The 70,886-nt window shown below is 50.7% G+C and overlaps 1 protein-coding gene across 2 annotated transcripts; it reads left to right on the top strand.

The window, feature by feature from the left end:
• Positions 1–18,281: 18,281 nt before the first annotated feature.
• On the top strand, positions 18,282–64,384 carry CACNG5 (calcium voltage-gated channel auxiliary subunit gamma 5). 2 transcript variants are annotated; one of them, XM_078438250.2, is made up of 7 exons: positions 18,282–18,462; positions 46,015–46,103; positions 50,460–50,712; positions 52,149–52,235; positions 53,950–54,090; positions 57,045–57,190; positions 57,476–64,384. In XM_078438250.2, exons 3-7 carry the CDS (start codon positions 50,517–50,519, stop codon positions 57,731–57,733), a joined length of 828 nt encoding a protein of 275 aa, XP_078294376.2. In that variant the 5' UTR covers positions 18,282–18,462; positions 46,015–46,103; positions 50,460–50,516; the 3' UTR covers positions 57,734–64,384. The 2 variants fall into 2 exon arrangements, with proteins under 2 accessions (XP_078294376.2, XP_078294377.2); XM_078438251.2 differs by lacking the exon at positions 46,015–46,103.
• Positions 64,385–70,886: the final 6,502 nt, after the last annotated feature.

Genomic DNA, 70,886 nt, shown 5'->3' with positions numbered 1-70,886 from the left:
CCTCTGAGGCTAGCAGACCATCGCTGTGTTTGGCCCGTGCTGTTCACAAACTAATTAAGGAGACAAGATGTACACACACACACACACACACACACACAAGCATTAATTAAAGATCAGGCTTCGAACACTTTTCGTGAGCTTATGCCAAGGAAACCCACGTTGAGTCTCTGTCCATCAGCCTGGCATCTGGAGGCAATGGCTGCCTACACTTGGACTTGAGTGATTGTTTAAAGCCCCGAGCTGCGTCTCCCGCCTATTGAACACTCTGGGGGCTGACAGTTCAGCTAAAATGCTGATGCACCCGGGCAAAGCAAAGGCCATCTATTTTCGCACTCTGTCCCCATCCTGAGAGTGCGCATCTCAGGGAGCAAGGCTGTGCCTGCGGGGAACGTGTGAGAAGTGCTTTCGGCTCCAAGAAAGCAGAGCTGGATGTCTCTCCAAGATTCTTTTTTTAAAAAGCTATTCAATAAATATATTGCAGAGAGGCCTATTCTGAGCATGACGGGGAACGTACAATATGGCTCTCAAGAAATGAAAGAGCCGGTGGTGGGCTCGAGGACTCAACAGAAACAGGTGACGATGGCGAGAAACGAGCTTAACGCAGATTTTAAACACACCGCACACGCGCACGCTCCGTGAGCACCAAAGGTATGCTAGGCACTCTTCTCGTTACCTTACGTGCATTTATTTAAAGCCCACGGCAGCCACACGGGGCAGGTCCCATTTGCTGTGCCCATTTTACAGAGGAAGGAGGGCAAGTCCAGAGAGGTTAAAATAATTCCCAAGGTGAGCAGCACCAGACGAACTGAGCTGACTGCCAGAGCAGAGATGTGAGCAGTGCCAGCGCCTTCCTGGAGGAGGGGGGCAGGAAGGCGGCGTTCTGATGAAGGAAAGGAAGGAAAGGGGAGATCACACACACACGGAAACCAGTAAACAGGTGGCGGGGGGGGGGGGAAGGACTAACTCTTAATCAGCGCCCACTGCGTAATTTCAACAGAATTTCATGGAATCCTTGTGGGTACCCCCGCGGAATAGAAAATCATCGTTCCCACCTTCCAGATGGGGAAACTCAGGCCCGAGTGAATAACCGGCTTCTGGTTACATGGTCCCTAAGCAGTAGGGGGGGGGGGGTGGGGGGCTGTCTCCAACCTCGCCATGCTCAAGGGCCCAAAGAGGCAGCCTGGGTGGGGGGTGCAGAGCCTTTCTGGGGCCCGTCTGCCCCTTACAGCTTTCTTCAAAGCCCATCTCATCATCAAGGGGGAGTTTCCTTCTCTTGGCTGACTCTGGTGCCTATGAGATTAGAGGTTTCTAGAAGCCTCTCTCCCACTTTCCCCTCTTCCCTTGCCTTTTTTTTTTTTTTTTTTTTTTTTTTTTTTTTTTTTTGAGCTGCCTGGGTGTGGGTGGAGAGAGAGAGAAAAATAGCACTGCAGTTCTCAGAACCTGGCAGGTACCTTTGCAGCCGCCCCCACCTGGCTGACTCTTGCCTGGAGAGACCTGGGAGGAAGGAGGAGGCGGTTGGGAGGGCTGGCTGGCCTGGGGGCGGCTCACCCACCCCCCATAGGACAGCCCCGAGAAGTCATGAACAGTTAGAGCTCTGTGAGTGCAGGTGAATCCCGGGAAGTCTGAGGAGGGAGGAGAGTTTAGGGCTGCCCAGGTGAGGAAAGCCTCACCTAGTGGCTAGTGAATCTGTCAAAATAACAGCGGATTTCTTTGGCAATGGGCGGCCAAGGCTCAGTCGGGCAGAATACTAACTATGGGGATGTTTCTACTTTTTTTAGAAAATGTATAAAAATAGCACCTGATTCTTGTAGCTAATACAGATAAGGAAAAGAAAACCCCACCATCCCGTGATAACCACTGTCATGCTTAAACTGCTTGATAAGTTGCTCACCTCATTTAAATAGTATTATCTTATTACCTTTTCATGACAAAACCCTCTTATCAACTCCCCTGGAACTCAAAGCTGGCCCTCGAAAGCAGGGATCACACACACTGACATGCATGTACTTTAAACGTGTCATTGTAACTTAGAACTTACAAATGCACAACCATTCAGAAAAGAGGACTTCTTTCTAAGGGTGGCGTTTCTTTCTTGCATACACTATACCCATATGCTTGACTTAAAATTTCCAATCTGGGTTTATTTGAAGAGAAGCAAAATAGTCACAAAGCGACCTCACTGTAAAGTCCTACATTGTGGCAGTATTTTCCAGTCTTGTGCAGTCACCTTGCCCACAACTAGCTTGAGAACCATTTTTTAAAAACTCATTTTTCTTCTCTTTCTTAAACATTTCTATTGTGGTTATTAAGACAACTCTATGATTTGCACTTGTGTTCTATAAGTTGAGGTGGTATTTGCTTAAATTAACCACACAACCATAGAGCAGACATCAAAAGTTTGGGGAATACATTGACTTGTCACAGTGGAAACAAAATTGCGCGGAAATATGAGAAAATAGGAATGGAGGAAAATAAAATATTCAGCATGGCATGGGAATTAATTAGTGTTTTGAAAGGGGGAAAAATGTTGGTAAATCTAGTAGATCATTCAGGGAACATCAACTAAGAAAGATTCCACTACAAAATATAGATCTTTCCACATAATTGATCTAAGGGCTTCAAAATTTCCCATTTTGTACAGATGCATTACAATTCATCCTAACTCATCATTTGCTTTTGGTTTCCGTGTTCTAACCTTTAGGTGGCTCTCAATTTTTTTTACTGTGATAAACGATACTGTGATAACTAGTCTAATCTTTTTCTTCCTCACACACTTGACCAATTATTTCATTCACTCATTCACTCAAAAAAATATGTTTGGAGCCCCTACTAGGTCCTGTGTATCATCCTAGGTGTTGGGGATCCAGCAATAAACCAAGTCAACACAACTCCCCGCTCTTGGGGATTGCGTCCTCATGGGAAGTGTCGGTGTCCTTAGAATAAATTCCAAAGTGTTGGGTTCTTGGTCAGTGGCTATAAGCAGTCTTAGGGCTCTTGATACACATTGTCAAAATGCACTCAGAAACAAAAGAAATGATGATTTCTAACTTTTAACCAACCTGAGTCATTTCAAAGTTTTCTGCACACACATACCTACACCCTACACACACAGCTACCATGCACGTTAGGTAGCAATTACTGCGTAACAGACTCCTCCGAAACTTAGCCACTCGAAACAAATTATTATCCCACGCGGCCCATCTGGGTGGACTGGCACGGGATCTCTCACGAGTGTGGTAAAGGGGTCAGTCACCCAGAGCTGTAGTCAGCTGGAGGCTCGACTGGGTCACCAGATTCTACTTGAAGCCGGTCCCTAAGGGCAGCAGGCGCGTACTCAAGGGGACAGGAACTAAGCTCAACCTGGAATTTGGGGACATATTTTAACAGCACCACACCACAGGCAGGTGAGCCTTCCAGGGCACTGACTGTTGCCAGGAAGAGAAGCAAAAACCCCAATTTTCTTGTCCCAAAATGCATTTCGATGAGCCTTACTATTGCCTTGTATCTTTTTTCTTTTCTATTTTTTTAATAAATTTTTTAACGTTTATTTATTTAATGTTTATTTATTTTGAGAGAGAGACAGAGCATGAGCAGGGGTGGGGCAAAGAGAGAGGAAGACACAGAATCCGAAGCAGGCTCCAGGCCCTGAGCTGTCAGCACAGAGCCTGACGCGGGGCTCATACTCACAAACCATGAGATCATGACATGAGCTGAAGTCAGATGCTTAAGCGACTGAGCCACCCAGGCGCCCCAATGTTTATTTGTTTTTGAGAGAGAGAGAGAGAATGAGCACGTGAGTGGGGAGGGGCAGAGAGAGAGGGAGACACAGAATCCAAAGCAATCTCCAGGCTCCAAGGTGTCAGCACAGATCCCAACTTGGGGTTTGAACCCACGAACCACGAGATCATGACCAGAGCCAAAGTCAGAGGCTTAACCAAACGAGACACCCAGGCACCCCTTTTCTTTTCTATTTTTAACTAAGCCTATTTTCTTCTTATAAAATACATGCTTATTGTTGAAAACTTGGACACTACAGGAAAGTCAAGATAAAATAATAAAATTGACCCCTCATCTCACAACCTGGAGACCACCCACTGGTAACGTTTTAATTTATGTCCCCCTTCCTATGCATGTTTCCTTACGTTGTGGGGAACATAATGAACACGCAATTCTGCATCCTGCTTTCTCACCTAATATTATCGCAGACATTTTTCTTCAAGTCCTTACCACCTCTTTGTACTGAATATGTTTAATAGCTACTACTTTCCATTATCTGGATGCCCATAATTTTCTCACTAATTCCCTTAGTGCTGGACTTTCAGGTTGTTTCTCATTTTTTAATTATTTCGAACAACTCAGTGATGAGTATCTTTGTTCCTAAAATTCTGAATCCATTTAGGATCATTTTCTCAGTTGGGTTCCCAGAAATATGACCGAGCACTTTTGAGACTGTTACTACTTACTTCCTGCTATGCTTCTTGAAGTGCTATGCTGTCTTCCCATGATAACGTTTTCTTCCTCTTGGATCAACTAGTAACTAGTGTTCCTTTTCAACCAATGTCAGTGCTGTTCTTAGTTGGTTTGTTGTCAAGTGCCTTCATTCATTCATTCATTCATTCACTCAACAAATTTTTTTCCCAACGTTTTTTTTTTTTTTTTATTTTTTTTTTTATTTTTTTTTGGGACAGAGAGAGACAGAGCATGAACGGGGGAGGGGCAGAGAGAGAGGGAGACACAGAATCCGAAACAGGCTCCAGGCTCCGAGCCATCAGCCCAGAGCCATCAGCCCAGAGCCTGACGCGGGGCTCGAACTCACGGACCGCGAGATCGTGACCTGGCTGAAGTCGGACGCTTAACCGACTGCGCCACCCAGGCGCCCCCACTCAACAAATTTTATGCGAGCACTATGTTAAGTGCCAGGACTGGGCTATGTAGCAGGGATGCAATGATTACCAGAGCTCATTATTGAGAAATTTTAGCTTTTGCCTCTTTCCACAGGATGTGAAGTGGCTTGCAAGTAAAACACTGTAAGTGAATAATAAAATAAAGAGGGAAGGTCAGGACTGAAGGCAATAAGAACATCAACAACTGCGTTTCCCACAAGAGTTAACGAAACCGCTGTCATTGATTCTTAAACTTGGTTCTGCCCTCCTAACAGCAGCCATGATCAGTTACAGGGTTCTCATAGCTGGCAAAGCGGAAGCTTTTCCTCTGTGTGTCGCTCTGGGAATAAAAGCTTTTCCTAGCACTGAATTCCAAAGGGAATTTCTTGGGTATGATTTTATTACATGGAAGACAGAGCAATGTAAGAAAGGAAGTCCTCAATAGCAACTTGGGTTTTTTAAAACAGTGAATGCAGTAGCAAATTTCACATGGCCCGTCTTTAGTGATCTTTATCCAGTCAGGGGCATATGTTAAAATACAGCTTCATGAAATTGACCAAGGGAAAAGCCAAACCTGAAAGTCTTCAGGTAAGTAGCCAATTATATGGTCCAACTTGGCCCAAGAAAATAATTTAGAATTCCTGGAAGAAAAGAACAATGAGATACAAGGTTTTATCTATCAACTTGGCAAAGATTAAGCTTTCTTTAAAGATTAAAACCCAATTTTGGCAAGAGATGGGGAAGTCAGCCCTCTCATACACTGCGGGTGGGAATATCCATTAAGACTTTTCTGGAGGGCAATTAGGCAGGAAGTGAAAAGAGTCTGAAAAATATGCTTGTACACAGCAATTCTGCTGTGGGGAATTTTTTTTTCCTAAGGACATAACAAAATATGCATACAAAGACTTATGAACTAGGAGTGTGTTCTTGCTTTATAATAAACACAGATGGACGCACCCCAGGGCTAGATATCTCTGGAATTGGGGCAGCTTTGGGAGCTGGAATGTTTTCTCTATTTCATGTTAGTGTTTCAGCTTCTTTTTTTCTTTTTAAAGCTTTTCACTTTTAAATAATTTAAGACTCAAAAGAATTTGCAAAATAATGCAGAGAGTTGCCATACATCCATCACCCAGCTTTTCCCAATGACAACATGTTACATAACCAGAGTATATTATCAAAATCAGGACTTGGATCTAGTAAATACTACTCCCTAAATTACAGACCTTATCAGATCTCAACAGGTTTTGAATGCTCTGTGTGTGTGCGTGTGTGCACGTGCATGTGTGTACTCATGCATGTGTGCGTGCGCACGCACGCGTGCACCATAGGAGTGTGTGTGCATGTGTGTGCATGCATGCATGGGTTTGTGAATGCATGTGTCTGTGCATGTGTGTGTGTGTGTGTGTGTGCGTGCGTGCACGCGTGTTGTGTCTGTAGGGGTGTTTGTGCACATTGTGTGTGCATGTGTGCATGTGTGTGTGTGTGTAGTACTATGAAATCCTATCGTACATATAGATTCACGTAGCCACCAATGTATTCAGATCAAGAACTGTTCTATCCAGAGGTGCCTGGGTGGCTCAGTCGGTTAAGCACCTGACTTTGGCTCTGGTCATGATCTCGTGGTCTGTGAGTTTGAGCCCCGCGTCGGGCTCTGTGTTGACAGCTCGGAGCCTGGAGCCCGCTTCAGATTCTGTGTCTCCCTCTCTCTCTCTGCCCCTCCCCCACTCACACTCTGTCTCTCTCTCTCTCAAAAATAAACATTTAAAAATTTTTTAAAAAAAGAACTGTCCAGAAAGACTCTCACTTGTGCTGCTACTTACACCTTCCCCAACATAGTCTGCAGTGACCTCTGACCTTCCTCCACCACCATAATTTTGTCGTTGCAAGAGAGTCATATAAATGGAGGCACCTGTGATAGAAACTTCTGTGTGTGCATCTGCTTCTTCAGCTTACCTGTTTTCTCAAAATTTTGACTGACCCTCCCTCCTCCTAGCCTAAGTGGGTCTCTCTTGGTATTTCCCACCAGAGAGGAACTCCGATGGCACAGTGCACCTGAAAGTCAGCCCATGTCATTGGTCACTGGTGAGCCCATGTGGATTGGCTGTTGGGGTGTCAGGTTCCCATTTCTGGGCCAGTCACTGGGGCTGAGGGGAGTGGCCATTTGACGCAAAACATGGCCAACTTGGCCCACCCCATCACCATCCCCTCTGAGACGGGTGCAGATGCTGGTGTATCTACTTCACAGCTCATTGGAAAAAAGCCTAAATATGTGTGGCCTATCTGATAGCCATTCCTGTGTTCTACTTTGCAAGCACAACCACAATTTGGGACTGATTTGGGGTGAACATGGGCTCCCTGGGTCCTCTACGGCCCCAGGGGACAGATGTTCGTCGGTGCAAGCCAATCATGGGAATCCCATTCTCCTTCCCAATGGCTGGTTCAGGCAAGAGCATATGACACAATGTGACCTGAGTGAGGACGCTTTCCATGAAGTGTCTCAGACAGTCCCTGAAAGCCCTGTGGCAACCACCTGGCTGGGGGCAGGTCCAGGAGAGAGAACAGCTCAGCATCAAAAAGCTTCCAAGTGTTTCTCAAGTAGGAGAGAGCATCCTTCTGGGTGGTTCTTCCAAAAGCCCTTTCACCAGGAATCACTGGCCCCCAACCCACTGCTGAGGCCAGAACAATCTATAACAAAACAGAACACAAACCAAGAAACTAAATTTGAGAAAGAAAAGATTAAAGGCCAGAGAGGAGATGCCAGGAAATTTTATTAGCCTGAAAACAGAGTAATAATTCTGTGAGTTAGGAGGGTCATTTTGTTCCAAAGGCCTGGAATGATTTCTGTGTCTCTGTGAAGGTTCCGGCCCCCATCCTAAGCACCTGACATTCAATTGTCTCCAGGCTTTGTGGGGATTTGAAAGAAGCAAAACCCTGTCCCCTTATCCAGGGACTTCTTCCTCCACAGGGGAGGGAGCCTGTTGTTTGTGCCTAATAATTGGGTGACTATGAGAAATAAACCCACGGACCCAATCAAAGGAGGGCCATGGAGACTCAAGCACAGTGAAGACAGACTTTAATCTACATTCTTGCAACAGCGGGTGTCTGATGGACAGGCACACTCAGGGCAGTTACAGCAGGCAATTTATCGCCTAGCGTGAAGCCCCTCCCCTGATTCCTCATTGGCCGAGCGCTACAGAGTTAAGTCCCTCCCCTGATTCCTCATTGGTTGAGTACTACAGACGTCACAGCCTTACCCAGAAGCCCGTTCTTTGGCGCATGCTCCTCGCAAAGCCCAGGAAGCAAAGCCTGCAAAAATAAGCCCCGGAAATGGAGAGGGGAAGAAGAACCAGGAAGTGAAGTGTTCTAAGGGCTTGGGACTCCCCTGTGCGTGTGGGGGTAGGAGAGTTCATACATATTTCCAATAAGTTGTAACCCTATTGTTGACAGCGCAGCTTTTGTTTGGTGTTTCTGAAAATGAATCGTCTCACTTCTCACAGTGGCTATATAACTACTTGTCCAAACCAGGACACCCAGGAGAGTAAAACAGAGACCTGTTGATTCTGCTGGGACCGCAGACAAAAGCCGGAACCATCCAAAGCAAACTGGGCTGGAGGGTCACCCAGCAACCTGCCCGATTCTGGTGAGAGCTGCACTGCCCACCCCACCCCCACCTCACCTGCTGGGAGCCACATGTCAATCGGATATTTTACCTATTTCAGGACTTCTCAACCTTGGTGTGATGACATTTGGAGCCTTCATTATTACTTTTTGGGGCGGGGTGGGGTGGAGGGGACCATCCTCTCATTATAGGATGTTGATGTTGAACAGCATCCCTGGTCTCCACCCACTAGATGCTAATAACAACCCCCTCCTCAAGTTGTGACAACCAAAAATGTCTCCAGATCTTTCACATGTCCTGTGAGGAGCAAAACCATCCGGGTTAAGCATTGCTGTTCTAGGTCCATCCACTCACTGTTTCGAGGAAGGATTTCAGGCCGAGGATGTGCTGAGGAGTTAGAGTTTATCTACAGTTAACAAGTCTTACAGTATCGGGGCCTGCTATGACACACACAAGCTGGGGTCAGGAGGATATGTGAGTCTCCCACCCAAAAAAAGTCCCTGTGCCTCTGAAGAGCCAGTCGGGGACATTCCGTTGGCCAAAAATGCGTGCCTCCCACAGTACACAGCCCTGCAGCCAGATCACCCCCATCCCACCACGGTGTGCCAGGCATGGTGAATGAATGAATGAATGAATGAATGAACTCCAGTTCCATCTTAAACTTACTGAGTGACCATGGGCAAGAGCATTTAGTCCTGTTGAGCTTTAATTTGCTCATTTAAATAATAAAGAGCATCCACATGCCTTACAGTGGTGCCGTGGTACCAAATGAACTGAGACCCTCCAGTCCATTCTATTCAAAAGGGGGCAGGTTGCTACTGGCATCTAGTGGGTCACAGGCCAGAGACGGTGCTCAACATCCTGGAACACACGGGGCAGCTCCTGCCCCTACCCAAATGCAGATAGTGCCAAGGTTCTGCAGCCCTCATAAGCCCTCTGCAGCCCTGAGGCACTGGGTTTGTCCTAGAACTTGGGGCTGCCTTCTCCTAGGGAAAGTTGGGGGGGGGGGTCTCTGCCCTCCTCCTATCCCATGAAAATAAAGGAATGAGTTAGAGGTTGTATCTCCGACCTCTAAGGTTGTCCTGACCTATCAGTGGGAAAACTGCTTAACCTCCCCCCATAGACCAGCATTTATGAGGTTTAGGGAAGGACCAGGTGGTCATGACCTGAGCCAGGACCTTTCTGAGTATGGCCACAGATGGCTGGCACTGGGCGACATCAACAGACTCACAGAAGATGCCCCAACCAGGAGAGATAGTAGCTAAGTACCAGTTAGTGTCCCCATCTTCGCTTCTGGACAGAGTAGCACCTACCTTCCCACCACCCATCCTCCTGGTGGGCCCTGGGGGGATCCTGGCACATCCAGGTGACTCACACTGCCAGGGACACCAGTGGTGTCCAGAAGACATTTTCCCCTTTTGTTCCCGCACTGCCTCTCCCGTGCTCTCGTGCTGCCCAACACCTGCTCTTAGAAAGTGCCTGGCAATTTTTGGTAGATGACTGTGAGCCATCTAGAAACCCTATCCTCCCCACAGAGATTTATAATTGAAAGCGCTTTAAAACCTAAATAGTAACAATTGCACCTGCTACTGTTTGCCAGACCCTGTGCTACACATTTTGAATATATTGTCTCCTTTATTCTCTCAACAAACCCTCCAGGTGTGTGTTATGGGCGTTATGCCCATTTTTCAAATGATGAAACCAAAACTTGGGGGGATCGAGTAACTGACCCAAGTCACTTAGCTAGTCAGTGGCAGAGATGAGACCCAATCTCAGACACATCTCCCCCCAAGAGGGCGTGCTCGTAATCTACTGAGGATAAATGTGTTATAGGTACGCGGAGGTACCGCTTCCTAGAGCGGCTGGAAACCCAAGACAGTAGCTCCCAGCTACAAGAAGACTGGTCCCTTTACCCCAGTGGGCCATCTGCAATATCATTGTCTTGAAAAAGGGCGAGAAAGACAGCCTGAGCTAAGCTTTCTCCTACCAACGGATAGAAAGCCTATCAGGAAATTTTAGACATTTACCAGTAGATGGCAATGATGGAGGGAAACAAGGAGATATTTTCTATCCCCATGCAGGAACAGAATCTATGATCTTTACAAGTTTGTGACTGTAAGGAGATTTATCGTTCTTAAGACTTCCAGAAGCTAGGGGCTTCCAGAAAACCTGAGGCAGGTCTGTTTTTTTGAGAGAACAACTTGTCGTGCTGACGGTAGGGTCCCACTTCCCGGAACCAAGCCTCCATGAATCCTTTGCTTGCTCTGAAAAGGCAGCCAGAGGCTTCATCTCACTGTGGCTAACCGTCTTCTGAGACTCTTTGCCCTGCAAAATCAGTGTCATACGCTTCACACCCACTGGGAGGGCTGATTAAAAAAAGGAAAATAACAAGTGTTGGCAAGGACGCGGAGAAATTGGAACCTTCGTACATTGCTGGTGGGAATGTAAAACCACTCAGCCGCCGTGGGAAACAGTCTGTCAGTTCCTCAAAAAGTTAAATATAGAATTACCATCTGATCTAGCAATTCCACTCCGAGGTACATACCCAATAGAACTGAAAATGAGTGTTCAAAACAATACAAGAACACACATGTTCATAATAGCACTATTCCCAATGACTAAAAGGTGGAATGACTCAAACGTCCATCAGCAGATAAATGAATAAATAAATTGTGGTATATACATACAATGGAGTATTAGCCATAAAAAGCAGTGAAGTGCTGACGTGCGCTACAGTATGGATGAGGCTTGAAAACCTTACGCTCAGTGTAAGAAGCCAGACCCAGAGGGCAATGTATTGGATGATTTCATTTGCATGAAATACACCGAAAAAGTACCTCCACAGACACAGAAAGCAAATTGATAGTAGCCAGGAGAAAGGGGGAGTGGGAAGCAGTTGGGTACCAGTTGGGCAGAGGGTTGCCTTTTAGGGAAATGAAAGCCCAAACAATCCTGAACGATATAGTCAATTTCAATGTTTCTACGGAGCAGACCCAGAGAAACCTACTGCAGGAGGACACTGTCCTGGCTGGAGGGGCACGCCTGGCCCCCACCCTTACTGGCCGGCTGGCTTCTCAGTGGCACATATTGCTTCCTTCCCAGATGCTGCCTGCCTAGAAAACCACCCTCACTCATACCTTTCAAAGCTTTTTTTGTTGTTGCTGTTAACTTCAAAGTTAGGAAATGGCTACTTAAGATGCTATTTTCTGTCCTCTCAGGAACCAGGTAATTGAGGAGGTGGCTGGAGCCTGGTCCTGCTTTCTTTGTTCTGAAATATGTGCTCTCATTTCCTGGCCTCCCTTTCTCCTTATTCCCACCCTACCCTCCAGGGATTTTGGCCCTTTGTTCTGGGTGCCCACCCCCACCATGCCAGTGCTTTCTACCCAGGTCTCTTTGCCCCAGGGAGGTGGCCAGTCACCCGACCAGATAGTAGGTGAGCTGAGCTGCTACACACACACACACACACACACACACACACACACACACACACACACACACACCCCGCTTTGTCAACAATCTTGCCAAAGGTCTGGAAGCTCTCTAAGGAGCTGTGCGTATGTCGCCTGACCTATGTAACACCTTAGCCCATGTGAATCCATGCTGCTGGTGGCATGGATTAGTTTATCAGATGAAATTAGTGTCTCCTGGAGGCCCGAGGGCATGAGTCAGCAGGCAGAGAGCTTTTATAGAGCTCAGTAGAGGCCCTGGAAAAGTCTAGCACTTCTGAGGCTGCGATCAGCTTTTGCAAAGCTTTCCCCAACCACCTGGCTTCTTAGCCCTGCAGGGAGCTGTCCAGGTGCTGATCTGTTTGAGTGGCATCTTCCTGGGCCACCTTCAGACCTTGCTGCCTGGGTCTTTCTCTACCCGGTCCTGCTGCATTCGGCCCCAATCTATGGCCTTCATTTCAGTGGCACTTCCTTGGACACTCTGCAACTTTCTCCATGGTCAAAATGGAGAGGAGTCTTCATTTTGCTGATGGGCTCTCCTGCCCTTGGAACTGTTTTATAAGCAACAATCTAGTTGCCAAGGGGACAAGTTATGAGAGCAGAGGCTGAACAGCTGGTCTTAGGGGACAGGGAGAGCAGCTTGGAGGATGGCCAGTGGGAATACGAGCGGCTGCTCCGTCACCCGGCAGAGACATGAACGGCTGTGTGAACACTCCCAGGTTTCACACTCTGCTGCATCAAGAGGGGGAGAGAGCGCATTCTAATTGAAGAAAAGAAATCCATTTTCAGCAGGCTACATTTGGAGGTCTGACCAGGCATTTAGTGGGCTGTGAAGAGGAGAGGGGCGTTAGCTGGGGGCGTGGAAAACTGCTCAGGCAGAACTCAGAGTTGACAGAAAAGGGAGGGGCATGGTGAGATCTGAAAGGGGGAAGGGCAGGATAGAGACGATGTCCCTGTAGACACCTCCTCCACCAGCAAAGTCAAGTCCAGGACAAAAAGAGGGAAACTTAGGACTGAATCTGTGAACAAGGAAGAGAAGGTGAGTAAACACTCTCACCTGGAGGTTGAGCACAGCTCTGCCTTCTAGTTCCCCACCAACCAACTAGCCTGGAAGCATCATTTTGTGACCCAGCCTTCACCTTGAGGAAGAACAGAGAACCAACCTCTTGCTTCTTGAAGTCTAGTATTCTTTGGGCCCTGAATATTCTCAGGGCTAGTGGCCCTGTCATCTCAGCCTTCCCCATTTCCCCAGGCATGCAGAATGTGTGGCCCCCAAACAGCTCCGGGGTTCCCCTACTGAGACCAGATCCTGTGTGCCTGGGCCCCAACAGCTGACCTAAAGGATGTGGCTGCTGTGCCCACTCGCGGCATGGGTGACGCAGCACAGATGGAGCCTGAACATGCCATTCTCCCCATTCCCAAATTTCCCATTTCTAGGGAAAATTACTTCTTTAAACCTCCATTTCTCCATTCCATCTGGAAATTAGGGATAGCAATGTCCTAGCCCATCAGGTTGTTGTGAGAACCAAACGTGTTAACACACAGAAGGCACTTAGCAGTGTGTGGCATGTAAGTGATATTAATTGTAATAGGTACTAAGATTGTTAGCCAATGCTCCCCTAGGGACAACTCTACATCAAGCTCAGTTCTTCCTCTGGCTTTAGCCAGTTCTGCCTCTCCCAACCCAGATTTCTTCACTGGGCCCTCTTCCCTCCCTTCCAATCCCCTGACACACACGAATACATACCCCACATGTCTGAGCTCATGCCCATTTCAAACTTGATCTGGATCTGCTGAGAATTTCTCATCTCCTCCATTCCAATACTATCAGTGGTCCCTTCATCTCTCTTATTACTCAGCCCCCATCAGTGTTGATGACCACTTAGGCCTGGAGTTTAGGGTTCCCCAGCCCATCTCCTCACTACACTGACAACATAGCCCATATGCTTCTGCATGAATTAGTCAGGTGTAGGTACTAGAAAGGGTAAGAAAGGAAGGAGGGAAGGAGAGATGAATCAGGTTAGGCTAGTAGTGACAAATAGCTCTCCAAATCCAGTGGCTTCAAACAACGAGCTTTTCTTTTCTTGCCTGTGCTATGTCTATCCAAGGTCAGCAAGGAAGCTCTATGCCTTGTAATCATTTCAGAGTGACAGAATGACATTCAGAGTGACAGAAGCTCCATTTTGACTAGTGTCTCCACAATCCCAAAGGAAGGGAAAAGAACATGGAAAAGGATTCAGAGGCCCCAAAGCTTCCACCTGGAAGTGACCACATGTCACTTCTGTTCATATTTCATTGGCTAAAGAAGGTCCTCTGTCCAAGCATGCCTTCAAAAGGGCAACAAAGGAAATTTCCTGGGGCACCTGGGTGGCTCAGTCAGTTGAGCATCTGACTCTTGATTTTGGCTCAGGTCATGATCTAACAGTTTCATGGGTTCATATCCAGCGTCGGGCTCTGTACTGACAGAATGGAACCTGCTTGGATTCTCTCTCCATTTCTCTCTGCCCCTCCCCCTCTTGCACTCTGTCTTTCTCAAAATAAATAAATAAACTTTTTTTTCTTTTAAGGAGGGGCACCCGGGTGGCTCAGTCAGTCAGTCGGTTAAGCATCCGACTCTTGACCTCGGCTCAGGTCATGATCTCAAGATTTCATGAGTTTGACAGCGCAGAGCCTGCCTGGGATTCCCTCTCTCTGCCTCTCCCCCACTCATGTTCTCCCCCACCCCCCAAAATAAATAAATAAACATTTAAAAAAAGGAAACTCTTCCTGTGGGGTGGACAGCACCAAACACCCAAGTGTATATATATATATATATATATATATATATATATATATATATATACTTCCATCATGTGGACCTTCCCAATCAGTCCAACCCTCCCAAGGCACCCAGCCCCCACCTCTACCTCTAAGGGGACCTGACTGGACCTTTCCTCCTCTGAGACATAACTGGACATTTTCCTTGACATGAATACAAGGCACATTTTACAAACCTGAACGTGCTCGTGTGTGTGTGTGTGTGTGTGTGTGTGTGTGTGTGTGTGTTTCTAATTAAGACCTAACACATGAAGCCCTCAGATTTGCTCGAATTGGCCCAGGATTCAGAAAAAAGCTGAGGTTTTATGAAACTCCTCAACCAATGGGGAATGTATGAATTATTGAAAGGATGGAAAAAGAGACCCAGGGAGGAAGGGCTGCTCCATTATTCATCAGGCCCAGAGTCCCCAGGTCCCCAACCACTGCTGCTGGCTTTGACACCTACAGCATTTTCCCATTATGTGTACAGGGAGCGTTTCAAACACGTCGTATCGGCAGCCTCCAAGCAGGGCTCCCACGCACGCCATCCACTGCCTGTCTCATTAGCTCAACCCTGGGCTAAGAATGTCAGTATGTAGTGCCCACCTGCCCTCCCTTCCCAGGGTTTCTGCTCACAGAAACCAGGCCTGAGGTCCAACTCCTTAAAAGAACCAGGCCTTTCACTCTGGCCCCAACATGTCCCTCCAGTTTTCTCTCCCTACCCTACCCCAGGCCATTTGCTTTGACCTCACACCTTTCACATTCTCATACCTTTGCCCATGCTGACCCCTAAGCCTGAAACTGCTTTCCCATATGCCTTTGTCTACCGGGTGAACTTCTATTCATCTTTAAGACCCAGATCAGACAAAGGGCAGCTAACTGCTTCTGAGAGCTTGTGTGTGAGACATGTGTGCCAACACGATCTCAGCGAAGTGTCACAATAACCCAGGGAGGTGGGTGTTAGCACCAGTGCCAGCTACGTAATTTGCGGGGTCCAGTGCAAAATGAAAATGCTGCCCCTTGTTCCAAACTGAGAAAGAACTTCGAGATGGTAAAAGCAGACCGTGAAACCAGGCACAGGGTATTTTGAAGAATGAGCAGGTCCGTGGGACTGCACACATCACACGCCCGTGAAGTCAGCCCTGATTATTGAGGAGTAAACCAAAACTCAGAGGAGTTAAGTATCATGTCCAAGGTCACACAGCTTGTGAGGGGCAGAATGAGGCTGAAGACCTCATGCCATCTAATCCAAGTCCTTTTTTGCTCACCCTCGCATCTCCTGAGGTATCCTCACTTGCCTCGGGCAGAATGGCAGGGGAGGAGACCGTGAGCACCCCCAGAAACTGATTTTCCTTTTAAAGAGTGCTTTCTGCAGGCAATGGGTCCGTTGCTTTATCTTGGGCATTGCAGGATGACTTGGAACACAGTGTCACACAGATCAAAGAGGGAGCTGATCTGGGGAGCAGATGGCATTCCGGCGTCCTTCCATCGGCCCACAGGAGAGTCCACTCCACCTGCCATTCCCACCCTCATACCCTCACACCCACCCCCAGGCAGTCTGCTTCCACCACCACCCCCAACACGCGTACGCTCTTCAGTTGCCTGAGGCCATGGCTGCTGTCCAGCCGGGGTGACCCTGTACAACACAGAACCCGGGGCAGGATCTCTGACCTTTGCTGGGAATGTTAAACGCAGACCTTGAGAAAGACACACCTCCTGGCCGCAGTGTCCGTGTTTCATCTTTTCATAGCACCGAACCAGCTCCGCCAGCGTGTCTGTTTGCTGATTTGTTTTCCCTGAAAAGCTTCAGTCCTGGGAACATCCGTCTTACTGATACCCATTCCTTCAGCAAATACTCACTGTGCCCCTACTATGTGCCAGTCCTTCTGCCTTCGAGGAGCTCACAGGCACAGCCGGGGAGACTGCCAGTAAACTCGCCATTGCTACACTGGTGACAGCAAGAGAAGTCTCCTGAGTCCAGACGAGAGAAGGAGAAATTAATTACTGGGTCAGAGACAGCAAACTGGGTAATGAGTAAGGTCTTGGAGAATTTGTGGGAGTTTTCCCCGTGGAAAAGAGGGCAAGCCAAGCAGAAGGGACCAGCACATCTGGAAGAGTTTGGGGCTGCTGGGCATTGAGGGTTTGAGAGACATGGACAGCCGTCCAAGGGTAAGAGGCCTTTCCTCCTGAGCAAGTTCTAGGGGCTGCGGGGGAGCGCTCTTGGGGAAGTAGGAGAAGAGAGGAAAAAGCTGGGAATTTTTTAGGCCTAAAATACTGTGAACAGAAATGTGGGGGTATACTTCCCCAAAAACCTTCAGTTGTCCCAGCCCCACATGGTCCCATTCACACACGACAACGTTTTCCCGTGATGCCCAGGTCAGATCTCAGCAGCAAAAGGGCTCCTGCCTTACAGTTTTCAACAAACATGTTCATTGCTGATGTCTTGTTATTGGCAAGCTACCTTTGCCCCCCGAACGCATAGATAGCCCATGTCTTTGACCGTTTCATTGTCTACAGAAATTTTACTGACCCCCCCGAGCAGAACCTCCCTATGGCCTGGCTGGACAAGCTTACATCCTGGAGATTCATCCTTGCAGGGAGGCGCCTCCTACTCAGAGCAGATTCCGGAGCTGCTGGTCTGTGAGCAAGCCCCCCCCCCCCACCACACACACACACATACTGGACAAGGCTACAGGTCAGGCTGCCGTTGCAGAGAAGTGAAGGTGGGCTAGTATTCAGGCCAGAATGGGTAACCCTTGGGTGCCAGTATCCAATCTGACCGGACGGGCCACCTTGGCCCCAGACGCAGCTTTCAAATTAGCCATCAAGTCACAAATATTTATTGAGCACCTACTGAGTGTCCAGGGCCCAGGGAATGAAGGACACATACAAAGTGAAGAAGGAAGAAATTAAAAATGTTGGTTGCTACCATGTACTGTATATGTGTTTCCACTCACGGTGCAGAGGGGCGAGCAATCTGCTTAATGCTACAGAAAGCAAGCATAGCACTAGAGTCTTGAAAAGCACAGATCCTGCAGCCAGACAGACCTGAGTTGCAACGCTGGCCCTGCCAGTTTCCAGCCGTGTGTCCTCAGGCACATCACTTCACCTCTCTCTGGGCCTCAGTTTTCTCAGCGGTAAAATGGGATTGCTGGGAAGGCTTTAAATAACTTCATGCACACAAAGCGCTCTGAAAAGCCCGCAGGGCACTGGAAGTGAACAATAAATACTAGCAGACCTCGGCGTTGCTGTTTTTATCCTTAGTTATTACTAAGCAGAAGCAGCTGGGATTTGAAAGTCTGACTAAAGTCGGGGGGTGGGGGGGGGGGGGGGTCTCAGTCAACCCCCATGTGGCCCCGGAAGCCTCTCCTCCCCCACCCCGGGCCCCTACTTTCCACCCGCAAACCCCGCGAAAGTGCTTCCCCGAGACGTGCTCACCTCCCCGGGTGGAGCCCAGCAGCCGCAGGGTCCCGCGGCCCGCCCTCCGCTCGCCGCGCGGGGGCGGGAAAGCCCCGCCCTCGGCCCCGCCCCCTGCCCGCCCCTCCCTCTGCGAGTTCGGGGCTCTGGCTGCGGCTGCTGCTGGGTCACCCGCGCGGAGCGGTTCGGCCGGACGCGACGGGACGGGCGCCCGGGAGCCTGGCGCCGAGCCTCCCGCGCGGCGCGCCGAGCCGGCGAGGCACCTGCGACCTGGGTCGGGGGCCGCGACCGCTCCAGCGAGGTAGGAGCCGGGAAGCCGGGGCAGGGAGGGTGGGGGAGACCGGCTCTCCCATCCTGGGGCGCGGGGTGGCGGGGGGGGGGGGGGGGGGGGGGAGGACTACCTCCCGCCGGCGCCTCGGCCCCTGCGCGCGGCCGCCCCCCCCCCCATTCCCTCGGAGCCAGGGGCAGCGGCCACACTGCCCCCCGCGTGCGCGCATGCAGGTCCGGCGCGGGGAAGGTAGGGGCCGCGTGGTGGCGGGTGCGCGTGTCCACGCCTGTGTGTGCGCGTGTGTCCGTGTGTGTGCGCGCGCGTGTCGGGGATGTGCGGGGGAGGAGATGACGCCCCCTGTTCGCCGGCGCTGCTGGGCAGTTCTTGTTGCCCACTCCAAAGCTGAGGGCACACGCGCAAGACGGGCTTGAGTGGGGCCGGCAGAAATTATCCGCGTAATGCGGGAGGGAAAGCCCCCCCCCCCCCGCCACCTGTTGAGCTGGGCTGTCCACCTGTGCCTCGAATTCCCCGCTTCTCCCGCCTGACCGCGGGGACGGCGAGGATGCCCGGGTCCGGCGGGGTAGGGAAAGCGCCCCTGCCAGATGCCGCGGAGCAGAGGTGGACACGGAGGGGAGCAGAAGGTGGCGGGCATGGGGACCCGCTGGCCGGGGCTGAGTGTGAGCGCTCAAGCCACGAGGCACGCACCGAAACATTACCCCCCCCCCCCCCCCCCGTCACTCCAGAGCCTCCCTCCTCCCCGTTTTAATTACTTGAACTGCCTTTGCCCTCATCCTCATTGGGCAATTGATGAAGGTTAGTTCGTTAAAAAATTTAAAGCGAAGTCAGATGGTCACTTCTTGGGACCGAGAGGGATTTAAGAGGTAATTCCTGGAACGTGGCGGGGGAGGGCAGAGGATCCTGTTCCGAGCCCCTCCCAGTGCTGACCCTGCTGGGTGTGGGGTCGCAATGGCCAGGTGCAGCCTTGGGCTCTCATCCGCCTTCTAGAACTCACCAGCCACCTCGGCGTCCGTGTTTATGGTTGAGGAGGCTCTTGTTCAGAGAAAGGAAGGGATTCACCCACTTTGTGGGATTATCGGCGACTAGATGAGAGCTGGACCCAGGACAGGGTTCCCAAGTGAGAGACAGATGTCACACTCCAGCTGTCACCTGTGCTGCGTCCTGCCCCACACCATCCCAGGGAACAAGAGCTGGGACTTCCTTCTTGGCCACATTATGCCACTCCCTCATCTGTCTCAACCTCAAGGCTTGATGAATTCACAGCCCGGGTTGCAGGGAGGGCGGGGGGACTTTGGTTTCGAGCTGACATTCTGGCTTCAGGACATCTCAGGACCGCAGGCATCTTGGTGACAGATCGGCTGTGCCTCTCTGCTGACACCACAGCCAGCACCCCTCCCAGAGTCTCCTGCCTGCCTGAGAAGCCCTAAATGTGCCTCACTTCTCCACTAACGTGACGGCTGGAGAGAGCTGGGGGCATCCTGTCACAGGGTCAGGTCCCCAGGGTGCCTAGAAAAGGTGAAATTTGTAGCGGTGCCTAAGGCATCTCCATCCCAAACTTCTACCTTCGTCTTAACTTGTGGGAGGCAGTGGACACCCTGAGGGGCGGGGGGTGGAGCCAGGGCCGCCCTGTCCACGTGTGTCCAGTTGGTGAGACCTTGGCATCCTGGCAGCAGGCTTGTGAGAGCTCAGCCACTCTCAGGCTGTGAGCTGGGGTTCTGGGACTTGGGGCGGGGGAGGGGAACGCAGGGGGGAGGTCAGCTGAGTTGATCACAGTTGGCTGGAGGAGGCAAGCCTGATGTCGTGGTGGAAAACACGGGCTCCAATCCCAGCTGGGTCACTGACTTTGTGACTTTGGCCGAGTCACAGAAACACTTGGAGGCTCAGCTTCCTCTTCTGTAGAATGGGGCCGGGACACAGATGTCAGTGTCGGGCTCAATGGCGGTGTTCCGGGCTGCTCGTCTCTGCTTCCTCCAGCCCCCAGCCTGACTCTCAGCCACTGTCCTTGTGGGAGGTGACTGTGAAGCTAGGATCCCTCATGCCATCCTGAGCATTGGGGGGGAGGGGGGGCGTGGCGGTGGTGTGAGTTTGGGTATCAGGGTAGCTCACAGATTGAGCTCGGGGTCCCAGAAAGTGAGGATGCGAGAGTTGGAACCCAGTCTCCACCAAGCCCTGCCTCTGGGAGAGCTCGTGCTTCTGCCCTGGCTTCTAGCCACCAGTGTCCTGGGCCTGCCCACACGGCCTCCTGACTCATTCCTAGGTGGTCACCGGTCATGTGCCTGCTCTTTCCTTCCATCCTGGATTGGGGTCAGCCTTCCTCCCTGGCAGAATCAGGGCCAGCTACATGTGACTTCAGAGGCACCAGGAAAACCCCTGCCTGCCACCTGCCAAATGTCCTGTCTTCCCAGCCCTGGCTGCCTGCTGCCTAATATTCCACCATTAGAGACTCCTTCCTTTCGCTCATGGCCTCATACCCATTTGTCAGCTATGAAACCTTGTGACTCATTTAAAAGCTTTCGGGACCTGTGTGCGAGGGGAGAGGGAGAGAGCAGAAGAGAGAGGGGAGACGAAAGAAGGTGGGGAGAGCAACAGGGAGAAGAAAGTGCTTTGCCAGCCTCAGAGTCTACAGAGAAAGGCCCAGTTGTGAGCCCAAGGAGGCCCCAGAGGGAAGGAAAGATTCAGGCAGACGGGGCAGGGCAGGCGGCAGGCAGAGGAAGTTGTGAACGTCCAGTGGGAATTCTCAGTGAGAATGTGGGGTGGGTGGCCCGCGGGGGCAGCAGGTGTTATATAGAGGTTTCCAGCCCTCTGCCTGGGGTGGGGCCTTTGCAGCCTGTTTCAGAGGTGAAATAGACCCAAGGCAAAAGCCTCCTTCCTTTTCTGCCGCTCCCCCTTCCCCCCCCGGCACACGGCCATGTGGTGGTTAATGTATTCTAGGGCGGTGTTCTCTGCATTTGGAGAGCCTGGGCTCGTCACGCTGGCTGTTTAAAGCTGTCAGTGGTAATTTGTTAGGTCAGCAAAAGGCCTGGGCTGAGCAGGACCACGGGACCTTTCAACTCCTGTGATGCCCTGGACATCCCACGTCCTTCCTCAAAAGAGCAAAAACCACATCATTCACTCAGACCCACAAGTCTCCTGGGCTGCCAGAGGCCCGGAGGTGCAGGGCTCGGCTGGGATCACCCTCAAACGTGGTCCTCAAAGATCTCCCTTGTGGAGGTGGTTCCTTGCCCCGGTGGGCGTGGGGGGGGCAAGTTTTGGGGGGTACGGGGATGAGAACTGACCGTCCCTGCCCAGGGGGTCCATGGACAGGCTGGATGCGGGGAGAGGCAGGCCAGCATCACCCCGGCCCTCAGAGAGCCTGGAATATGTCCTGACCGCATAGCCGTGAGCTGTTTGTAGCCCATCTGAGCACCGCAGAGAGCAGAGCTGAGACCAGAGAGAAGTTACAGGTCACCAGTCTGACCTGTTGACCATGAACTCCCCAATGACAACCATTTAAAAAAAAAAATTGAGGTGTAATTGACATTTAATGTTATATTAGTTTGACGAGCGTTCTTTTCTTTTCAGTTTATTTATTTATTTTGAGAGACAGCGTGCAGGTGCACAAGTACAGGAAGGTCAGAGAGAGAGAGAGAAGGAGAGAGTGAATCCCAAGCAGGCTCTGCACGTCCACACGGAGCCCGGTGCCGGGCTCGAACCCACGAACCATAAGCTGAAGTTGGACTGTTAACTGACTGAGCCACCCAGGCGCCCAGTTTGATGAGCGTTCTTGAAGATTAGTCTCAGTGCTGTCTGTTCTTGGATGATGATGATAACGGCAGCAACTCTTCATTCCAGCACAGTCATTTATTGAGCACCTACTGTGTACATGGTGATGACTACTCTGTGATGAAAATACAAATGCGGTATGACTGGCTTTCGGGGCCAGATTATTCTATGGCAGGGGCTGTCCTGCGTGTTGTAGGATGTTTAGTAGCGTCCCTGGCCTCTGCCCATTAAATGCAGTAGCATCCCCCCTCCCATGGCGACAACCACAGATGCCTCCAGACATTGCCAAGCGTCCCCTGGAGGGGGAGGGGGGCAGACTCGCCCATAGCTGAGAACCACTGGGGATACAGCTCTGAGCAGAACAGACAAAATTCAATCCCGTTCCCTGAGGAGCAAGAGTTCTGAAGAGGGAGATGAACAATAAACGTGCTCATGAGGGAAGAATTTAGTAGGCTGTCTGTGAAAATGCTAGAGAGAAGGACAAGGCAAGGCGGGAGGTTTGGAGGGTGGGGGTGAGGGTGCCGTTTTCAAAGGGGCTCCTACCCGGTGTGACCAAGAGGCTGGAGAAGGAGGAGGAAGAAAGTGAGGCAGAGATCTGGGGAGAGAGCCTTCCAGGCAGGGGCAAGAGACAGTCCAAGAGCAAGGAGGACAGAGGTGGCCGGGTGGCAGCGGACTTTGGAACCACACGGAGGGGAGTTCAGATCCAGGCCCAGTCACTGGGTAGCTGTGTGTGGCCGTGGGCTAGTCCCAGAACCTCCCTGAGCCTCGGCTTTTGCAGGACTCGTGCCCTGTCCTCAGCCCCTCCCGCTGCCCGTGCCAGCTCGTGTGTCCCCCTTCTCCATGCACGTGCCAGTGGGAAGCCAGAGGGCAGGCAGAATCCCCTCCCCCCTTTCTCCCAGCTCCAGGCTCTTGTTCTGGACAAGTGCATCTATTCACTGAGCTGCAGCAACGCCATCTGGTGAGGTCAAGGCCAATATCTCCGGAGGTCAAGAGAAGTTCAGCCCTCCAGCTCCCTTCTCCCTCTCCCCTCTCCCTGTCCCCTCTCCCTCTGCCCTCTTCCTCTCCCTCTGCCCTCTTCCTCTCCCCCTCCCCTCTTCCTCTCCCCCTCCCCTCTTCCTCTCCCCTCTTCCTCTTCCTCTCCCCTCTTCCTCTCCCCTCTTCCTCTTCCTCTCCCTTCTTCCTCTCCCCCTCCCCTCTCTCTCCCTCTCCCTTCTCCCTCTCCCTTCTCCCTCTCCCCTCTCCCTCTCCCCTCTTTCTCTCCCCCTCCCTTCTTCCTCTTCCTCTTCCCTCTTCCTCTCCCCTCTTCCTCTCCCCTCCTCCTCTCCCTCTTCCTCTCCCCTCTTCCTCTCCCCTCTTCCTCTTCCTCTCCCTTCTTCCTTTCCCCTCTCCCCCTCCCTCTCCCCTCTTCCTCTCCCTTCTCCTTCTTCCTCTCCTCTCTCCCTCTCCCTCTCCCCTCTCCCTCTCCCTCTCCCCCTCCCCTCTCCCTCTCCCCCTCTGAGGGCTGAGGAAATGGAGCCAGAAACATAAAACAACTTCCCTGAAATCACAGGGCTGGTAAGCGGTAAAGCAGGGACGGACCCCAGGTGTCTCTGACGTTCAAGGAGGCAGGCTCTCCCTGTGCAGCTCTGTGCCGGCAGCTGAGGACATGGAGGCATTAAAAGGGGAGAGAAAAGTCTTGGGAGGGAAGGAGGGACACGACACTTCAAGGGCTACACTTTGGAAGGAGGTCACCAAGTTTTGATGACCCTCCTTGTTTACTGTTTTTATTTTCTTGTTTTTGAAGTAGTTGTGTTAGGGCAGAACAATTGGGAAATGAGACTCATTGTGCGTAATTCCAGAGAGCAGACTCTGAATGGGAAAGGGAAAGATGTTAGGGGGGGCAGGGGTAGCGCTGGTGAAGCCTCAGGCACCCTTCTGCTTCCTTGGTGTTGCTGCCCAATGTGGGGTTCCCCCGCCTCCCCAGAGTTCAAGGTCAGGCTGCCTGGATCACCACCCAGCAAGGATGCTGCCGGAGGCGTTCCTGCTCCAGGAGTCTGGACATGCACGAGGCCCTCACGGAGGGAGACAGCATGTCATTGACTCAGGCACTTGCCCAAGGGCGGAAACTGAGGCAGCTGGCACGGGCTGGGAGTGGGGGGGTTGGATGGAGGGTGTTGCTCTTGCGTGGAAAGGAGCCAGCTGCCAGCTGGCCCTAGGTCAAGGAGGCAAGAACCCTTGGAATATGGCAGTATTCCAGCTGCCCTCCCGGTGGGGATTCTCGAGCAAAAGGCAGGGGCCGCACCAGGAGCTTGGCATGGAGGGCTTGGCTGGGCAGGCTTGGTTCCCTGGCTCAAGTGGGAGAGCCCGCGTCGGGGAAGGGGACACTCTGGGGACCTGAGATGATGAGCCACAGCATGTCTGTGCTGTCCATCCCAGGGACAGACCCCCTCGAGAGCATGGGTCCCGGGTAGTCCTCCCATTAAGAGGAGACAGCAGGGATGACTGTAACAGTAATAGAAACTAGCCTCTATTGGGTGCTTATCACATGCAAGGTCTCGTGTAAGGTTCCTGCTGTCCAGTCCTTACGAGATACACCGTGCTGTCGTGTCCCTTTGCAGACCGGGGACCGGGCTTGTCTGGTAAGCATTGGCGTGGGGGTGTAAACCTAGGCTCCCATCGTGAATGCCCCCGCCCCCATGCTGGGCAGTGGATGGAAGGAGCTCCGTCATCGCTCCATGCGACCTCGGGCACGTGATTTTACCTCTTTGAACCTCACTTTCCTGAACTGTAAAATGAAGGGCAGAGGAGTTACCGCGCAGGGTTGGTGCAATGATAAAATTAAAAGGGAGACAACAGACATCATACGACGTCAGACAGCAAAATATGCCCAGTATGTGGTGGCCTCTCGCTTTGTCTTCCTGGCCCTGTGGACACGGAGCCTGTCACACCCTCTTCGTGATGTCTGAAAGAGGTTCTGCTGAAAGCTGAGCCCAGCGGATCCTTCTAGGTGCCTTGTTGGTGACCTTGGCACCGACGGCAAGATCAAGTGTAAAGGCAGTGAATATAATCATTGCTCCCATACGTGTCCCCTGCTCTGGGCCTCCCATGCTGACTTTGTCTAACTGCCAGGCAGCCTCTATGAGGTCATTACCGTTAACCATATTTCATAGGCAAAGAAACTGAGGCACAGAGAGGTGAGTTAGCTTGCCCGAAGTCAGCCACAGCATAGGGGGTAGAGCCACAATTTAAACCCAAGGAGCCCAATGGCCTTTCTGAGATCCTTGGAATTTGTAAAAAGGGAAATGTTTCCAAGTCACCGGGCCCAGGGTCTGACTCTTCCAAAATTGTCTTCTCCTTCCCTTCATTTAAACCAAAAACACTTTGGGGCACCTGGGTAGCTCGGTTGGTTAAGCGTCTGACATCAGCTCAGGTCATGATCTCACCATTCGTGAGTTCGAGCCCCACATCAGACTCCGTGCTGATAGCTCAGAGCCTGGCACCTGCTACAGATTCTGTGTCTCCCCCGCTCTCTGCACCCCCCTCTCTCTCTTTCTCAAAAATAAATGAACTTACAAAATTTTTTTAAAGCAAAAACACTTCACCAGACAGGAACCAAGGGGACGTAATGGACTCAGCTCAGGGGTCACTTCCTCCAGGAAGCCTTCCCAGATGTTCCTTAGCTAGGGACCCTTGTTTGTGCTTCTGCAGCATTCCCAGCACACCTCCATCAGCCTACTTGCCCCCAGGACCGCCAGCATCCATTCCTCCCTGCTTCCCCACTAGGTCAGGGGCTTGCCAAGTGGTGCCTTCTACCTGTTTAATGACCTTCACTCCCGCTGGTTACAGGAATCCGTGCCCAGTGCTTCCCCTGCCCTTTGCAGATCTGCTCTCACCCACGAAGCTTGTGTTCACCAGTGGCATTCACAGTACCTCCCAGAGGTCAGTTCCCAGGCGTTAAAGGCAAGTTCGGGACTTCTGTCCCTGGGGCCTGGGGCACGAGGTCTCGGGCTGCTCCTGGAAGCAGCGGAGTATCTACTCCCAAATGTGCAGTGACAAGACCTTAAAAACATGTCCCACCTGCCTCGCGGCCGCAGGACCGTGTGGTGGGTAAAAGGCGTGGCCAACAGAGGCCGAGTTCTCCGACGCGAGGCAAAACCGGGAGGGAGGCTGGAGTTTGCTGAGCAGTTACTTTGCGCCGGCTGTGTGCCCAGCACCTCGTGTCTAGACCTCCTCTGATCCACTCGGCAACCCCCACTGTCCCCGCAAAACAGTTGCTTGTATGCACACACTTCTGGCCTGCACTCCTTAAATTGCGTGGTGAGTCGTGCTCTTTGATGTAAATAGATGCAATCCTCAGGGGGTTCGTGGCGAAATACACATAACGTAAAATGTCCCATCTTAACCACCTTAAAGCGCACAAGTCAGTGGCACTTAGTACATTGAAACACTGAGCAACCATCACCACCTTCTAATTCCGGAACATTTTCATCATCCCCAAGGGAAACCCACCCACCAAGTCCCTCCGCCAAGTCCCCGGCAGCCACACATCTGCTTTCTGTCCCCATGCATTTACCTCTTGTGGACATTGCATGTAAATGGAACCCTACAGCGTGTGGCCTTTTGTGTCTGGCTTCTTTCGCTCGGCGTGATGCTTTCCACGTTCACCCGTGCAATGTCAGTGCTTCGTGCCTTTTTAGGGCTGGATGATATTCCGTTGTGTGGATATGCCACATTTCGTGTATCTGTTCGTTCATTGACGGACATTTGTTTAGGTCTCTCCCTTGGCAATAGTATGAATAATGCTGCTCTGAATATTCACATACCAGCCTTTGAACACCTGTTTTCAGCTCAAGAGCTTTTTAACTATGGTTTCCCAGGTTCTATGAACATGGGAGCTCAGCGCAGTTAAGCAAGTTGTCCAAGGTCACGCAGCTGTTCACAGGGAGAGCCAGAGCTTGAGCTCACGTGCTCTGCGCTCTTGACGGTGAACCTCTTCTCTTCCAGTGCTCACAGGAGGCCAGGGTCTTGGGTTCAAGCTTCCTAGGAACGTCGCTCTGTTCCTGGCTCCTGACTTTGCACCTGGCATTCCCCTGCCTCGCATGGCTTGCCCTCCAAACAGAGGTCCCACCGAGTGTGGCACCGGGAGCATCATCCTGGCAGCCATGAGCAGGAAGCGTTGGCATGCCAGGAAGCAGTGCCTTCCTCCATGGGATAATACATTCAGACAACACCCACCGCCAGCCATCGCCCTGGGAGGCAAGCGACTTCTTGCTTGCTCTCTTGCTCTCAAAATAGGTGCTTGCTCTCATCTCACTTGCTCTCAAAATAGGTGGCTGTTCCCCGGCGGGTGACCTTCACTTTTACGTCCTCATCCTGGAGACCCAAGGCGCCTTGGTCAGCCTCCTTGCTTTTCAGGAGAATGCCAGGTGCTCTGGGGCTAGCAAGTGCGGAGCACCAAAGCCAACTCCATCCTGCCAGGGCACAAGGCACCTCTTTGATGGAGCCCAGGGCGTGGGCTGTGAGTGATGTGGTCAGGAGGGCCCCCGCCCCCGCCCCGTTATTTCCTGGAGGGGATGCTGTCTCCTGAAGAGGGTAGGCGGGATTTGCTGTGTGCATGGAAAATGCCTTTATTTTTTCCACCACCTGCATCAGAATAGCTGTCCCCACTCACTTTCAACTCCAGAGCTACTCTGAGACCACCTCTGGCCTTGCTTCTGCCCCATTGCAGGAATCTTGACCCTTCTCCTAGGTAGTAACCCTGGTAACCCAGGCCACACAACCTGACCCTCCTGGAGTCCACTCCTGTTTGGTGCGGTGGAGACACTGGGGCTTTGTGGTGTCAGAAGGCAGGCACAGAGCCCACACCTACCTCTCTCCCTGTCTGTGTGACCTCAGGCCGGCGCACGTCCTCTCTGAGCCTCAGACGCACATGAATGGGGAACGTCAAGGCGGCAGTCACAGAGTATCACGACAACTGAGTGAGACTGATGTCTAGAGAAGCAGCTGGAATACTGCCTGGTCAATGCAAAAGTTCACGAATACATGCTTCCCCCTGGCTTCCCCTCCCTGCGTTGGTCAAGTGCTCTGCCTCACCTGCTCAATGGGGGCCCGGCAGAAGTGAACCTGGGACCTCCCGGGTCAGCTTGCTGCCCAAGCCCAGGTCCAGATCTGAGGCCCTCATTCCAGGGGAAGGCCTTGTCAGCTGTAGAAGTTGTGGGTGGGCTGGCCACAACCCTTTCTGGGCTTCAACAATCGAGAGCATTTGTAGCAGGAATCCCTACCCACCTTCAGATGTGGAAGCCGCACAGGGAGTTCTAGGGTGCAACTCTAGCCGCAGTGACGGTGCATGTCGGTAGAACCATGGTGGAATTATGATCAGAGCAAGCCCGAATGCAGAGGCCCCTCTGGGCTGGGCCACGATGCTAGGTTACTAGTCCTCACACCCATCCCTGAGGGGGCCCTAGGTCTCTATTTTTATCCTCTCTTTATAGATGTAGAAACTGAGGTACAGGCAGGTAAAGACAACGTACCTGACGTCACTGAGCTAAAGTGACAGAGCGGGGATTTGAACCCAGAGCAAATCTGAATGAAGGACACTTGATTTTGGGAACTTCTCGGGACACAGCCCCGGGGCATGAATTTGCAGGGGGTGGGTCCTTCCACCTCTCATGCTTCCTTTGCTCTGGGGGCATTGATTGCCCCCTGAGGGCACAATTAAAAGGGCCCCCAAGGTGGGAGCCCCCTCCCAGCCCTCTGTATCCTTGGCTGACATGCTGCCCCTCTCTGAAACCTTCTGTGGGACATTGCTCCAGATTTCCAGGCACCCCTCTGCCTTCCCTCCTCCTCCTTCCCCAGGAAACTTCCAGAAGCTTGAGGGGTAAGCAGCTGCTGAGTGCCAGGAGCTGTTTCAAGCCCCGCATACTCTACTGTGTTTCATCCTCTTAGCACCTGCACCAGAAGTATTATCTCAAGTTCCTAGTTGAGAAGATGGAGGGCCTAAGAGGTTAATTAAAATGTCTAGATGAGAGCACATGGTATGCCATGCAAACTGGGGGGCTGGAGACTCAAGACCAGACCTTGGCTGATGATGGTGCCAGGTGTGGGCTGGGCCCTGAGTGTGAGTCACTTCATGCACTCCTCATTAGGTTCCTAAAATAGGTGCTGTGACTGTCTCCATTGAGAACATGTCTCTACAAATTCAGACTAAAGTGTTACTGGCTGATAATGCTATTTGTACCCATTGGATTTCAGCTCAGTTTTGAAGGTACTTGAGCCCAAGGCAGGCAGGAATTTTATCTCTGCAAGAGAGATGGGTTTGGGGCTATGGTAGGAGCCCTGCCTCCCTTCTTTAACCTTCTCCCTTTACCACCACCCCCATCAGCTGGTGACCTGTTCAGACTCTGCTGAGCAGACCCCGGTGCTGTGAGCAGAGAGGAGCCAGGGCATCCAAATCAGATAAGTGGGTGGCCCTTGCACACTGATTGAGAACTAGTTGTCAACCCAAGGGCCAGCAGGCAACGGCTGGCCATTAAGGGCACACCACTGGGTTCACCCAGCTTCAAGATCGATTCATATCAAAACCACAGCCAGCATTTGTTTTCTGTCCTGCTTCTGTGGAGGGAAATAAAGCACAGAAGGCACAATATAGAGACATCATTCTCCACTATTGATTCCTCCCACACCCTCTCACTTGCCTCTGGACCGGAACGTCTGTCTCCCTCCTGACGGATGTGTTGTTGTGAGAAGGGTGAGGAGCACTCATCACGTGAGGGGCCCCAGGACACCGCACGGGGCAGGAGGGGCTGCGGAAGGGAGTGAAGTCAGCCCGGGGCGGGAGGCAGAAACAGCCCACTGTGCCCGGTTCCTACCCCCGGGAGGGGCAGGTCCAGCACCGGTCAGCTCAGGGGACCCCTAACACTGAGTCCTGGGGATTGCACTTCCTGGCTGAGTGGCCTCCCAGGGCTCTGTCCTGGGGTCTGCGTGGGAAAGCACCCTGCCTCTTTGCGGGGGAGAATGGGGTGAACACAGGCAGAGGACTGTACCCCAGAGGATGCAACGTCAAGTCCTCCCTGGGCCGAACACCTCTCTCAACCTTGCTTTTCCCGCCTGCAGAATGAATCATGCCCTCCATAACACCATCTTCCGAGGCTCGATAGGAGAATCCAGGGAGGTCACAAACCTGTATGAAAGCATTTGTTAAAAACATCATTAATGCAGAGAGTCAAGGTCAGTGCAATCAATCGATCAGCAAACACTTCTGCACCCTGTGCTTTCTCCCTGTTTGCCTGACGGCTGACCCCAGGTCTCTCTGGGTGTGTAACCTCTGTGGGATCAGAAGGTCAGACTATGAAGGTGCAGAGTCAAATAAGCAAGAAAGAAGATGAGATAGAAGAATTAAAACCCGTTCTTCCTCTAGGAGGTGGGTCCCAGGACAGCTCCCTGCCAGTCTGGCGAGCAGCTGAGTTCGGTCAATCATCAACAAGCTAGTAGAGGTGAGAAAGCAAGTCAGTAGTCTGTCCCGCCTTTAACCCGTGAGCCACTCATGGACCACAGATTCATCCAGAGAGCGTCCACAGGTCTGCCGGACTCCCCAGCATCCCCGTGCTGGTGCAGCTGCTTGCTTCATGCTGTCCTTGTACCCCCCGCCGCCCCAGGCAGCCCCATTTCTGCTGCTCTCAGCCAGGCACTGAAATTGACAGGGGATGGGGGCCTGAGGACCCCATTAGTGGCCTGCAGAGTTCCATGTGACTTGGACATTGCAGACTGAGGTCAGTTGTCCATTAAGCTATGGAACTGAACACTCCACTTAGCAGTGTATATGGGACACAGTTAAATAATGAAAATAAAAATAGAACATCGCAAGAGCCTGGGGCTGGCTGGCTTATGCCCCAGGAAGAAGCAGGGGAGGCCATTCCCAGGAGAGGGGAGAGAATTCACTGTCAGCCTACCTCTGCCACGAAGCTGCTCTGGTTTAAAATATGTATTTTTCTTTATATATAGGTCATCTTTTGTTAATTTTTAAGTTAAAGGTCGTATATATGTATCTGTGCTTATTATAGCACATTGGGAAATTCAGAAAAGTGGAAAGAGGCAGCCTTCCTTCCTCTCTCCGACTCTGTATTTTTGGGTGGGGGTGTTAGAGATCTCTGGTACCGCCCCTAGGAAAGAAAGGGGAATGAAAACCCATCCACCCCCCCCCCCCCCCCGGGCCCCATGCTTCACCACCACAGTCAGCCAGCAGGGGGCGAGTCAGCCACCTACCGTCTTACCCAGTCAGCCTTGTCCCTTAGCTTCAGGAAGACAGGTAATTAAAAAAAGGGGGAAAAGATCATTATGTTATGTTTAAACTGCGGCACATCGGGGCGCCTGGGTGGCTTGGTCGGTTAAGCGTCCGACTTCGGCTCAGGTCACGATCTCACGGTCCGTGAGTTCGAGCCCCGCATCGGGCTCTGTGCTGACAGCTCAGAGCCTGGAGCCTGTTTTGGATTCTGTGTCTCCCTCTCTCTCTGCCCCTCCCCCATTCATGCTCTGTCTCTCTCTGTCTCAAAAATGAATAAACATTAAAAAAAATAAATAAAAATTAAAATAAAATGTGGCACATATTTATTAAACAAGTTTGGGGAAAATAAACAGTAAAGTAGAAAGAAAAAAATTCATCCATGATCTTACTATCAAAGCATCACTCTTAATATTTTTATATTTTCCATCTCAGGTTCTTGTTTTGCAAATTAGCAAACAAATCATCAGTATTTTTGCTGCACTTATTCCTCATTTAACATCGTCCTACTGTCATTTCCTTCAGCAGCAACATGAGAGTCCGCTGGGTGGATAAAGCCGCAGTTCATATATAACCCCTCCCTCCAGAAAGGCATTTTGGTGGTTCTGAGCATTTTGCTACTACAAACAACAGTGAATAAACACCTTTGTGTATTTTTGCACTTGTATTTATATCTATTTCCTTAGCAGCAGTTCCCAGAAGGAGAATTTTTGGGACTGAGATCAGTGAACGTAATTAAGGCTGGATGTATGTTGCCCGGTGGCTTTCCATAAGGGGCACCCCCACTTTATTCTGTTGCCAGCAGAGTCTGAGGGTTACTGTTTCAGAGGTGAAGTTGTTTTTTCTTTCTTTTTTTTTTTAATTAAAAAATTTTTTAATGTTTTCATTTATTTTTGAGAAAGAGAGACAGAGTGTGAATGGGGGAGGGCAGGGAGAGAGAGACACATACACACACACAGAATCCGAAGCAGGCTCCGGGCTCCGAGCTGTCAGCACAGAGCCCGACGCGGGGCTCGAACTCACGAGCCGTGAGATCGTGACCTGAGCTAGTCAGATGTTCAACCGACTGAGCCAACCCAGGCGCCCCAGAGTTGTTTTTTTTTCCTAATTGAGCTTTTTATTTTGAGCTAATTGGAGATTCGCGTGCAATTGTAAGAAGTCACACAGAGGGATCCCCTGAACCCTTTACCCGGTTCCCCCCATGGTAACACCTGCAGAATTACAGCACAAAGCAACACAACCAGAAGATTGACATGGGCGCCGTCTAGATGCAGCTCATTTCCGCACCACAAGGGTCCCTCCTGTTGACACTGGCCTCCTCTCCCCGCCCTCACTCTGGTCTCTGATCCCAGCAACCACTAATCTATTCTCATTTCTTCCTTTTTGTCATTTCAAGAACCTAACATAAATGGAATCATGAGGCAAAGTTTTAAAGACAATTATGGTCAAAAAATAGAGGAAACAAACTTACGAATAGAACTATAGAAAACACAATTTTGAATTGGCGAGTCTCCAGGCCAGCACTGCCCAACAGAAATAGAACGTGAGCCGTGTCATTTAAAATTTTCTGCAGCCGCATTTAAAAAGTATGAAGACATAGTAAAATTAATATATTTTATGTAGCTCAGTATACCACTTCAATGTATAACCAACGTGTTTCCTTTTTAATTCTTCTTTAATGTTTATTTATTTTTGAGAGAGAGCGTGCACACAGGCAAGGGAGGGGCAGAGAGAGGGGGAGACAGAGAATCCAAAGCAGGCTTCTCGCTGTCAGCAGAGTCCAGCGCGGGGCTCAAACCCACGAGCCATGAGTTCATGACCCAAGCCAAAGTCGGACTCCCAACCGATTGAGCCACCCAGGCTCCCCATCAACATGTAATCAATGTTTTAAAGACCACCAATGAGATATTTTACGTTCTTCCCCTGTAGTAAGTCTTCGAAGTCTGGTGCGTATTTTGTACTGACAGCACGTCTCAGCTTGGACTGGCCACGTTGCAAAGTGTTCCAGAGTCACATGTGGCTGGTGGCTGCCATATTGGATAATTCTGCTCTGGTCCACCTTGCACTGAAAACAAACCAGGCTTGTGAGGGTCCCCTTGTTGGTTAGTGGCTCTCAACCTTGGCCACATATTGGAATCACGTGGAATTCTGTTTAAGTATTGATGCCTCGCCCCACCCCCATCCAACCAGAGAGTAGGATGTAATTGGTCTTAGAAACAACCCAGCATTGGGATTTCTTTTAAGCCCCCCAGGTGATACTAATAGGCAGCAGGGATTCAGGACCCCTGGTTTAATAAGGGTTTGAGGTTGCGTCCTCTTCTATCCTGTCTGGCTGTGGGACTCTTGTAGAGGCCCTAGGGAATGCCGTTCTCTTTTCTCCTCTCAGTTCCTGACCCAACTTCCTAGAGAGCAGGCACTTCAGCAGTCCCTGAAGGTTTCTGTACCTCCCAGCCCTTCGGAGTCCCACCTCAATCTCTGCCTTATTCAGCTGGAGACAGTTATCAAGGCTAGTTTTCAAGGGAGATGCCCACCAGTTTCCTCACGAATTGCTCCCAGCCCATCAGCGCCATCTTGTTACCCTGAATATTTTCCCCACTGGGATCCACCTCCTTCGTGGCCAGTCTCGCTTCCTTTCTAGATCAAGGAATAAAGATGAAGACGGGCGGAGGGCCCATGACCTACTTTATGTCACGGAATCCTCACCGCCACTCTGTAAAGGAGCGATCATTCCTGTATTATTGATGAGACTCTGAGAGGCTCAGTGCATTGCCTGAGGCCCCAGAGCCCACGCTTGCACGTCTGGGCCGGCCTTGACCATGTGGGCCAGTGGCATTATGAACTGAGCAGCCAGAGCCAGAACGAGAGTCAGGCTCATCCTGCTTTGCGCTTCGTTTTCCAGACCAGGGCTTCCCCATGGCTGATGGCTCTCAGGCCTGTGAGGTGTGTCGCCGGCTGAAAAGGAGGGAGGGCAGTCTTGTCACCTACTGTCCCAAGGGGGTCCAGTAAATGGTAGGACCCCTCCTTCTCGGCCCTGAGTTCTCTCCCCTGGTTTTTACTTTGTCATCCAATCAGGAAATATTAAAATCTGTTTTAAGAGGCGCCTGGGTGGCTCAGTCAGTTAAGCATCCAACTCTTGGTTTTGGCTCAGATCATGATCTCACAGTTTGTGAGTTGGAGCCCCACGTCGGGCTCTGTGCTGACAGCAAGGAGTCTGCTTGGGATTTCTCTCTCTCCCTCCCTGGCTTGCTCTCTCTCCCTCTATCTGTCTCTGTCTCTGTCTCTCAATAAGTAAATAAACATAAACAAAAAATTTTAAACGTGATTAAAATCTGTTTAAAAATGCTGTAAGCATTTTGACTTCATCTCTCAAAGGTCATGAGGCCTCTGCTGGGGCACAGATTTCCAGGGACCACTGGGTCTCCTCCCAGGACCTAGACGGCCAATGGACTTCATTCCACATCCATGCGGCCACAGGCCCCCTGACTCACAGGGAGGGCCATGCTCACAACCAGGCCATCAGGGCCTGCAGGTTGGCCCAGACATTGGCTCATCTCCGGTCACAGGGGCAGGAGGGGAACAGAAAGCATCATGCTGAGAACTGACTCCTCAGGGAAACGCCTTGTCCCCTTCTATGCTTCTCTGTCCTTGCCCGTCTTGTTCCCGGCTGTCACCCTGTGGTGGCTGATACGTCGTCCTTTCTGCGTTAACATCCGGGAGGCCTAGGATTCCGGGCTCGTGGGTGTTGTTCCTGGGCCCGCAACAACCTGGCCTGCCGTCTGTGTGACCTAGGACTTGGGGCAGGGCCGGACCGCATGGGACAAGGGCGGGAGATGGGGCGCTGGAGCGAGGGGAGGCACGTGCGTGCCACACACCATTAGAGCCCTGAGTTCTGGTAGAACATGCTGGAGGCAGGGAAACGGTGCTTGGCAGGAGGTATTTATAGAAGGGCGTGCTTGGGGTGCTTTGTAACGTGGCCGGGCCACATTGATCGTCTCGCAAGAGTCCTGAAGCAGCAGTGTGTGTTTCTGGGGAGGTGTGCCCTTTGCCGGGGGCCCGGAGCTGGTCTGTGCACCCCAATGCTGTCCAGGCAGCTTCCCCAAAGCCAGACCGGTTTTCCTCCCCAGGCTGCCCCCACCCCTCCTTTCTCCCTTCTCCCAGTAGGAAGAATCAGCAGAAAAAGAAACCTCTCCCTTGAAACATAAATACTCTAAGCATGGAGGGGTGGGGTGGGGGGGGCGTAACCAAGAATCACTCCCGAGTGTCCAGCAGGAAACAACGAACTGCTTTTTTCTGCTCTTCCCCCTCTTCCTCCATAATCGCTGTTTCATAAGGAAAATCTCTGGCTTGTACCATCCACCTGAGTGATGCGAAGGCCAGGGACAAGAGGGCTTGAAATCTTCTGCCCTCGTATCCTAGGCGAGAGGCTGATGATGTTGAGAAAAATCAGAACCAAGTTTTCACCTGCCAGTCAAGAGTGTCCCCTGTCTGGAAGAGAGAGTTTCCAAGGTGGTGAACTGAGCTCTCTGTGGACACATCACCACCGCGGCTGCACGAGAACCCGTCTGAGAGATGAACGAGAGGCCGTCCGGCATAGCAGATAATAGGGCCAGGTAGCGGGGTTCAGGCGCCAGCTCCCCCACCTTCTGGCTGGGTGACCTTGGGCACATGACTTCACCACCAACCTCCCACCTGTAGAGTGGGGATAATGACGCTGGTTGAGATGAACCATGTGCACCTACTATGTGCCAGGCGCCTGTTCCTACTTTAAACTGGATGCATTTAAACTAGCTCACCGAATCCTCATCGCCCTGTGAAGAAGCTCCTACTAGTGTTATCCTTACTGTAATAACAGTGCCTCGCAGCAAGGGGGTGTCTCAAGGATTAAGTGAATTAACGCGTGTCAGTTGCCCAGCACAGTGTCTGGGTCGGCCCTGGAATCGGGGAGGCAGAAGGTGCACAAATGAGAGAAGCAGCAGACCCAAAATCAGGGTGCTGAGGAAAGGAGAAAAGCCTGGGCCCGGCTCTCTCTGCGGGCTTTTGCAGACTGGATCTGATGGATGGCCAGTGTCACCCAAATTAGATCAAGTCTGAACATTTTTCCTGTCTACACGTATTGAGACACGGGGTACGGAGCTGTTTTTCGTTCCTGGCTGGCCTTTATTGTATCCGATAGCCATGGGGGTTGTGATGTTATAGCTGGGGCCGAGCCGCCGGTGCTGTGAACAGAAGGAGGCGGCCACATGAGTGGGCTTGTAATTGGCAACAATTAAGACGTGCCATTGAATTACGTCGTTTGCAACCCTCTTGGCTGCTCCGTTTAAGTGGAATCTAAAAGAAGAGGGCAGTATGCGACTCTGCCTTTTCTACAGAGGATTTGAGTTTCCACAAATCCTGCAACATACGAATCCACTTCTGTTGGGGTGGCTGTTAGTGGGGTGTCTCTTTTCACATCGGGCTGGTGATAGGCTGGCCAGGACGTCTGTCTGCCGGTGGACTGCCGTGTCTCCTTGCTGCGGGGGTCCCACAGGTCCTGCACGGCGGGGGCGGGACTTGGCAGGGTGGAGGGGAGGAGGGTGTGCCTGTGGTTCACGGCTGGTGGCAGGGCTGGGGGGTGATGGAGGCTCCCGGTCAGAAGGGAAAGAAGTTCAAGGTGCCCGCATAATTTACTCAAGAGCCCACCTCCGCATTGTTGGACGAAGTGGAATTTTTTAACTCTGTGGGTTAGATGGAAGAGGGGGGTGGTCTCCATCACTCCATGGGGGAGAAATGCACAGAGTGTGGGCCGGACACACCTAAGCGTGAATCTAATCTCTGCCACTTATGAGCTGGGTGACTGCCGTGTCTTCAACCTCGGGTTCCTCTGTGTAAAGAACAGATAATAATGCAACTTGGCAAGGTGGATCTCAGGATGAGATAAGGGACGCTCAGTAGATAAATGGGCCTGCCAAGTGGCAATCGTCATCACCCTCCTCATCATCGTGGTCATGGGTTGTCCGGTTCTAACGCTCATCCTCTGGGTCTTCAAGGCGTGTTTGTGCCTGGTATGCATTTGTAATGTGGGCGCGTGAAATAAAAATGAGTCTCTTAAGCCAGCCGCGGGGGTGAGTGCCCTACACACCCCTCCTTTTACTGAGAGCTTCCATTTTAAGTGCCTTAACGTGTATCAGTTCACTAACCACCCCCCCCCACCACCACCACCAAAACCACCCTACGGGGAAGCATTACTATAATCATCCCATTCTACAGACGAGAAAGCCTTTCAAGTAGTTCTGGATGTGAATCGTTTAATGAAACCCTCAGACAGCCTGCCAACGTGGGTAGGTCTGCAGTCAGGAAGTGAATCTGAAACTGATTCATTGAGCCACAGAAGGGATGGATGATTAGAAAAAAAATAAATAATAGAGGAAATGGAGCCTTGTTCCACCCAGGCCCTCTGGGCGGGGGAGGACTCAGCAAACAGGCAGAGGTGGGGAGCCACCGGGGGGGGGGGGGGATGGCGACACCCTGACTTAGGGGAGAGTCACAGCCCACGTGTCCCCTGTACCCCTGCTGGACCCCTTGCTGGTGCAGATGCGACACCCACTCCTGACTGCTCAGTCTGGCTCTTCCTCTCTCCAGGCAGCACTGAAGGTGGGACCTCAGCCTCCAAGCCATTGTCATGTTCTCATTTCTGCCACGTCAGTGGTAGATCAAGATGGGGAAAGTTGCCCAAAAGGAGGGAGAGGAAGGGGCGTCGATCTCGTTCTCTTGCTCCTGAAAACACTGCCTTAAATGGGAGTTTTGGTTTTTTTAACCTGAAGCCCCTGAACACATCCCTGTGGGATGTAATCACAGGACAGTCCCCTCCCCTTTCTCACATGGATTCAATGGCGATAGCTCTTCTCGAGGCAACCCGTACTGCTTGTCTGGTCTCTCAGGAATGCGAAGTTCCCCAGCCAGTAAGTGCACTGTCCAGTCCCAAGTGGTAGCCAAACCTTCCAACTTTAGGCAAAATGATAGCAGTTGTCCACCCTTAGCTCAGCTGTGTTGTGGTGAAAGCCTAAAGCCCTGCAAAGGGGTGCAGCTGGCCTCTTGTCTGCTTAGCTGCACTCTTCCCTCTTGCTGCGGGTTTTGGGGGTGGGGGCAGAAAGAGGGAGCAGGAGAGGTAGAAGAATTCTTACCTGACTGGCATTCTTCATGACATGGCATAGACTCTCTGGGCTTGGGGGTGTTCAAGGCTGGGTCTTTTTACCACTGTGCTGTCCTTGGGTTCTTCAGAGACACCTCCCCCCCCCCTCCCCCGCCACACACACGCCCATCCCTAATGCCTTCTAACTTGTTCCCTTCATGTGGGTTTTGCACTCCCTCATGGTTCCATCCTCAGGCTCTTGGGAACCCAGTGATTTCCTCCCAGCTTCTCTCTGCCAAGGCTCCTTCACCCTTCCTGGCAGCCATCTTGGATGAGACCTAAGTCTCTTCCATGCTGGTGCTATGCTCTCAGCTTGGCCCACTCATCTGTGGGAACACTCCTACATCCCTTGCCCCCAGCAAACTCTGGCAGTGCAAACCAGCCGCCGAGCAACACTGACCTCTCCTTCACTCCCTCCACCACAACAAGTAGCCAACATCTCTCTCCTTTTAGATTTTCTATGCCAGACTCACACACCAGACCACCGGACTCCCGGCATACACTGAATCCTCTCACTGAACTTGAGGTTAGGGGCAGGGATTTCCCACCCTCCCGCCCTCTGTGGGATAAGGTATTTTTAACAGCCAAGGGCACATCTGTAGCCCTTTCACACATTCTTCTTCACACATCTCCCGCAATCTTCAACTCAGTTAACAGTTTCACCATCAGTGTGGTTGAGTACTTTACGAGTCATGAATCCAGGGACGCCTGGGTGGCTCACTTGGTTAGGCTTCCAACTCTTGATTTCGGCTCAGGTCATATCCCAGGGTCTTGGGATTGAGCCTTGCATTGGGCCCTGCACTGGGCATGGATCCTGCTTAAGATTCTCTCTCGCTCTGCCCCTCATCCCTACTCACTTTCTCTCTCTGAAAGAAGGAAGGAAAGAAAAAGAAAGAAAATAAAAGAAAAAAGAAAAGAAAAGAGTCATGAATCCATTTCACCATTATTCCACTATTAGTTTCCTGGGGTGCCCTGCTCACAATTTTGGAATATAGTACCTATTATCTTAGAGATCTCCCTCTCCCTCCTCTCCCTCCTCTCCCTCCTCTCCCTCCTCTCCCTCCTCTCCCTCCTCTCCCTTTCCCTCTGTATATATTTAGATACATAGATCAGATAGATAGAAATATACATACATATATAAAATACTTATACATACTTACATAGTATAAGTATACTTATATAGTATATATGATTTTTTTTAACCCAAGTATCATACTATACACAATTTCTTGGATTTTTTGCCTTTATCACCTAATAATTAATCTTGGAGAGCTCTCCATATTGAACATACAGAGCTTCCTCATACTTAATAGCTACAGTTTGCATTATATTATATGGTTGAATCCTAATTTATTTAACCAGCTACCACCTCCCCCACAGTTGCTTGCTGTGCATGTAGTGCTGCAGAGATAGGTTTCCACTCACATCTGTGTATAGGGTTGTGAATTTATCCAGAGCGTACATTCCTGGAAGCAATAATTGCATTTTTAAGTTTCGTGGGTGTCCCCGAATAGAGCTGCAAATTCACTTTCACCAAGTATATATGAAAATTCCTGTGTCTCACAACCTTACCAGCCCTGGATATTCATTCATTCATTCATTCATTCATTCATTTATTCTCCCTTTCTTTCGGTCTCTGTCTCTCTCTGTCTTTCTGGGGGTTTGCCGGTTATACTAGTGTATTTTTTTTTTTTTTATTGAATGCTTGTTTTTTTTTTTTTTTCATCAATTTCTGCTATCTTGTTTTCTTCCTTCTATTTGGAGAGGAGGTTTATTTGCATTTTTTCTATCTTCTTGAGATAGATAATTAGATAATTTACTTTCAGTTTTTCTTTTTTTCCAATACATGCTTTTAAGGCTATAATTTTCCCTCTAGCCTAACTTTGTTTTATGCTACAAGTTTTGATAAGGCATGTTTTTGTCATCATTCAGTTCAACAGACATAGAGAAAACCTTAAAATTAGTCAGAGGGGGGAAAAAGGCACACTAGCTTCAAAATAAGTCTACATATATTTTAAACCCACAATATAGTATTATTTTTCCTTTTTAGTCACTATTTATTTACATTTACCCACACAATTACCCTCTTCATTCTTTCTTCTTCTTTCCTGTATTTCTATGCTTCAGTACCAGATCATTCTGCTTAAAGAATCTCTTGAGTATTTATTTTGATGCAACTTTGCTGATGACAGATTTCCTCAGTTTTCATTTTTATGAAAATACTGAAAAATGTTCAATGTTGAAGGATATTTTTGTTGGGTATGAAATTCTAGGCTGATGATTGCTTTCTTAAAGCGCTTTTGAAATGTCATGTTATGTCATGACTTTCATCATTCCTGTTTCTGGTGTCTCTTTTGTTTTGTCATAGTCTTGCCTCTTGATGTGTCTTGTAATTTTTGATTGAAGGCTACACATTTGAATGGAAAATTGTAGTAGTTCTTAATGGTGTTATCTCCTCCAAGTAGAATTTACTTTTGTTTTTGGCAGTCTGTTATATCAGAGAAGATTGCCTACATCCAGTCGTAAATTGAGCTGATTTTAAATAGGCTTAAATATTGCAGAAGCTGATCTCTTACTTGTTCACCTGCAGTGTAAGCCTTCCTGAGCCCTGTGTTTGAAAGATTGGGCTGTTTATCAGACCTGCCCTTCTGGGTGAGCCCTGAACACCTATTATTGACTCTGTAGCATTATGAGTCTGCTAGAAGATCCTCATGGCCTTTTTCTCAGCCTCTCAGATCCACACTCTATATGAACTGGCCCACGCATCAAGTGGAAAGTTGTACAACATGTCAGGCTTACATCAGTGTATTTCCTTTATCTTCTGGCTTTTTTCTGAACTAACCCCAGAATCAGACGTCATTTTTTTTCTAAAGATAACTCATTGCATTGAATTCATAGGTCAATTTAGGGAGAGTTAACATTTTTCTTACATTGTCTCCCTACCTGAAAACATGATACTTTATTTATCAGCCTTGATTTATATTTATCAATAGTTTTAATGTTGTCTTTATACAGCACTAGCACATAACTTACTAAGGTTACTGCCCTATAGTTTACCATTTTGTTGCTACATAGACAGCATTATGTTTTCCAACTGTATTATAGCTGTTGTTTTGTTATGTTACTTATATGTCCGCTTCTTTATTTCAATAATAGTATTATTTATAATGTTTTTTTTTCAGCTGGTCTTTTTTTTTTTTTAAATATTTTTTTTTAACGTTTATTTATTTTGGAGACAGAGAGAGACAGAGCATGAACGGGGGAGGGTCAGAGAGAGAGGGAGACACAGAATCCGAAACAGGCTCCAGGCTCTGAGCTGTCAGCACAGAGCCCGACGCGGGGCTCGAACTCACGGACCGCGAGATCATGACCTGAGCCGAAGTCAGCCGCTTAACCGACTGAGCCACCCAGGCGCCCCTTCAGCTGGTCTTGATGCAGGTATTCATGCCTACCGTCCTCCACTATTGATGATAATTATGCACCTCAAAAAGTCTCAAATCACCGATGTAAGACATTTTGCTTTATAAAGGAGGCTCAGATATTTCCTGGAGCATCATCAATTGTATAGAAGACTTGGTCTTGAAAATCATGTTGATGTAGTGAGGATAGCAATCAGGGCTGAGCAGAGCCCAGGTGCCAATCTTCTTTTCTTCTTGGCAGAGATAGGGGAAGAGCTCTTAACTGGGGCACTTTGGAATTCTGTGTGTCCATATAAGGGGACCTTTGTTGTACGTCAGGTAGCAGGGGTAAAAATACCGTTGAAACCTTTTTTAAAAAGCCTGATAATACTTCTAAGAGTGCTAAAATGTTTCATATCCTTTAACCCAGAAATTCCACTTGCAGGAATGTATCCTGAGAAAATACTTGCAGATGTCCACAGGTATTTAGCTATAAGGGTGTTTGCCTATCGTTGTTTACAATAAGGAACTTTTTTTTTTCTGAAACAGCCCAGTTTTTCCACAGTTGGGAAATGGTTGCATCAGTTTTGGTATATCCAAATCATAGGATATATATTCTGCAGCTACTGAAAACAGTGCAGAAAATATTGATGATATTAAGCAAAATGAAATCAGGCTATACTGTGGTACGTGCAGTATGCTCACATTTGTAATGCATGGAAACAATATATTTTGCATAGAATAATTCAACAAAGAAAGTCATATTAATGGTGCAGTTGCTATCATTACAGCTCATCAGTACCGCCTGATTAAACCCTCTCCCACTTGCCTTGGGGTCTGTGGCCGTGCCTGAGGAGAAACATTGTGGGTATTTTGTAGGGCATCTTGTTGGACCTTCAGCAAAATCTTGGTCAGCAATCTCCCCAGCTGGACTTTTTTTTTTCTGGCAAAAGCAGTGGCCCTTGGTGTATGTTTGTGATGGCTCTTGGTTTCCTCTAGAAACTAGTCCATCAGTAACCTCCTGCTATCAGACACTGACCTCCATTGCAGGAGGTTTGGGCACGCAGTGTCACGGTGGCACAGAGTTGTGCCAGAGTTCTGCCTTCTCACTTCTACAGCCTGGACTCCCGGCAGGACAGACTGACTCTGGCTTTTGCTCTTAGCCGCAGGGGAGGGAGCACTAGAAATACAGACAGCATATTCCTTGGGTCCTGCTTTTGTCAAAGGACAGTGAATCCTTGCCTGGTAATATTCACTTCCTCCCACAGGCATTAGCATTGTGGGCAGGGAGAATTTGGTGGGTCCAGCATGGAAAACAGAGCACTCATCAGCGCCCAACCAGCAGCTTCGTCATCACTTGGTAGAGGGCAGTGTCTCTAACTAAGGCAAGATGGGTCCCAAGTTGGGAGAGCAGGACAGTAGTGATGTGTAGACGTCTCAAGGCTTCAGGTGACTCACCTCCTTCTGATGCTGAGCCTCTAATGTGCTTGACACTTAAAAATTCAATACATATTTGCCAATATTATATTTATTATCTGTGCAGAAACACCACCCTGCCCACCACGAAGACACCTTTTACATCATCATGCAGAGCGCGTTTCGCTCCTGAGATGAGAAGAACCTAAAATCTTTCCAATCCAAATGCCTTCGTTGATGGGGAGGCTGGAGAGGGTAGGGGTTTGGCAGAGTAGAAATGAAGGCAGTTCTGCAGGCAGCAATTGCCATGATCAGAGGGCGATTGGAGAGCTGGATGGAGATGAGAAAGTCCGGGACATTGTGCCCTTTTTCAGGGACAGATTTACCCCATTAAATCTGCCCCGTTGTTCACTTCTTTTGGGGTGTCAGGCAGTGGGACTTCGTGACCGTAGCACTGTACTGAGATGGCATGAGGTGGCCCAGCCTTATTTGATTGCACTGGGATAAATCCTCACAACAATTCTTACGAAGCTCTCCCTGCTTTACAGATGAAGATACTGAGGTTCAGAGTGGTCATGTGACTTGCCCAGGGGGTGACATGGGAGAATTGGCATTGCAACTCAGATCTGCCTGATTCCAAAGCCCACGTGCCGTTCGCTCCCCAGCATAGCTGCAGATTCTAGGGATTAAACTGTGACCCTCAGTCCACCTGGAATTTATATCATACTTAGGCGGCGAGAAGAAGATGCCCATCAAATGAGTAATAAAGTTATTTTGGTAATTTCTGCTGCATTACAAATTACCTCAAAACCCAATGGTGTAAAACAACAACTACCATACTTTGCTCGTGATTTTGTGGGTCAGGAATTTGGGAAGTGCTCGGCCGGGCTGTCAATCAGAACACCCATTTATGGCCTCCAAGCAGTGGTTCTCAGCCAGAGGTAATTTTGCCTCCCCGGGGGCATTTCTGTCTATTACAGCAAGGGTGCATTGGCATCTCGTGCTAGAGGCCAGAGATGCTGCTGAACATCCTGCATCCCCAAATGTCAGTAGGGTCGAGGCTGACAACCCCTGCTCCACAGCTTGGTGATCGTGGGGGAGTCGGGCTTTGTACCTGGGGACTGGCTGTCCTCTGCCCGGGCTCCCCAGACAACCAGGCATCTCCTGCTGTGACCCAGCCTCAGAAGTCACATGGGACACGTCCACGGCCTCTGTTGGTCAAAGTAGTCACGAACCTGCCTAGACTCAAGGGGGAGGAGAGGTGTGTCGACCCCGCTTCTCAATGGGAAGAGTGTCACAGAATTTGTGGTCACTTTTTAACCACCGTAGAATGTGATGGGGGTCAGCGTGATGGGAAGCAGGCAGAGACACAGGACCACTGGGGGCTGTCCTCTGGTCACCAGCGCATTCTGCTGGGTGTTGGCCAAGTGGCCACTGAGTCACGTAGACCAGCTGAGAGTTGCAGCGGCTGTAACTGACTCAGAAGCCCTGTCAAGGACCCCACCCCCACCCCCACCCCAAACCCTTCATCAAGTGCTATGGGGCTTTCTCTGGGTTAGTGGGAAACAGACCAGGATTCTGCGTTGGACTTTTCTTCCATTTCTTTTCTCCTTCTCCCCAGTTAAACCCTGTCCACCACTCCCCCCACACTCCCAGTTCTCCACCTGGGCTGTCTCCCACTCCTGTCTAGAAGCTCACCTATCTCTGAGCACCTACGTGCTTCATCATTGGCTTGGGCAGGGAAATGTGGCATTAGTGATTTAATCTCCGCGAGACATTTCTCCCTAATTGCTAGTCACAGATGATAATTAGCGACTGTTAATTCCTGATAATTAACAAGCAGATTCATAGAGGTAATGGCACCAGGGAAATCATCTTCAAAGGCTCCAAGCCGCCATGCTTCTGGGCCCCAGCCTCCAAAGGATGCCACTAGATTTTGGCATCTCTCGCCCGGAAATTAACTGGGACCCTGCATTTCTGTTTACATAGGGCAGTGATTGGACAACTGGGGACTCTAATCTTTGGTCTTCTTCCCTGGGTATAGGTTTGTTTTGTTTTGTTTGTTTTTAGAAGCTTTGTCGAGCGCAGAACAGTATAGAGAAAATCAAATACATCTAACCTTGTGACCTGGAAGTATCCACCGTCAACATTTGGGTTCATTTCTTCCCAGTCTATGAATTTTTTTCGTAGTTGAGCTCATGGCAAACGTGGTTTTATACCCCCAGCTTTCTTCATTCAATATTATAGCGTCAGCGTCTCATCGGGCGTCAGTGGCTTGTATAAAAGGTCTGCCTCCCCCGTGAGAAAAACCAAATGGATGTTGTAGACAAGGGACAGGATTCACGAGGAGAAGTAACCAAAGAAAAGCAAAGACCTGATCATGTGGGAACTAGGAATTCATTCCAGACCAGAGTGCCTTCAGGGGACTGCCGTCCCTGCCCCGCCCACTGAAGACACCAGCTAGAAGATTGTCACACGGGAAAAAGAGTGGGAAGCAGTAAACTAAAGATGTTCATGGGGGGACATCGCAATAATTTTCACCTTCTGCCTTACGATTTTCCGTGCAGCACAGAGAAAAAAAAAAAGCATTGGATCAACGTTCAGAAGATTTCCGGTTCGCACTCTGTCCCTCCACGAACTGGCTGTGTGATCCCAGGTAAATCTCTCATACGGACCTTGATTTTCCTAAATGTGCTTTGAGGGAAGTACGTGGGTTAGTCTTCTCGCCCTAAAAGGTGGTTTTTGGAATCGGAAATGGTGGGTTAGAGTATGCATCTCAATATGAGAAGATATGCCGGCTGACCCCCTAGAAGTAAACCCAGTAGGGGCAGGAGACAGCCGTGCGTAACACTTGGCTGTTTACAAAGACAATCTCCCAAAATCCTGTGTTACGTACATTTCTAGATTCCCCAGCGACCTGCTCTGGATGTGCCTCTTCACCCCAAACTTCTGGAACCCGTTTATTTCTTCAGTAGGGAGATGATGTAGCCAGAGTGTAGACCTTGGAATCAGACCTAAATTTAAATCCGTACTCTGTCACCCACCTGTGATGTCCTGTAGGCTACGTAACCTGTCTGAGCCTCAGTTTCCCCGTCCGTGAAATGGGGCTAATCCCACCTACTTACGGGATTGTCGTGAAATCCTGATGAGTTACTATACACAAGGGGCCTTTCCAGTCCTCAGCCAATGATATTAGCTATTCGTAAGTAAATAATTTCATAACCGAAGCATCAAAATAACGGTGTAAGGAGTAAGATTACCACTTTTCGCTCTGTGCAGCGTTCCATAAATTTGTTACACACTCTGGAAGGGGACTTTTTCCCTTTGCCCCAGCGCATTGCAGGCTTTGAGTCTCCTAGGGCAGAGCTGGGCTGCTGGGTCAACTTCAGCCTCTTTTATTTCCTGCTTTTATAGCTTCAGATCCAATCTCCTCTCTACTTTCCTCTCCCCAAATCTCTAAGATCTAAATCTTTTTTTGTCTGTCAAGCTTACTGTTAAAATTGGCTATTCAGCTCTAGCCAGGCACTAGCTGTCGTGTTTCAGAAGCTCGGGTCTGTCTGCTTGTTAGCCCTTTGCTGTGTGATAATAATTCCTTACAAAGCGCTGTCGTATCTCCTGCTGCATTTAATCCCCCAGCAAGTTCGTGGGGTGGGCAGGTTAGAGCTCAGCATTCTTCATGGGGGGGGGGCAACGCTCTTCCCAGAGTGGGTGTCACGGAAACAGGCGCCATTTTGTGGAGGCAGAAGTTTGGAAAACATTGCAATGAGCAAAACTAAACATGCTTTTCAGGCCCATAACATATTAGTGTGCAAGGTGACTCTTCAAGACCTAGATGCAGTGCTTCCCGTGCCCTTTTTTCCCCCCACCAGAGTCCTTTTTTGCTAGAATATTGTTCCATGGAACCCACTTTGGAGAACACTCATAGAGGAAGCACAAGTTAGGTCTCGGAAGGAGGCGGGGTGAAGTTCAAATGCAGGCATCGCCACTTGCTAGCTGAGCCATCTTGGGCAAGTTTCTTAACCTCTCTGATCCTCAGTTTGCTCACCTGTAAAATGGGGATGGTAATAGAGCTGTACAGATTAAAGCGTTTTGCAGAATGCCTAACGATCATAAATATTCAATGCCCTTTAGCTTTCACTGTTATTCTCTTCCTCTGTGTTACATAGCAGAAAAAAATAGCCCTCAGAAAGGTTACTGTTTCAACCGTACACAGCGAGTCAGTGACCAGGCTGAGTCCAGGTTTCCCAGCTCTCGCTTGCAACATCCGGGGCTGTTATTCTCACTGGGGATCTAATCCCTTTATTCTCCTCGCCTGCCCTTACCTGCCAGCCACCCGCGGGGTACCAATTCCATTCCCTCTGGCAGATTTTGGAGTTTTGCAAGCCTCACATGGGAGTACCCAGCAAATTGCTATGGAAGTCTTCGTTATTATCTGTCCCACGTCACCACCCCGCCCACCTGCCATTTCCCTAGGGCTCCTGCAGGCAGCCTACCTCCCCCCCTGGGAACCCAGAGTTCTGGGTTCTGCCTGTTATGATCCTGCCCACCCCCTTTAGGTCACAGTCATGATGCTGCCATTTCATACTTCTCCAGCCTGTGAACTCTGCGAACAACAAAGCCTCTGCTCCCTTTGCCTCTTTCGTAGCAGCCAGCACAGGGCTCCGCACACAGTAGGTGCTCTATTAGATGCTTGTAACCCAACCGGGAGCCAAGCCATCCTGCTCTACTGCCCACCCCACTGAGTGGACAATGACGTGGCTCGGTAGTGGGGCTGGCCGTTTGGGATTTTCTTTTCCCCTCCTCTGTCAAAGCCAGTACGGGAAGGATTGTGCTCTGCAGCCTGGTGGGCAGGGCGCCTTTGCTTCCGTGGAACCCACTTTGGAAAACACTCACAGAAACGGAACAGTCAAGATCTCAGGAAGGAGGCAGGGTGAAGTTCAAATGCAGGTACCACCACCGGCCGGCTCAGCAATCTTGGGCAAGTTTCTTAACCTCTCTCCGTGTTCTCACACACACACCCCTCCAGGAAACCGGCGGGGGGCTTATTCTGTAGACAGTCAGCTGAGGGGGCAGGGCCGGTGCTGTGGAACTAGGGTCAGGACGTCCCCCGCTTCCTGTGAAGGGCACCCATTTCTCTCCCTGTCTTCCTTCTCTCCACTCCTACAGCAAGCTCAGACCTCACAGACGAATCAAGCCTCCTGACCTGAGTGTGGCTTCTGTCCCCTTGCAGCTGGCTCAGCCAGGATATACCCATGTCTCAGCTGAGGGATGATGCTATGCTTTGGGAAGGGCCGCTGGACCACCCCCAGGGCCCTGAGCTCGGTGACCCCACCTCCCCATCCCAGGCGCCGTGGCACCTGACTCTTTGTGAGCATCAACGTCCTATTTCAACGTTTTTGACTTTGTATTACTGCAAAGGGCCAATGGAAGGTGCTGCCAGCCAGGCAGCGTGGCAGGCTTGACCGGCTCAGGCCAGACACGCTGTCAGAGTTTCCGGGGCTGCCAGCCTTCCAGAACTGTGCCTGCACCCTGCAGCCCCACTAGGTGGCCCTCTTCGGGGCTCTCATCACATCCTGGGCTTTCCCTATCATGGCACTGACTACATTGTAGCATAGTTGCGTGTTTGCTTGGCACAGAGCTTCTCAGAAGTCCATAGATACACAGCTCACCTGGGTCTTGTCGCAATGTCGATTCTGGCTTAGAAAATTGGAGGGACGCCTGGGTGGCTCAGTCGGTTAAGCGTCCGACTTCGGCTCAGGTCATGATCCCGCGGTCCGTGGGTTCAGGCCCAGGACTGAGATCCCTGCTCGGGATTCTCTCTCTCTCTCCTTCTCGCTCTCTGCCCCTCCCCACTCACTCCCTCTCTCAAAAAATAGATAAACTTGGGGCGCCTGGGTGGCTCAGTCGGTTAAGCGTCCAACGTTGGCTCAGGTCATGGTCCCGCGGTCCGTGAGTTCGAGCCCTGCGTTGGGCTCTGTGCTGACAGCTCAGAGCCTCGAACCTGTTTCAGATTCTGTGTCTCCCTCTTTCTCTGACCCTCCCCCGTTCATGCTCTTTCTCTGTCTCAAAAATAAGTAAATGTTAAAAAAAAAAAATTAAAAAAAAAAAAGAAAATTGGAGGGCCCTGGGATTCTGCGTTTCTGACAAGCTCCGGGGTGATGCTGATGCTGCTTGTCCGTGGGTCACACTTTGAGTAGGAAAGGTCAGTCGTTCTCAACTTGGGCTTTACCTTAGAATCGTGCAGACTGTTTATAAGATACCACGGCCCCCACATGAGCCCAGTTGCACCAGAATCTCTCAGGCTGGCAACCCAGGCCTTAGGGATTTTTAGATGCTCCCTGGATGTTTCTAGATTAACCCAGAGTTCCGTTCTGAGCCGGCCCGTGGGCTCCGTCAGAGCCGGCATCTGTGTTACCCAGCTCTGAGCCCAGGGCCTTGGCCTCGGCAGGAATCGGTAGCTGTGCTCGTGGCTCACTTTGTGTAGATGCTTGGTCTCTGGCTGGTTCAGAGCTGGCTCCTGCCAATACCACGTGCTGGGCCGCCAAGGTCAGATGGTTTCTGATGAGGTGGGTTTAGGAGGCCCATTGGGTTTGGACTGTGGTGTGGCTTCTTGTGACTTGTGTTGACCCAGAGCTGCAGCTGATTAGAGCCCATGAGGAAGATACCCTCCCAAGATGCCTTCCCTGCCCCTCTGCCTTATTTATTTATTTATTAATAAATGTTTGTTTATTTTTGAGGGGGGGAGGGGCAGAGAGAGAGAGAGAGGGAGACACAGAATCCGAAGCAGGCTCCAGGCTCTGAGCTGTCAGCACAGAGCCCGATGCAGGGCTCGAACTCATGAGCCGTGAGATCATGACCTGAGCCGACGTCGGATGCCCACCTGACTGAGCCACCCAGGCGCCCCTGTGCCTTTTCGTAAAGGGTTGACTTTAGTTCCCTCCCGAAGACCCCTCGTCCTGGCCTGCTCAGAGCCGTGGTGGCTACCACCGGCCCACCCTCTCTCTGCCTCCAGAGCGCACCTCCTGCTGGCGGGACCTTGGCCACAGGCCGCCCAGCGACCTCTGGGAAGATGAGTGGCTGCGGGAGGAAGGCCCTGACCCTGCTGAGCAGCGTCTTTGCTGTCTGTGGCCTGGGTCTCCTGGGCATTGCGGTCAGCACTGACTACTGGCTGTACCTGGAGGAGGGCGTGGTCCTGCCCCAGAACCAGAGCATGGAGATCAAGATGTCCCTGCACTCCGGCCTCTGGCGTGTCTGCTTCCTCGCAGGTAAGGGCACCCCAGGTTGGGACAGCCTGGCCGCAGAGAGAGGGGCGGCTTGTGCCCCCTTGGAAAACCTGCCCGAGGGGCTTCCCACGGGGAGGAGATGCCCCTGCTGGACGGGGGGCGGTTCACCAGGGACGGTCCTCGTCAACTCTGGGTGGCGCTCCCTGCAGTGACCAGGGCCCGTTCCAAACTCAAGCCCTGAGTCACGATGTCATGCCCCCGGGACCTGCGTGTCCTCACCTGAAAGATGATTGTAACCACGCCTTCCCCGAACTGCACCTCGCAGGCTGGACGAGGTGGCCTCACGCGGGTCTGGAACTGTTGAGGGACTTCTCCATCTCAGGGCCTCCCCACAACACTCCAAGGCAGGACTTACTTTTCCAACCTTACGTGAAGATCCGGGGAGGCGAAGTGAGTCTCCGTGACTCAGTGTCACATATATCCGCTAGTTTACAGAATGGGAACTACTTAGCGGTTTTCCTATTCCAACCCCATGAAGTGGGAAAGAGAAAACACAGATGCGGGTCCTTCCAAATCTGCAAGATGGTGTAGGCTCGGATCCCGCCTATCTGGGCCTCCCTCCAGTTTGCTGGGACTTCTCTGGAACCCTCGAGTTGCCGTTCCCAGCACTTGGCCTTTATCCCTTTATCATGGCCCAGAGCCACCTGCACAGGAGGGGCATCTCCGTACTCTGTGACTGGCCGCAAGCCTGAGCTGGCTGGAACTGCCACAGTGTGGTCACTGAGCAATCCTTGAAGGGCCCTGTCACCTACGTGCACACTGGGCAGAGGGAGCATGTGGTCCCTTTATAATAAGCGGGGTTTTGGAGGATGGGGGTGGTGATTGGTGCCCACCAGTATTCAGCAGGGAGAGCACCCCGAAGCCTGGCCTCCCGGTGACTTGTGTCTGCTTTGGGAATGGCACCTGACGTTGACCTCACCTCCCACCGCCCTAGACTATGTGACATCGATCACATGGTCACATGTACATGTGAAGCAGCGTTTGAAGTCCCTAGTATTTGGCTTCCAAAATGATTGACAAGGCTTTCCGGGCTCTGTTCCATGACACCCACCCTGGGGAGTCTAAGCCAGCCATGCACCATCGTCGGCCGAGCCTGCCCCAGAGCAACGAGACGGCCGCCAGATGTGTTATTCAACCTCCGGTTTGCAGGGCGGTCTGCCTCCCATGTGACTCTTGATGCGTGGGTCCGTCTTCACAGTGGCGCTTCTGTAGGAAACATGTGATGTCGGGATGTGATGTCTGCAGGAAAGATGTGGGTCACCAGCCAGGGATGGGACGCCCTGGGGTTAGATCCAGCCCAGGTGCAAATACACTGTGGGTCAAAGTCCCCGGAAGCAGCTGGGAACCCCATTTGAATGTACTAACTTCCCGTCCACGTTTCAAGAATCACCTGGAAACGTCGATTCTTGTCTTCACAGGTGAGGAGCGGGGCCGCTGCTTCACCATAGAGTATGTGATGCCCATGAACACCCAGCTGACATCAGAGTCCACCGTCAATGTTTTAAGTAGGTGCCTCAGACTTTCTGACCTGGGTCACTGGCTTCCCAGAGCAGAGCAGGGCGAAGGGAAGAGTCGGGGCGACCAGGCTGCTTTGCAAGAGCTAACGCCCTTTGACTCAGCCGGCGGTGCTGGCCTGAGCTCACCAGAGCTCACTCTGCCAATTATTCTTCCAGTGGTGATGACGGTCTTGTGACCCAGGCAAGGGAGAGGGCATTCTGCCTCGTGTCTTAGCCCGTGCGGGCTGCTGGAACAAAATGCCACAGACCAGGTAGTTTATCAACAACAGAAATTTCTCTCAGTCCTAGAGTCCGCAAGTCCAAGATCAAGGTGCCGGCACGGTCACGTTCTGGTGAGGGCCCCCTCCCTGCTACAGCCGGCGCCTTCTTGCTGTGTTCTCACGCAGATAAAGGGGAGAGGGAGCTCTGTGGGGTCTCTTTTATAAGGGCATTGATCCCAGTCATGAGGGTTCCACCCTAAGCATTCAAGCTATAGCACTCAGGGAGCTAACGCAAACTCTCTGGCCCCCAAGAAGGTTGACTTCGCGGCCTTTGCCTCACCAGGGCTGATTCTGAACCACCCGCCTCCACCAGTATGAACTTGCAATACAATTCTGATACTAATCACTCCAAGTTAGCACAAAGTCACAGTCTAAGTTCTCAGCCCCCAACCGGACTGCCCTCACTTCACACACCAGCTGGAAGTTTGGAAGTCACCAAGGCCACCAACATTTCTGACAAGCTGGCTACAAGTCAGGGGTTCCTGTGACCCCCCTCAGGTTCAAAAAGTTGCTAGAACCACTTGTAGAATTCAGGAAAGTGCTATACTTATCACAGTTTTATTATAAAGGATACAGATCAAGATCAACCAAATAAAGAGGCACGTAGGGTGAGATCTGGGAGGGTACTGAATGCCGAGTCTCCATGTCTTCTCCCCACGGGATCAGGATGCATCACCATCCTGGCACATGGATGTGTCCACTAACCAGGAAACACAACCAGGCTTTGGGGCCGAGTTTTTACTGGGCTTCATTACAGAGGCAGGTTGAGTGAGCTATCAACCACATGACTGAACACAATCTCCCCCTCCTCTTCCCAGAGTCGGGCCTGTATCACATGGCTCAAAACCCCTAAACTTCTAATCCCATGGTTGATCTTTCCAGCCCCCATCCTGAGTCAGCTGATTGGAAGAAACTCGGTGTAGTCAGGGAGCCCACTATGAATATCAAAGACACTCTTATCACTTGGGAAATTTCAAGGATATAGAGGTCATCTCTCAGGAACCAAGGACAAAGATCAGATACATTTAATATACAGACCATTCCCAAAATTGAAGAAAACCAAGGCCAGGAAGTGTCTCCTGCACCACTCAGAGATAGATGCCTTTGCCCATGGAGAATACCCCCAGGAGAGGAAGTGAGAAGGGTGACCAGGCCCTTCCACAGCTGCCATATTGGATGCCTGGTAGTTTGTGCTGGGAGAAAAGACAGAAACATGTTGGCCCTTGAAATCAGACCTCCCAGCCCTGCCTCAGGGACAGAAACCCTGCCAGCACTGGGAGGTCCCCAGGCCCCCCAAGGAGGGTATGGAGCCCAGAGAACTGGGCCAGCCAGAAGACTTCAGGGACCGGTTGGCAAACACTTCCAGGAACACTTGAACTGGGTGGGTGAGCAGGAAGTAAGGCCGTGGGAAGCTGACAGTATCCTCTTGTCCCCTCGATTAGAAATGATTCGTTCGGCCACACCATTCCCTCTGGTCAGCCTCTTCTTCATGTTCATTGGGTTTATCCTGAGCAACATTGGACACATCCGTCCCCATAGGACTATACTGGCCTTTGTCTCCGGCATCTTTTTTATTCTCTCAGGTAAGACGTGCTGTTTTCTTTCGTGCACTCTGGACTCTTGATCAATGGCTCTGCTCTGGGAAGTACTGATCACAGCTGTGGGTCAACCCCTGGCCCTGGAGCCACTGAGTTAGTGCCCCAGGAAGAACTGAGTCACAGTGAGGGACACCGCTGATGACCTCACGTCCATCCATGACCCTGCGAAAGGAGAGACCTAACAGGCTCACCTGGGGCAGAGTGGGGATTACAAGCCTGGGCTGTCTCCTCACGCCTCACTGTTACCACCTCTTGCTTCTTAGTTCCACCAGTAGTGAGCCTACTTATTTTTGAAGGGGGTATTTCTTCCTGATTTTGCAAGAAAGTGCAACCTGCCTTTGGAATACTGACCCCTTCACTCCCAGCCCTGAGCTATCCTACAGGAGACTCCTACTGTCCCTTTCACTTTCCAGTCACACCCCATGCTCAGGTCCCTTAAATAGGGATCTATCTTTTTGGATTGACACCAGGTTGTCTGTCTGTCTTTCTTTCTTTCTTTCTTTCTTTCTTTCTTTCTTTCTTCCTTCCTTCCTTCCTTTCATTCATTCATTCATTCATTCATTCATTCATGATATCTACCAGACTTTATTCTGGTATTGGCATCATTGCCTCCAAAAAGGTCAGCATAGTGGGAGATCTAAACAAGTAGACAGTGAATTTGAACACAGCAGAAAAAGGACTATGATAGCAGTCAGCCAGAACTGCTATGGGGCCAAGAGCAGTGGCTGAAACTCAGACCAAGGGTTGATCAGGGAAGACGACCAGGAGAAGGCGAGCTGAAGGATGAGTAGGAATTAGGTAAAAGAGTGAGGTTGGGGGTGGGGATGAAAAGGGAGCCTGGAGGAAAGAGAGAGGATGGAGCGGGGGGGAGGGGGGGGGAAGGTGCAACGTGGTGGGAGAAGAGATGGGATGTGAGGTCGCCTTACAGATTTTGGACGTTGTGAGAAACTTCAGAAGGATGTTGAGCTGAGGGATGATATGATCATATTTGGGGATTTGGGAATGACCACCTGGGGAATGAAGGGAGAGGGGGATGCAAGACAGGGGCAGGGAGAGCAGGTGAGAGGTTATTTTGGTGGCACAGGAGAGAGGTGACGGTGGCCCAAACTAAGGGGATGAGAGGAGAGAAGAGGGAGTGAAAGCATTCAGGTGACATTTGGAGGGTAAACTCAACAGGACAAGGACTAGGTTTCCAAGGGAAGAGTCAGCGATGGTGCCAAGTTCTTGCTTGGGCAGTGGGTGGATGACGTGCCACATCGTTGATCTAGGGACCACAGGAGAAGAAGCAGATTTGGGCCCAGCTCGTGAATTTAGTGTAGGAAATGCTGAGTTTGAGGTGTCTAACATCTGGGAGGAGGCATCCCAAAGGCTAGAGGGTCCATCCGTCCTTCCTTTTCTCCTTCCTTCCCTCCTTCCTTCATTCCCTCCTTTCTTTTCTCCTTCCTTCCCTCCCTCTTTCCTTCCTTTCTTTTCTCCTTCCTTCCTTCCCTCCCTCCCTCCTTCCTTTTCTCCTTCCTTCCCTCCCTCCTTCCTTTCTTTTCTCCTTCCTTCCCTCCCTCCTTCCTTCCGTTTCTCCTTCCTTCCTTCTTTCCTTCCTTCCTTCCCTCCTTCCTTCCTTCCTTCCTTTTCGCCTTCCTTCCTCCCTCCCTCCCTTCCTTCCCTCCCTCCCCTCCTTTCTTCTCCTCCCTTCCCCTCCCTCCCTCCCTTCCTCCCTCTCCCTTTTTTTTCTCCCTCCATCCTTTCTTCCACTCATCTGTCCATCTTTTTTTCAACTGACCCATCCATCTTCCATCCATTCTTCCATCTATTAATCCATTCATCCACCTTTCCATCCATCAATCCAACACATATTTATTGAGCACCTGCAGTGTCCTGCCCTCTGCATGGTGATATTTCTACCTAGTCTAAGAGGTACAGACTCAGGGGTTAAACTTTTCCTTTACCTTTCTATGAACTTAAAATAGTCAAGGCTGTACAGTAGCTTCAAGGCACCTGAAGTTTTTCAGAAGCAGGCAACGGGATCAGAAATCTCAGCGTGAACTGGGCCACCTGAAGTTGTTTTCATGATAACAATAACGAGGATTCCCTTGGGCCAGCAATGATTCCAATGTGAGTTAAGCACCAAGGAAGGCTTGAATCACACCTATTTTCCTTTAATGTTCCCCTACAAGATGCCCTAGTTTAATCATGTGAGTGGAATTAAGCCTGAACAGCTCAAAACAGAGTAATTAATTATGTCCTGATTCAGTTACAGTAACTAATTGAATGCCTGAGGCAGTCACTTGCACCACGGCACAGGAGTTGGGGCCCCACTGGCCTCTTGATTTAACGCTTGCCAGAATCTGGACAAACTCTGGCTTAACCTCTCCTGCCTTACAATCTCAATATGCCGCACCCACGGTCAGCTGGGCTGTGAAGACCACGGGCCACTTGGTCTCCACAAGGAGGTCACCACCCCCTGCTGGAGACAGGGATTGGACGCCCTGGCCGCCTCTACCAAGGGAGCCCGTCTCATTCCTCAGTTTAGCAAAAGCCACGTGCTAGTTCAGTGGTCTGCACCCTTACTTCACATTATCATTAAAAGAGCACAGTGCCAGGGGCCCAGCCCAGGCCAAGTGACTCAGAATGTTCAGGGATGGGGCTCAGGCAAGTATGTCTGACAGGTCATCGTAGTGGGCAGGTGGGTTGAGACCCACGGGGCTTCCCTGGCCCAGAAGGTGGCTGGATGGGGAGCTTTCTTAGCAACTGTCTACTTTCTAGAAGGTCATGGTCTAAACAAGGTCTTTAGGAGGAGAGCTCCTACTCTCGTTCTAGTCCAGAAGGAGACCATTGTTACCACAAGGCCCACAGCTTCCTTCCTGAACCCCAAGGGGAGGTGGGTGCCCCACCAGCAAACTCCCCGGGCTTCTTCCCTAAGCACCCCCTTGCCCTTGCCCCAGGCCTCTCTCTGGTGGTGGGCCTGGTGCTGTACATCTCCAGCATCAACGATGAGATGCTCAACAGGACCAGGGACACGGAGACCTATTTCAACTACAAGTATGGGTGGTCGTTTGCCTTTGCTGCCATCTCTTTCCTTTTGACAGAGGTAACCTTCCCCCAGCAGGCTGGGTGGGGGCGGGACAGGAAGACACTCGGCGGGGGCGGGGGGGGGGGGGGGGGGCGGGGACGCACTCGCTGCCCTTCCTCCTCCCCGGAATGTATCACTCTCTTCACCCCCTCCCGCTCCTCCAGGACATCCCAGTTCTGTGCCCGCATGCATGTCCCTCCCAGCTCCAGCTGCTCTGGTGGCTGTGTCCTGTGCAGGCCCCAGCTGGGGAGCAAGGCCAGGCCCCCCGGCAGTGAGCTCTCCTCTGCTCTCTCCTCACTGTAGAGCGCTGGGGTGATGTCCGTGTACCTGTTCATGAAGAGGTACACCGCCGAGGACATGTACAGGCCTCACCCCGGCTTCTACCGTCCCCGTCTGAGCAACTGCTCTGATTACTCAGGCCAGTTCCTGCACCCGGACGCCTGGGTCCGGGGCCGCAGCCCGTCTGACATCTCCAGTGACGCCTCCCTGCAGATGAACAGCAACTACCCAGCCTTGCTCAAGTGCCCCGACTATGACCAGATGTCATCCTCCCCCTGCTGAGCCTCACCGCCTTCCTCCCTGGACCGTGGACAACCAGACGGCCCTTCCCATGCTCCCCTGATGGTCTGTGAGCCCCAGGCCCTTGGTTGACAGGCCCAGGCTGTCCCCACCACGCTTCGCTCTTGTCCCTTGACCCGTGTCGTCTCCAAGTTTCCCCAAGAGCGGCTCTCGCTGCCCCCAGCGTGGGGTCAGGAGTCTGGAGCCAGCGGACAAGCTGATCGGCTGAGAGTGTGGGCGTGGCCCCGCCTCTCGGGTGCCAATCACTCCTGCGGCTCTCCCCTTCCTTGGGAGACGTGGCTGTTCCAGCTGTGTTATCTGTCCCCACACACCTTCCTCCGTGGCCCCAGGCCGAGACCAGCTCTGAGATGCCGAGTTCCTTACACAGACCCAGCCGGACCTGTGTGCCTACCAACTAGCTTGGCCCCCGTGTTCGTGTTCTGGACCATCAGGGCGAAAGGTGAATCTCATACGGAGGTCTGGCTGGTTCAGAATTGCCAAGCGGTGTTCCTCGTGAAATCCCTTATCCGTTTTCCTTACCCACGTCGGTCTGCGCGACACGCCGTCCTGTCCTCCCTGCCCCCCTCCACCCCATAGGCTGTGAATCTTCTGCCCTCTCTTCCCACCAGGACTCGGCTGCCCCAGCTTTGTCCCCACCGGGCTAAGTTGGGGGGGGGGGGGGGATTCTGAGGCTACTCTGAGAAAGTCACAAAGAGGTGTTAATGGCTGATGATGTCTTAATATGTATGGCCCCTATACCGTTTTTAACAGGGGTCTTTAATGCCTTAACCCAAGAAGTGACTCTGACAAGGAGAATTTCAGACTTTGGCTGGTCCCAGTTGGTACCATCAGGCACTATTTCAGGCCCTGGGGATACTGTCCCTGCTCAAATGGGCAGTATTTCCTGTCCAAGGCCCTAAAATAGAATCCTATAGACACACATCTATACCACCTAAGTAGAAGGCAGCTTTCAAAGAGGCTGCCTGGGATTTGGAGCTGGATTTGCCAACACCTGGTGCATTTTGAGTCTAAACAAGCCAGACTTGGAAGGATCCAGCCGCTCTCTGTGAACATTTGGGGGTTGCCCTTTAATCCTAACACAGGGCAGTATCCGCTTGCTGGACTTGGTTGGGGCCTATGTCGGCAACTGGATGGTTCCAGAGGAGGCATGGTGATGCCCGTTTCCCTAGTAGCCAAGCTGCGCTGGGGGGTACCAGGCCCTCTCCATGAAATGCAGCGGGGCGGGTGGGGAAATCCTGCACCGCAGGATGTGACCCCAGTTTTCCAGGCATCTTCTCAGCGTGTGTAGTTCCGGTTTTGAGATTGTGAGGAGCGAAACAAAGCCAGGCTCTCTGCCGTGTGTTTTTGCATTGCCAGCTTTTCGGTCTTTCTCTTGCTCTCTTTAAGATAGCATTGGGTTCCAGGTTCGCAGGGCCACCGCGGGCAACACGTGGGCCCTGGAAAGCTGTACCAAAACCCACACATCTGTGGGTACGGACTTGGAAAGGACAGTCTATTCGTTTTCTAGAACTGCCGTAACAAAACACCGCAGACCCGATGGCTCAAAACACAGACCGTTATTTTCTCACAGTCCTGGAGACCGGAAGTCAGAGATCAAGGCGTCAGCAGATTCGCTTTCTCTCCCTGGCTCGCAGATGGCCCTCTTCTGGATGTGTCCTCACAGGGTCTTTCTTCTGCTTGTGTGCCCACCCCTGGTGTCCACATTCCCTCTTATAAGGATGCCAGTCAGATTGAATTAGAGCCCATCCTAAGAGAGCCCGGTTTTACCTTCATCACCATGTAAAGGCCCTGTCTCCAAATACGGTCACATTCTGAGGTTCTGGAGGTGAGGGCCTCAACACACTACTTTGGGGGCCACACAATTGAACAGGTACGGGCAAGTTGCTTCGTAGCTGGATTATAACACCTGCTTCACAGCACAGTAGAGAAGATCAGAGGAGGCGATTCTGGTCCCAGCTCAGCCACTCACTCAGCACGGATCCTTGGGCAAGCCCCGTCTGCTCTGAGGGGCTTGACCTAAATTATTTTCAAGCCCCCCACTTCGCACACACCCGCCCCCAACTCTGTTGATTCAGCCTCGTGTAGAAAGCTCCAGAATGCCATCATACGTGACTTTTCAATCCTTGCCTTGAAACTGATAGCAACTATAGACCCAACCCAACTTTCCAGTCCATTGGCACCTTGCACATGACCATCGCACTCTGGTTACTGTTTACAGAATAAAACGGAAACCACATTCTTCTCCGCAGTAGAGGCATCGGTTAGTGTACGTGCAGACCAGTAGGTAGCATTTCCGAACTGGACCGCTTGTTTAGATGTGCTCTTCTCCGGTTTTTGTCAATGTGATTACCCTCCTAAGATGCACTTCCCTGTCCCTCATTTCCCTTTCTCTGTCACTGTACTGAGCTTGTGTTTGTGCACCTGGAAAAAATAGAATCCACGCCTAAACACGAGCTGATTGTTGCCTGACATCATTAGGATGGGCCTTTATTGGCCTGGCTGCTGGACTCGCTAAGCCAAGAAGCTCTTACCTTGGGAACATACAGCTTCTGCTTCTCTTACGAACAGGTTCTGGGTCATCGTCCTCCTTCATGAGGGAGGGGGGAAGGTTATCGATCATTGTGGAACCATTGTGGTTTCCTTTCGTGTGGTTTCCACACACGAATCTCAGAACTGGGGGTCTGTTTGCAGCCTCCCCACAATCAAATATTAAACTGTGTAATCTCAACTCAGAAATCATAATCCGGCTCTTTTCCCAATGCCCTTGCTGATCTCTTGTTTCCTCAAGAACTCAAAAAAACACATTGATGAGATTTTTTTTTCTCACCCTCCAACACTTGAAGAGGGAGGGTAATGAGCTGAAGTCTGATAAATTGGGGAGTAAAAGCACTCAGTGTCACCAGTGGTTGGGCAGGAATAATTCCACTGCTGGCTCCCTCCCACATGGAACTCACCAGCCTCCTCCTTGCCCCGGGGGGGGGGGGGGGAACTCCGTGACACCCTCTGTCCCACCAGATGGCCTTCAGAGGAATGGGTTGTTATTAGGACTGTGGACTGAGTTGATGGGGAGGCATTTGGGGGCAAATCCCCAAGTGCCACCAGCTTCTCAGTGATGTGTGTGTGGGGGGGGCCTTCCTTAATGTTTGGGTAACTCCTTTCTCCCCACATAAAAGTGGTGTATTGGGGTTCTCCAGAGAAACGGAACCGATAGGATGCACCTAGAGATTTATTTTAAGGAATTGGTTCCCATGGTGGTGGAGGCTTGGCAAGTCCAAAATCACCAAAATCAGATGGGGGAGGCCAGCAGGCTGCAGACTCAGGGAAGAGTCGCAGTGTGAGTCTGAAGGCCATCTGCTGGTAGATTTTCTTCTTGCCTGGGGTAGGTCAGTCTTTATTCTATTCAGGCCTTCACCTGATTGGACGAGGCCCAGCACATGCTAAGAAAGAATCCGTGTTACTCAAAGTCCGCTGCCATAAATGGCAATCTCATCTGAAACACACCTTCACAGAAACTGCCAGAATAATCTGGGCACCATGGCCCAGCCAAGTTGACACTTTAAATGGACAAAGGGCAGATGAGATCCGGGGAAATGGTATTCCATCTTCAGCATTGCAGGGTAGGTGGGGCGCCGGCGTGGCTCAGTCAGTTGAGCATCCGACTCTTGATCCCAGCTCAGGTCATGATCTCGCGGTTCGTGGGGTTGTGCTCCTCGTTGAGCTGTACTCTGACGGTGAGCGCCTGCTTGGGCTCCTCTCCCTCTCTTTCTGCCCCTTCCCCACCCTCTCTCTCTCAAAGCAAATGCATAAACTTTACAAAGAAGAATTGCAGGGTAGGTGTGAGATACAGGAGTAGGGGGAGTCGGTGCATCTCTGCTCACCCATGCACGCACGTGTACGGCCACGCCCAGGGCTCTGTTCTTTCGCAGGCTGTCCCTCCAGCCGAAGCCATCTCCCCGATGAGTGCATGGAGCACGTTTGCAGCTCCCCCAGTGTTGGCTGGTATCCTACACTCGGTGAATACATGCCCCCATGCTAACACAACCCTTGAGAAGTTTCTCAGCCTCTGGAACACAAACACTCCGTGAGTGGGGAACAGGTGAATGAGCGGATTCCACCGAACGTGCCAGATGGGCCAGGGCCCAGCCTGCACTGCACGTGTGAAGTCAGCCATGGCACCGAGTCTCAGAGGCCGCCACGGTGCAGACCTGACTCTCCCCAAAGGGGTGGAAGGTGGTGAGCCATAGCTGGGCCAAAGCCCCCGCCCCCCCCCCCCCCAGGACCCAGGATGGGCGCTGGGGCCTCAGGCCCTTCCTTCTGGAAGAATTCTGTTTGCTGGATTCCCACCTACAACTGCCTGCCTCGGCTTCCTCATGTGTACTAAAGGCCGATCTCCCCATCTGCTTCTGAGCCAGACTTTTCTGCCCGGGTCGCCCGCCCTTGGGTGTTTGCATCCAGCGAGGCTTCTGCTCTGCTGGTTCCAGGGTGGCAATGGACCTGAGTTCCCTGCAGGGCACTGCTCCCGCTCTGTGTATTGTCAGCAGCCTAGGGACCTCCTTTTATCATTCATACAACGAGGGAGTTGGATAAAGTCATCTGCAGGTTCTGTCTCCAGCTCAAAAGACTGTAAGTTCTGTAGGCAAAATCCAACCAGGCTCAAATGACAGACCCCCAGCCTCTGCCTCCTGCCAGGGGCACCCAGATGACACCCCCAAAGAATGCAGAATTTAGCTAAGAGAGCACATACTCGGGGGACCTCAAGGAAGAACAAGATTGTGTATGATAGAATGCAAATGGCAGGCCCCAGAACAGCCGGAGGGGAGAGGAGGGAGGTTTCAAAGATGAACTCAGCTGTCCCCTTCTCAGCCAATGGGAATGGGAGGCAGTGGAGCTTCTCAATCCAGCGTCTGCTCCCCTGGATGGCGTTATGGGAAGTGAGGCCCTGGTGAGCCAACTCCGGAGGTCAAGAGCCTCCAAGGGGTTCAAGGTCAAGAGGCACCACTTTGGTGCCAAAAGAAGGGCAAGAAAAATCTTTCCCAGCTGAAAGGTACCCAAAATGTGACTATGTCTGTTAGGAGATGAAAGTTTCCAGGTGGGAGTTGGGTGAGGGGAGGGAACTGACAGTTCCCTGGAAAAGCTCATCCTAGAAATGTCATCAGGAGCTCAGTCTTGGCCTTGGTTGGCAGATGAGATGCTGGCCGATTATCCCAGTGGGCTGAGGGCTCGGGGATAGGATCCGTGGCTTCCTCTGCTGAGTCCCAACCCAGCCTTTCCACCTCGGAGCTGGGCTTCAAGCCTCCAGCTACCCCCTCCGGGAAAACCAGTGGCACATTTCAGGTCTCAGTTTCTCCACCCATAAGATGGACAGCCTCCTCGGCCTCTCTGCCCTGGGAAGGAGTGAGCCTGAGTGACAACTTAAATGGGAATCCTGGGGGTGCCCGGTGGAGCAGATGTACTGGCTCAGGGCTGAGCACTGGTTCGGAGTCACCATCTCTATGCCCCAAGCTTAGCTGACTTGCCGTGTTTTCCCGGCCCTGCCCCGCTCCAACCCCTCATCCTGCGCGTAGCCTGGGAGGGGCTTTCTTCCCATTCCTCTGGCTCTCTCCTCACCAGCAAGGAGCAGTTTTGGGGGGACATATCTGATACCCCATTGTTCACTGACCTTGGCCTCGAGATCCTCCCTTTTTAAAGCCGGTGGAGATCAGATTCTGGCTTATGCGCTGCAACGAATAGGTCATTTCAATGGCAAAAGTAATAGTTTGACTCAAACTGCTTTAAACAATAGGAGTATTTCTTATCTTCACGTCAGGAAGGCCAGGAGTAGGTGTGGGTCCAAGGACTGGCTAATTCATGGGCTCAATGATGCCATCAAAAACCCAAGTTTTTTCCATCTCTTGGGGGTGCCGCCATTGACTTTATCCTCAGGTTGGCAGCAATCCCAAGGGTCCTATCTAGATACAACAACATCAGAAGAAAGTGAAGGACTATCTCTTCTTGTGTGGCTTTCTTAGGAAGAAAGACCAATTTCCCAGAAGTCTCCACCTCTGGGGTCATGTGCCCATTGATAAACCACCATCTGGCAAAGGGAAGGGGTGACCACATACTCCAGTCATCTATCGAAATAACGAGTTACCCCAAACCTCAATAGCTTCATCGCAATCATATCATTATTTCTGACACTTTGGGGGGCTGACTGGGCTCAGCAAGATGGTTCTCACTCAGGATCTCTCAGGGGGCTAGAGTCAGTGACTATCATCTTCAAAACTTCCTTGCTCACTTGTCTGGCAATTATGTCCACCGGGACCACAGCCAGGGCTGTCGGCTGGGACACCTATGCACAGTCTCTTCACAAGGCCTGGTCTTCCTTGGAGCATGACAGCTGGGGTCTGAGAGTGAACATCCTAAAAGACAGGCAGTATTGCCTTTCTTTGAAGTAACCTTGGATGTCATCTGGTGTCCTTTCCATCATAATCACCAGATCACCCAAATGTAAGGGGAGAGAACACAGATCCTGCCAGTTTGAGACGTGATGCGTGTCAAAGTCCTGTTGTGAAGACAGGGACATGAGAAAGGAATCTGTTGTGGCAACCACCTTAGAAAAATACAATGTGCTGCACTATGATTGGCTTTGACCAATTGTTCTTCCAGGTATAGATTCTGATTTTGTTCTGAGCTGGGCACTGAGACTGTTTCTCTAACAATTTCCAGGTGATGTCAAGACTGTGCCATGCTCTAGGCTCTAGGGACTGGGTTCCAGGCACATGAGCTTTTTTTTTTTTTTTTTTTTTTAAAGCTCCCAAGGTGGTTCTCGTGTGAAAGCAGAGTTGATAACCACTGGCTTCGATCTACCAGGATTTCCCCCTTCAGATTGAGGATAAAGCCCCTTCTGAGTCTGGTTGGGGAGCACTGCTTCCCAAACAAAGTAGAGGAAAAGAAGGGGAAATGATCCTGGGTGGGCAACCAGAGAGGCTAAAGGCCCAGGCATCTTCCTTGCTCCCTCCCAACCCACACAGACCCTGCCTCTTTAGATAAGGCTATGCCATGGGCAAGATGTCAAGTCCATGGGCACATTCCCGGCCTCTCTGCTCCTGGGCCCTTTCCCTGCTGAGCTGGTACTCATCGGGATGCAGGAAGGGCCTGCCTTTGAGAAAGAGGACAGCAGTGCTCAGCATTCTGGAGCCAGTATTCTCTCTGCCCCCACTTTCAGGGCCAAGGGATGGACTTCTGGCTCTGAGTAGGCCTTAGATGCTCAGAAATGACCTTACAGTCTCAGGGCTCCGACACAGAACTTAAATCAGTCTTCATCACTGGTCTTTGAATAATTCATTTCACACTCAGCAATCATAATAAGAACAAGGCTTGAGGGCTTTGGAGGTTTCTGATCAGGCAACAAAGAGACCATGTATGACAGTCTTCTCAGCAGACTGGACTTGGCTCAATTTTTATATTAAGTCCACCCACATCCACACGTCCACCTCCTACCCCGTATTAGACACGATAGAATCCGTGTGAAAATACTATGGAGTCTATTTTTTAAAAGACAACTATGTGTTGTAAAGGTAAAAGTCCTCCTCAGGACTATTTATCTTATTTGTCTTATTTGTCTGTTATTTGTCTTAACAAAATGGCCAAAAGACAAACTTAAACCAACCCAAGAGGTTCCAGGTGAGTACCACATATTAAATCCAAAGCAATTCTCAGTGCCCTAAATGATCAAGGCTGGATGGTGTCCTACGAGGTCAGGGGCAGATTCGGGGAAAATGGATTCACCATCTTGAATCAAGACACGGTTTCTTGTGAATGTCAGTCTAAGGGCCTACGAGTTCAGCAGAGGGGTCATCGCCAGACGTCATCATCAGCGTGCATGTAAAGCCCTTATTCAGAGCGTCTGGCACGTAGTAGGGGTTTTGCGAGCATTCCTTCATTTAGCCCTCTCAATCCGGTTCGTGAAAGGACACTGACATTTAAAGAGGGTTGGGGGCTTGCTCATAACCACACAGATGATATTTGCGGTGCTCTGAAAGCCCTGTTTTAATTGGTTGCTACCTGCAGTTCTAAATGCCCCACACGGCCAAAGCGTCCACTTCCATAATCAGAGAACTAGTCCAGGCTCCCGTTCAAAGATTGATGGGGAAGAAAAGGTCTCAATAAGTGGGAAAGAATGGTGAGGTGCCATTCTCCTGAAAGCTCTCCACTTATTACTCTCATCTCTGCTGGAAAAACTCACTGCTTCGTCCTTCACTCTCACACACAGCACTTACGACACCAGATGCGTGTCGGTTTCCCCACACCAAGCTGGGTGTCCCACAATTCAGTTCCACTCTGACATTAACCAGAGTTGACGCAGACCCAACAGGTTAAGAGGGTTCAGTCCTGTGAGACTGTCCCCCACTTCTGATGCCAACTACAAGAAGGTCTCCAGGTTACGCCCAACTTCTGTCCAACTTGGCTACAAATCAGGGGTTCTTATGACTTCACTCCTTGGATCCAGTCACTGGCTAGAGCAGTTCACAGAACTCAGGGAAACACACTTCCCAGTTTATTAGATGATAAAGGTTATGATAAGGATGCAGATGAGCAGGTGGATGAAGGGATACACAGGGCGGGAGAGGTCTGGAAGAGTCCTGAACACCGGAGCTTGTAGCCCTGTGGAGTTGTAGTGTGACACCCTCTGGGCACATGAGTGTGGTCACCAACCCAGATGCTCTCCAAATTTCCTCCTTCGGGATTCTTATGGAGTCTTCATCATGTAGGCCTGGTCAATCGTTAGCCCAATTTCCAGCCCCTCTTCCCTGCTTGCAGGATGGGGGGTAGGGCTGAAAATTCCAGGCTTCTAATCATGCCTTGGTCTCTCTGGTGACTAGCCCCCATCTTGAAACTATCCAGGAGCCCACCCAGGGTTGCCTCATCAGAACAAAAGACTCTCCCATCACCCAGGAAATTCCAAGGGATTTAGGACGTCTGTGCCAGGAACCAGAGAAGAGACCACCATGTGTATTTTCTACTATTTCACACAACCAATGTTGGAAATGGATGTACAGCTCCACGTTTTCCTGCATGCTGGCCCCTCACTGCACTCTCCTCTTTTTTTTTTTTTTAATTTAATTATTTTTTAATGTTTATTTTTGAGAGAGAGACAGAGACAGAGCGCGAGCAGGGGAGGGGCAGAAAGAGAGGGAGGCACAGAATCCGAAGCAGGCTCCAGGCTCTGAACTGTCAGCACAGAGCCCCACGCGGGGCTTGAACCCACGAACCATGAGATCATGAGCTGAGCTGAAGTCAGACACTTAACTGACTGAGCCACCCAGGCGCCCCTGCCCTCTCTCCTCTTGACAGCTCCTGGAGGAAGGCTCACAGCCCATGTTTGGCCTGACTGGTGAGAGTGTGACTGGCGTCATCCCAGTTGCCCAATGACCTGATCCTCATAGTGCTGGGGAGTCAGCCTCAGATGCTGGCCATGAGCACTCAGTGGACTCTGGCCTCCAGGCCCCATTTTCCAGGCTGAATCCCAGGACACTGTGAAGCAAATAGCCGGTACAAGCACACGGAAAGGGAGGCCTTGACAGTCTGAAGCCCACCAGCTGGAGAGGAGGAGGGAATATTTCCGTTTGCTCAACAGAACGTTTCCTGAAACACCATATGTGTGAGCTCCCATGCTGCTGGCTGCGTGAAGTGCAAAGAAAAAAGTGTAGCACAAATGAATTTTACTCCAACACTACTTAAGTGTGACAAATGTCACCTTGTTTTTCTAAATCAAATTAAGTCTGACCTTGAGCCCCACCCCCCCTCAACTGGGTGGCGGCAAGTTCAGTGTCTCCAAGCGTCGCCCAAAATCCCAATGGGGAGGGCATGACAGAGGCCATCGGACAGCTGGAAATCCACAGCCCAGCCCAGGGTAGGCGCTAAGGTCCCTGCAGAGGCAAGGACATCCATGCCTGGTGTCCAATGGCCTCAGAAACACCTGTCTTGGGCCTGTGAGGGACTCTAGTCTCAACCACTCTAGGATCCCACCTATTACACTCCCTGGTTCATTTCCTTCCCAGGATGGGGACTGTCCCCAGAGTTGGCTGTTCTCCCTGACCTCTTCCAAGGACTTCCTTCCAGCTTGTCCCCTTGGAAAGATACTCTGTATTCTCCCTCAGTGGGTCCGTAGAAACAATGGTGGATTCTCTTTCTGGGATCGGGGGGGAAAAGAAAGAGATGAGAAAATGATCAAAGCATTCGTAATAATTTACCCTGTTAGACTATTAATAATAATTAAATTAGTACTAATGTATTATTTTAGCTATTGTTACCATTTATTTAGTAACTACTATTATGTCAGCATCTATGCAAGCAGTTTATCCTACATCATTTCATTTTATTTATGGATTCCAAACCCTAGAGCAGAGTTGAGTTAATTACACTCTCTGGGGGTGCCTGGGTTGCTCAGTTGGTTGAGTGTCTGACTCTTGATTTAGGCTCAGGTCATGATCTCATAGTTTGTAAGATCCTGGGGCTCTGTGCTGAGAGTGCAGAGCCTGCTTGGGATTCTCTCTCTCCCTCTCTCTCTGCCCCTCCCCTGCTCACACCCATACGCCCCGCCCCTCAAAAGTAAATAAATATTTTTTAAAAATTACACTCTCTAGTTCATGGTGCGTGAACTGGTCTGTCACTGGTCCACAAAGGCTTGGCTCTTGGTTTTTTATTTATGCATGTGTTTTTCCTTTCTTCTCCTACCCCATGAGTAACCACTCAAATGTATTTCATAAGGTAACTTTTTGTTTATCTGTTGCTCCTTAAATGTGTGTTGTTGAGTTTTTTTGCATGTAATGTGAATTCGAATAAATGGTTTCACATTATGTCTGTCATTCCCTTTCTTGCTTTTTCATTAACACTGCTGTCGTGATGCTTCTGTTTTTCTCCACGAACTTGTAGTCCATTTCCTCTAATCACCACCTTTTGCCTAAATCCCGGTGAAAATCCCACTGACAGACACCACAAAAATGGGGTTAAGAGGCCAGAGTCAAGAGCTCATCACCCAGACCTTACAGACCTTGTGGCCATTGCCTTGGGATACCAAAGAGTGGAATGCATCACGGGGTATGTGTGCACTTAATTTGACCAAACGCTGCCTAGTTGCTTTTCAGAATGGAGGCCACAGTTTCCATTCCCACAGGCAAAGCATGAATGCTTCTATATTCCACTCCCCGCCCCTACTACCCCGACTAAAACAGTCCAGCATTCCTCAATGGCAGCCCCGTTGACAGTTTGGCTCAGATGATATTTGTTGTGGGGGCTGTCCTGTGCATTGCAGGATATTTAGCACGTTCTTGGCCTCTACCCCGTTGACACCAGTGGCACCTCATCCTCCATCGTGGCGACCAACAATGTCTCCAGATGCTGTTCTCTGCAGGGGGTAGGCAGGGTGTCCCTAGTTAAGAACCACATAGGCTTATCTAGCTTTCTCTTGTTTGTCATCTAGTGGGTTGCACCAACTACTCCACGAGGGGAGCATTATAATACCTTCTTCCAGCAGAGGAAACTCAGAGAAGGTAAGTGATTTACCTGCAGCCACATATCCGAGAAGAACACTCTCTGAGCCTTCTAAGAGCTCACAGTTTCGCATGGAAGACACATCATCCAATCAAAGATCTTCTGTGGATGAATGGACCAGCCTCATAATCTGGGAACATGAAAGAAGGAGGGTTAATTCTCCCAAGAGTAGCGGGGAGGGAAGGGAAGAGACAGCAGAAAATGGCGGTGTCCTTGAGCCGGTCTTCAGAGGATGGGAACTGGAGGCTAGATTGTCTGATGCCAAACCCGAGGTTCCTACCACTGTGCTATGAGGTCGCCTTCTGCAGGTGAGAGTATACGTTCATCTTCAAGAGCTTGGGAAATACAGACAAATGAGAGCAGGGAAAGAAACCATGCATAGCCTCACTACCCAAACAAATCCACTATTTTAAAAACACTGCTGAGTTTTTAAAAATGTCAGCCAGGGGTGCCTGGTGGCTTAGTTGGTTAAATGTCCAACTCAGGTCATGATCTCATGGTACATCGGTTCGAGCCCTGCGTAGGGCTCCGTGCTGACAGCACGGAGCCTGCTTGCTTGGGATTCGCTCTCCCTCTCTCTCTGCCCCACTCCCCTGCGTTCTTTCTCAAAATAAATAAATGGACTTAAAAAACTAACAATTTTTTAAAAATTAAAAAATGTCAACCTTATTCAAAAGTAGACAACATAGTACAGTGAGCTCTCCTGCACCCATCACCCAGTTTCAACCAGGATGAACACATGTCCAACCCCTGATTGTTTAGAAGCAAACCCCAAACATCACATCATTTCCTCTAAAAGCATGTCACAGTTACCTATATACGCTCAGATTCTTTTAAAATCACAATACCGAGAGGCACCTGTGTGGCTCAGTTGGTTGGGCGTCCAACTTCAGCTCAGGTCATGATCTCACCATTCATGAGTTCGAGCCCCGCGTCGGGTTCTGTGCTGACAGCTCAGAGCCTGGAGCCTGCTCCGGATTCTGTGTCTCCCGTGCTCTCTGCCCCTCCCTTACTCACACTCTATCTCTGTCTCTCAAAAATGAATAAGTGTTAAAAAAAATTTTTTTTAAATCATAAAGCCAATAATAACACACTTCAAGGATACCTTAAGTTTGACATCTGAAATTGGGAGACGTGAAGTTAGTAACCCTTGACAGTCATGGTCCGGATCCATTATTTCATTGGCGGTTGCAAAATGTGAGTGTTCTAATACTATTCTTTCTTCATTGACGAGCTGGAATACAGTTCCAGAGAAATGTCCCCTCATCTGCTTTCTGCTTTCTGTACCTTGATTGTCACTCTGTTCTGTAGCTGCATGTGCCCTGTCATATGGATGTGCCCAGTCTCCAACCGATGGACATTTGGGTTGATTCAGCCAAAACATCCACTAAGGGGTACCATTTTGCCAGCCCTCACTCAGAAACCATTCTTTGACGTTATCTCTATTTTCAACACAAATCTCCAAGTTGTAAATTTTAGTGCGATGATTCTCTCTGGCCCCTGTGCTTTCCTCTGTTCCAAGGCCATTAGCCACCATGAGTTCTCCTCTAAGTCCACCCTGGTTAAATGGCTCAAGAACGACCACTTCTCTGCCAGCCTTCGG

Source organism: Panthera onca, chromosome E1, assembly GCF_046562875.1.
Source record: "Panthera onca isolate mPanOnc1 chromosome E1, mPanOnc1 haplotype 2, whole genome shotgun sequence".
NCBI classification, from domain to species: Eukaryota; Metazoa; Chordata; class Mammalia; order Carnivora; family Felidae; genus Panthera; species Panthera onca.
The sequence above is the reverse complement of the archived record's forward strand: the minus strand, read 5'-3'. Positions and strand labels throughout refer to the sequence as shown.

Bases quoted from the DNA above. Each gene is read 5' to 3' on its own strand.
- CACNG5 (XM_078438251.2), top strand. From the start codon at position 50,517: ATGAGTGGCTGCGGGAGGAAGGCCCTGACCCTGCTGAGCAGCGTCTTT. The intron at 54,091-57,044 runs GTAAGACGTGCT...CCCTTGCCCCAG, and splicing joins CATCTTTTTTATTCTCTCAG to GCCTCTCTCTGGTGGTGGGC. The intron at 57,191-57,475 runs GTAACCTTCCCC...TCCTCACTGTAG, and splicing joins TCTCTTTCCTTTTGACAGAG to AGCGCTGGGGTGATGTCCGT.